Source organism: Schistocerca americana, chromosome 7 (assembly GCF_021461395.2).
Source record: "Schistocerca americana isolate TAMUIC-IGC-003095 chromosome 7, iqSchAmer2.1, whole genome shotgun sequence".
NCBI classification, from domain to species: Eukaryota; Metazoa; Arthropoda; class Insecta; order Orthoptera; family Acrididae; genus Schistocerca; species Schistocerca americana.
Window position 1 is genome coordinate 417,539,832 of NC_060125.1, and position 72,089 is coordinate 417,611,920.

Consider the following 72,089-nt stretch of genomic DNA (forward strand, 5'->3'; position numbering starts at 1 on the left):
GGTGCTGTGTGTTCTTAAATATTTTAGTAATGATATACATTTATAATGTTCTGAGTTATATACAGTAGACATGTTGTGCACGAGGTTTACCATAAACCGAAGATGTTTTATTAGAAAAAAAATTTTAATATCTGAAGATGTCAGGTGAGAATGTTGAAACCGGTTGCCTTGAATGAAACATATTTTATGAGATCTTGGCTTCTGAATGGTTTTAAACAATGAAAGCAGATCACCTTAAACACTCTCATTATGAGAAAATTAAACATATATTTCACGTTGGCTGAAAGATTATGGCGTAATGCAAGTCTACTAAGCCACAAGGGGAGAGTTTTAAGCCATAAGGTATGTTGTAATAGTTCTGGAACATATTTTGCATTAAATCATTTATTCCATTTATTTCATCTTTAAACAGATTACATTACGCAAACCTCCAGGCCACCCCTTGTCACCCAGAAGCTATAGCACAATCTGAGAAAAAAAGGCAGTAATGATCTGAACTGAGAATACACAAAACACTGCCCATTCTCTCCGGAACATTTATGAGTACTCACAAAGTTCACTTACATATGAGTCTGTATGCCTGTCGTGTCTTCTATTCAGATCTAAGTTTTTATCTGTTTGCGCCGGGGTAATTCATGTGTCAAAAATTTTTATGGCTAATTCATGCCAAGTAGCATATCCATGTACTATTAGGTGACATACAAGGTCCCGAAGGATGCGTGCTTGAGTCATATTTTATTGCAATAGCCGGGTACATTAAAGCAAGGGTCCCTGGTATTAATGTCCCACGCGACAAGCGAGAGGTCATAAAAAGAGCGGGAGTTTCTCATAATAACACTAACTTCATCAGAAAATCTGTAAATTTATACGCCAGCCAACAAACGTCCTGAATCTCCCTTATAATTCAATTAGGCAAATTAGAGAAAACGAATACGTATCAAATAGACTTTGTGGTAACCTTATCAACGGTTTAAGAAACTTCGCGAGGCACCAGCTCTTGCAACAATAAGAGACACCACGATGTTCCTTAGTGAGAGTTAATCTATAGAAGCCGACTCAAAAGAAGGTAAAATCCCTGTCAAAGCTAGGAACAAGTGACTTACCTACTTCTAAACACTTCAAAAGCTACTTTTTTTTTAAAAAAAAAGAAAGACAGAAAGAAAAAGAGACCACAAGGACGAAAAAGGTGAAAGCAGAATATATGTATACTTTAAGAAATATAAAAGTCTTCTCAGATATTAGCGTTATACTCTGACAATATATGTGATAATTCTTAGTGTAACAAGTGTGGGCATCCAGTAACAAGAACCCGTGGAAATGTGAGAGACAGCACGCAGGAATTAACGTTACGCTCAGACATTCCAATTATTGGTGCTCAGAATATTAATTAGTGATGTGTGATAATGTCAAATCATTTCTGCTGACTGACTGCAACATCACTGTCAAAATGTTGATGGTAAGTCACAGTCGACCCGAACTTAATACAACATAGCGTACCATAACAGAGTTGTTAAGTGAAGAATGTACTGAATAGTGAAGAAAAGAAACTTGAAAACAATTTAGAAGGCCTTTCGTACCTTTTAATCAGTTAGTATGGCATTCATAAGCATGAAATATTTCAAAGTTTGCATTTTTAATGTGGGTTAATGTGTTTACATTTGAATGCGGTACTTAACCAACGTAGCCGGTTGGGTACGGTGCACAGCCACGTAAGTTTGGCTTCATAGGTAAAAGTAAGGTTCTGAAAGATCACGTGGAACGTTTGCGAACCGATTGCTGATAAGACTAATGTAACATCACGCTAGAGAGGAATTTGAAAGACTCAGTACCAACGATGGGCTAAAAGTTATAATTAAGTCCTATGGATGTTTTTGGGACTGTGTTTATTTTCAGTAGCCTGACATCAGAATAGGCTCTCCACCACTTTTCTTTCCTCTTTTCCATCTTCGTTCACCTTCTCCTATTCTTCCTTCGCTCCGGCGTTTTAAGTTCCCCCTTTCCTCTTCCTCCTGAAGGACGTCTGACGTGTAACAGGTGACTAGGTAACACACTATTCCCAGCCCAGGAAGACACTTCGAGTTCGCTCATACCCTTTGGTATAGGCCAGGCACCGGGAGGGGTGATTGCCTGTGCTGTTACCTTCCCAAAATTCCAATTGGTCCTTCCTTGAGGTGTTCGAGAGGTGTGACCTGAGAAGTGAACAATCACCTAAAGTGAGTGTGCTTCCTCTTTTAGGTGGGTCGTAGTTGGAAGGAGCGCGCCATCGGAGACGCTGGCAATTATGGAGGTTCTCTCGAAATGAGCCCATCCTCTTCGGAGTGTACATCTACTAAACGGAAATTGAATGAGGCTAACGATTCGAAGACCCTCACAGCAGCACCACGGCTCCTAGTGGCTTCACATACTGAAGACAGTCAGTCCTTTGCAACGGTAAATCTGTTTATTATTCAGAAAGATTTTGATGCAATTTACAACGCCGTGAAATCCTGCTCTCGTTTACGCCATGAAACTTTGCTTTAGGAGGGCTGATTCTCAAGCACAAAAAATGGTGGCAGATTCGCTCTTTCACAACTATCCTGCACGCGTTGAAGATCATCGCACGCTGAATTCTTTGCGTGTTGTTATTTACTAGGCTGCTTGATGGTCTGAACATCATGCGGCCTGGGCAGAAATACATAGGTACCTCTTTGAGCAGTGCTTCTCTGCAGTTCATCGGATGATGAGAATGGTAGATGCATTCATAGTGCCCACACACTCTTTTTCTGACATTCGACATAGTAATCCTTCCATCCAAGATCAAAGCAGGCTATGAAATTGCCATAGTCCAACATTACATTCTGAGCCCAATGCGCTGTTACCAATGTCTTTGTTACAACCGCATCAATTGCAGTGGCGACCGTGTAGCCTCCCTCAGAGATTGTCCCGTGTGTCTCCCGTGTATCTCTACGAGTGGGCCATCCAGAGATATTGTCGTACTAGCAAACAAGTTTTCCTGACGGCTTGGTATTTCTCATACGTCTGGTAGCCTACAAAACACATAAAATAATTTTCACTTATTGTAACAAAGAAATAGCTGGTCATTCATTGCTTCCTATTTTTACAGTATAAAAGTGTTCGCTAGAAGAATACCATCAGTTAGCTGATAAACAGAGCATTCATAGCTATGGAAAAAAATGAGAGTAATTTTACATTAGCTATACTTAGTTGGCCGTGCACCATGCTGTAACTTGAAACCGAAGGTCTTCTACCGAAAACGCGTGATATTTGCAGATTAACTGAGCTTATTTACTGTCAGAGCAGTTTCACTGTCTTGAATATACAAATTTGTGTTAGTTTCCAGTAGCTTCTATTTCAAAATGCTTTTAACATGTTTTTGATAACCCTTCTTCCTGATTTGATTTCGCTTACTGTTTAGTGGTATGCAACAGAGTAATAATATAGACAATGGTTCAAATGGCTCTGAGCACTATGGGACTCAACTGCTGAGGTCATTAGTCCCCTAGAACTTAGAACTAGTTAAACCTAACTAACCTAAGGACATCACAAACATCCATACCCGAGGCAGGATTCGAACCTGCGACCGGAGCGGTCTTGCGGTTCCAGACTGCAGCGCCTTTAACCGCACAGCCACTTCGACCGGCAATAATATAGAACATAAACCATAAAATAAAGTGTAAGTATTTCTGAACCGTATTTGTTTTACATTTGAATGATGCATTTGTCTCTAAGTCATGACCATCTCGTACCTTCCAATAGTTTTCACATTTGGAAAAGCGTTACATTTCCGGAATAGTTTTTATTATTTCAGAAAAACGCTTCATTATACATCAGATGAATGCTATCATTTCAAAATGGAGTCAAAAAGCATGTTAAATTTCTATTACAGTGCTCGCTGAGACGAAAGGCTGCAAAGTATTCCAAGGGACAACATTATCCCCTAAAGAGTAAGAAAAGGTAAGAATTAACAACATTTAACAGCAAACAGCTTTCACTGTACAGTAAACTGCTATAGTTCAATGAATCTCATGTAAAATACTGCTTTATGCCCAGAATATGAGATGGATACTGGTAGCCTTTAATTCAGTACAATGGAGGAAGTTACTGCGCTCGCGCACGTAATGTAAAGGTATTCCTTAAGATTAATTATAACGTAGATTACAAATTGTATAAAAATTCCATTGTTACATTTGTGGCTTTTAGGACCCTGACATTAAGTCTTAAGCTTCACTTCATAGTTTAGTTGGGACCGCAGTGACCGATGCCTGATGTAAGAAGTCGAGTGAGGCGCAGGCAACAGACGGTACAGCGGGTACGGAATCCGTGAGAAATGGTGCCAATTTTGTAACCGGATAATCTAATTGGCTGCCAAAACAGGAGGTGCAGGGATTACTCCTTCGCTAGCTAGCCTAATATCTAATTCTCATATATTAATTTTTTTAAAATATGAGTCGGATTTAATTGACTATCACAGTACTATCCCTTCAATAGTAATATATCATTTCAGAATTCGTTTTAATGACAACATTTAGTGACTTGTAATGACAAGCACATGAAGCACCTCGTCTGCCATCAGCTTCAGACAAAAATACACACCGAGCGAAGTGGGTCTTGATGACCAAGGCAGTCGGGAAGAGGCAGCCAGTATAAAGGTATCATACAAAACAGTTGGGTTTCCGCGTGTTTTAAGATCTGAGCTGTGCTCTGTAAGGAATTATCTTCTGTAATTGCGAAAATGCGAGCAATGCATAAAGGAACGAATTACAGTACGTGTAAATTGATTTGCGACTGTAATTTTAACAACCAATTTAATGTAAAAGGATCGTAAGTGTTACATACTTGAACTGTGCTATTTGTAACTTTATAGGCATAAGCTTGTGAAGTATATTGTTAGAAGTTAGCGGTTTTTGTTGCTGCGTGATTCGTGTGTCAGTAAAAACGCCGCTGGAATTTTTGATTGGAATATGGATTTATTTCTTAGCATTGAGAGCCCCAGGCTTCTCACTGGCCAGTTCCTTAAATATTAGGATTACGAACCGTATATCCACATCTTGCGTATGCTGCTTCTGCGCAGAGACATCTATAGAAGACACGACATTGGTGGACAATTACAGAATTTGAGTTCTGCTTTGATATGGCAGAGTACTATTACGACCCTCACATATCTTCCATTCTCACTAAAAATGGGAACAGTTACATGCTGCCTATGGTATCACAAAGGAAGGAGTGGATACACAGGGTGCTCGTTGCACAGGACACTGTTGTCGTCACATTCAGTTGATACAACCTTTTATTCCGTCGCACCAATTCTAGACTTTTATCGCCGCACCAGACAACACACAAAAGTAAACACTGCAACATATTAAACCAGTCCCACAATAGGTAATATTATTATGGACGTCAATTAACTAATGTTTAAAAAATTGTTCCTTTTTCCAGTTAAGTTGTCATCCATTTAGGATTCGATGGAGGTAACAATATTTCTACCACTTTTTAGTTGTTCGAACTATAAGATACAGGGAATCAAGAACTGTCTTACGATCAAACAAGCGGAAATCTATCTTAAACTGTATCCGTTTTTTCCACACGTATTTACATTTTACGGAAAATAATGATCAAGCAGACGGAAAAGATGATCCTGTTTCAGACCACAGCATCTATGTTACGGCTAATTACTAAAAAGGAACAGTTCTTACTTCACTCTGACCCAACAGGAGTATTAGAAGCTGCTTTTGCCGATGCCTCTTTCCAGATGCCTTTCCACCTTCTGTCGCATATTATAATATGTAAAACGTGAAAGGCAACAGAAGACCAGCCAGAATGAATAAGATTTTCAGAAAATACTTAGGGTACTCAGGAGACGCCACAGGAAGGGCGTTGGATTGGGCTTGGCACGAAATGTTCCGTTTACTCACGTGGTATCAAGTGAGCTCACATGTAGATGCCATGAGACTGGACAATTTGTTAGCGGCGACCATACATGACCAAACACGAGGCATATAGGGTAGTACCGGGAATAGCCAACGTGGAAGGGGGCATATGGCCTACCGCACAGTATATGGATGGAGCCGGTGGCGTCACCGAAAGGGCGTTCTTTTCAGATAGCCGTCCAGGAGGGTCATCTTTGCAAGTCAGGTCCGGGGCCTGGACATGTAGTATTTACGCTTGGTCTGCTCGCGTTCACACATAGTTCTGTACCTGCCACCGGGGGATTTTTTGCACTATCAGATTAGCTCGAACGAGCATTAAAGATTGTCGTTATTCAAGTCTTTTCTGTTAGTTTCTATATTTCCTGACCTAATTACATAAATCCTTCAAAATATTCGATTAGCTTTCTCCATGTCAGCTGACTGGATAGACCCATGTGTTTAAGTGTACAGACCGCTGTTTCAGAATGTCAGTTGACTCTGTGGCAAAGATTAAATTGTACTCGCTGGTAAGGAAAACTGAACACCTTTTTCTAGCTGCGAATGGTTCACTAGCAAGTTTTATCATAACGAGTCCAGCAGTAGAAAGATTGTACACGTCCGCCAGGAGAAGGAATGGAATTTTGTAAGCATTGGACTTGATCCTTCCTGCATGTTTTTGGGTAGTAGGTATTATTAATATTGTTGTTGTTATCACTGTTGTTGTTTTTATTATTGTTATTGTAGTCTCCGTTCATAGCTGAGGAAGAATTGCTACGTGAAAAGGATGAACACATGTTCAGGATGTTTACGGATTCAGATATAGATGATTCTCCTATCAACTGGACGAACGTACAAATTCTGTTTGGTAGCCAAATAAGTACTAGACACTACTGCAGTCAACAGTTAATTTTGTTTTACCTTCCTCTGAATACTTGCATTGCTGCAGTTACAGAAACAAGTACTGAACATGGAACCTCACTTGTAAATGATGCCAAAAAATTGCTTGGAATTTAAATAATTCACAAGGACCTCATCTCAATCAGGACGGAGAAATTTTAGATTATAATGTTGATCTTGAGAATAACAAGAAAACCAAGAAGAATTATAGTGTAAGAGGAGTGGGAAGGACACTAAAGAAAAATCATGGTTGGTCAGAAACTTTTACCAATGATTCCGAAGTTCTTGTAAGAAAAAGTGAAGCCGAAAGACAGTTCTAAATGTCGATGAGAGTGCAGCGTTATGTGTTTTGTGCAAGGCAGGCAAAATATCCCTAGAGTCTACTGGATCATTTGATCTACAAAGGTGGTACCTAGAAAAGTTAGTGGAGGAAGAGAAAAACAGTGTGAGGACAAAATCTGATAAGACATGCAGGGAGAAAACCAAAAAATCTAAATAATTAAGGAAGCTGGTAAGATACAAGTTTTTTCTCGAGACATTTGACTTTACGGGAAACTGTAAGAAATACTATTGAAAAAGAGATAAAAATCGAACTGAAGGAAGTAAAGAGACTATGAGGCAACACCTTAAAAGTTGTTCTACTCTTGCTTCTCCTTACAAGAGCAAAAAACCTACACCATATTGCCTACCTGCTGAAGTGAGTGTTAGTACATGAGTTACATCGAGAACATTGACATGAAAAAGGAAAGACAGCTGAGAAATTATGGTTCTGTCGTCAGATATCCACGACGGAATGTAATCTAAAAGTCAATAGGCCACGTAAAGATATGTGTGATACATATTAAGAGTATTCACGTTTTTCCAGTGCATATGAAAAGGAAATAAATAATTTGGGTGTTTAAGAACCTTAAGAAAGAAAGTACAAGATAGGCGAATCTGCTCTGGTTGACCTTGTCTTCAAAGCGATGCTATACTACCCTAAAGGTAATACAAAGGCAGTCGTCTAAAATAAAAGGGCTTTCTGTGTACAGTCTCATGGTTCTTAACGTAGGGGAATACAAAACAGATTTCTACATGTCGAACGATCTAACAACAGATCGGAGTTAGGTAGTGGTGGTTTTATATGTGCGAACATTTATCATAATTAATGCACACTCAAAGCCGGAACCTTGTTCTATGACACATGAGGGGCCCATAACCGCAATACCTGCGTGAGCACTAGCTGTTTTCCTGCAATGTTGCAGACAATAATCTGTTCCCAGCATAGAATGGTTTTGTTCTGCATATATATAATACTCCCTAGATATCACAAATTATGTTGCTAACGAATCATAATATGAGGAAAACATGGAAGAACTGCAGGAACAGACATCCTGTCTTTTTTTTCTCTTTTATTTATCGCTAGTTCATCACCTTAGCTATTTCATGTAAACGATTTTGGCTTGTGTTGACCGTTTAACTGTCGAAGTTCATAATTTTTTAAATAGTAATACAGTAAACAACTGTTATTAGCACAGCGTTTTGTTCAGTTTATTTTTCCTACGTTTGTTACGTGATGAGAAAACCACTGAAATCTTCTGTTAGGTCTTAGTTATTTACTACAAGTTCGGCAACATTATGAACGAAATACTTTTCTTTGCTTCTTTAATTTACTGTAGGAAAGTTTCCGAAAAATACAAGAAATTTACAATTTTTAGGAAACCACGTTTAGATCGACTTAACTCAAGAAACTCTGTTTATATACGAATGTTTCCAATCTTAAATGGGTGATGTAAGGATAAATAAAGAAGTAACTAATTATAGCCTTGGCATCGTCACACCTAGCTTTCTCCTAGTCGATCGCCCGCGATTGTGTTGTCCGGGGGCAGCTGGTTTCACCCGCAACCTTTGCAGCTCCGCGACCCGCGCTGTTAGTTATCGCCTCCAACCCTCAGCTCGTTGGAAGGTATCGGCCACCCGGCGTTCCGCAGCGACCCCGAATCGGAAATTCGCGAGTTTGCGGCGGCTGCGGCGAGGCCAGAGACTCGCCGGAAGGGTTGGGGTTTAGAGCGTTGTGGAAAGGGGATGGGGGTGGGGGTGCCTCTGCCCCCACTCGCCGTTATTGCCCCAGCTGGAGCCGGGCTGTCCGCCGCCATTGATTATCCATGAAGCTCCGGGCTCTCCGGAGGCCGACGGGACAGAAGCGTCGCATCCCTCTCCTCACCACTCCTGACGGCCGGCCCAGTGCAGAGCGGCTTGTTTTTGCACGGGTCACTGGCTGCGGCCCGCTGTCCTCCAGCCATCCAATCCACCAGGAGGTCGCCGCACCGCCTCCTCTGCGGCGGGTAAAAGAGCACCAGGAGGAATCACCGTGGCTGCACTTGCACGACCCAGCCGGCGGTCGTCCCCAGCTGTGACGGCTGCCCCACTCTTGACACAGTAACTGGACACCGGTCCTTCAGGAACAGCTGAGCCATTCACTGCCATCAGCTGTCCATCGTGGAGCAAAACACAACATTTAGGGGACAAAACGTGTTTTGGAGAATCCTGCGAGTACATCTCGGGCAAAGTAAATCTAGAGGAAACGTAATGTCCATCCTTGCGTCCTGAGTCTGTATGGTTGGTCCCAAAGGTCCACATATTAATTTATTTTTCAGGTAAGTGAACATGTAAGAGGTTGCGCGATAGCCAGGAGCTAGGTGGAGTCGTTAGAGGCTGGATTAGCACATAAACCCATAATGCTTTAAAACATATTCATTACAGGTAAGTTCGCTGGAAGATAAACAGGATCTTAATTACACCTTTAATTGATGGCGTCCACAATCGACTTAAACAAGAAAGCATTACCGAGGACATCTCAGTCGGAATTTCTCTTATAAATCTTGAACCCCTTAATTAACTTCAAAATCCAGAAAAGTATTGCGACTACAAGATACAGAGTTCGTACAGTGACTAAATTTACTGGCCGGTCGGAGTGGCCATGCGGTTCTAGGCGCTGAAGTCTGGAATCGAGCGACTGCTACGGTCGCAGGTTCGAATGCAGCCTCGGGCATGGATGTGTGTGATGTCCTTACGTTAGTTAGGTTTAATTAGTTCTAAGTTCTAGGCGACTGATGACCTGAGAAGGTAAGTCGCATAGTGCTCAGAGGCATTTGAACCATTTGAACTAAATATACTAATTATCATAGTAAAAATGCCAAACGCTAACGACCGAGCGAGGTGGCGCAGTGGTTAGACACTGGACTCGCATTCGGGAGGACGGCGGTTCAATCCCGCGTCCGGCCATCCTGATTTAGGTTTTCCGTGATTTCCCTAAATCACTCCAGGCAAATGCCGGGATGGTTCCTCTGAAAGGGCACGGCCGACTTCCTTCCCCATCCTTCCATAATCCGATGAGACCGATGACCACGCTGTCTGGTCTCCTTCCCCAAACCAACCAACCAACCAAACGCTAACGAAGTTAAAAATCCCGTTAAAATCTTAAATAGCATTCGGTTAAATGAATTACTTTCTCGGCCACTTAAAGAATTCAATTTTACACATCAGTTAGGGTGGAAGTTCTCTCAGGAATTACAATAACAACAGACTTCGACATCACACTGACATCACGTGATGGAATGGCTACAAGTTGCGATGACAAGGGACCTCTAACTCACGACACACTTAATGCTCGTCAGTTATCAGTACAAGCTCTTGGGTTTACAAGCGCAGTTATTAAGCTAACGGGAACACATGAAAGGAATAGATGCGCAGGACCATAACAAATGAACACGATTTGAAAGGAAGAAATTCAGATTTCCACAAACGAAAAAAACTTTAACTTCTTGGACTTAAGCAACTACCCTTGTGATTAAGGAATAGTTTCAAAATAACTACTTAAACATATAGATGGCTCCAGCTCTCCCGACCAGTGTCTTCTATGTGAGACCAGAATTTCTCCTGGTGTATACAATTTTCAAGCAATTTACTGGATTACAGCGAGGTAATATTTACAGCGCCCGCCGACTATTAGGCGGGAATATACCCCGCCATTTTCTAGGCACAAACTGCCAATATTACCTGGCTGAATTCCCGTAAGTTGTATGAAAAGTGTCGCTTATAATACGTATTTATTTAACCAATAACCTGCCCACTCTCAGCACACTTAAATTACTTCAAAAGACTCGAGAACAACTCTATCACAGCCCGGATACCTACAATCAGCTTGATCCCGGGCTTTCTTTCCTAAAAGTAAGATAAAATTAGAAGTAACCATCGTAGTAAACAACGAAAGTGCGTTAAAGCTGGTAGGATATCCCACAAGAATCAAAATTTTCTCATGAAATTTCTCAGATCTCACGTTAAAAGAAGAGAGTTTTTGCAACAAGCGGAAAAAAGCAAGCGGTATCTACGGAATTTTCACGATCCAAGCCACCATCCCAATGCTGTACCACAACAGCCAAGGCTCGCCGCAAGGAGTGCAGTGGAACTTTCTGTCCACTAAGCTCCAGGCCAGCGGACCCTCCCGCTGCAACGTGCTTGAAGACGCCACGGCGAAAGTCATGCACAATCTGTACGCCACTCAAGTCCGTAGCAAGTGCACAGCCACCACTAAGAGCGCACCAGAGCTCACTTCGTCTCAAGGAACGCCGTCTAACCTCCTTTTCTGTCCTTTACGCTCACCTATCGAGCATTACTGAACATCCATTCCCCCCCATCATAACCTCAGATCGCAGCCAAATGGTTGACCATTATCAATATATGAGGCAAAGAAGATTTTAGCAAACGACACAACTGCTACCCCATGACCCACTGTACAAATTGTAGCATTATTTATCTTAAGCTTGTAAATACATTTCCAATCCCTCTTTCCTTGCATATCACTCACCTCTTGTCCTTTGCCAGTTGAAACCTCTAACTTCCTTCAGTTATTTATGGCACAGATGGCACAGAATAGTACTAATACATTCACTCGCAAAATATTGACACTTCTTAAGTAATAAAATATCACTAGCAGGAATTTTTTGTAGTCTTTCCGAGGTGTTAGCACGCAAAGATCATGTTATTCTCTTAGAAAAAACCTACGTTTTATTGAATAATGGATTTAGAAACAACTTCTTTGCGTCATATTTGACAATCAGAGTGCAAAACGTTGTACTGAATAGTTCAGTAGTTCAACATTTCAATAGTTCAAACTGCGCTGAAAGAATAAGGAACGTTAATGACTGGATAGAAACCTTGAAGGATGTACCACAAGTTTCAGTTTTTGGTTCACTCTTATTCTTATGAATGTGTTGAAACATTCTGCAAAAAATACTTGATTTATAAAGAATTCCATTAGAGAGAGAGACAGCCACAGAAGAAACTGTTACCGATGTTTTTCAGAGACCTGTTAAGTAGTTGTGTGCAACAAATAGAGACATACGAAAAATAGTGCATTTCCGCTCGATAAAATCGTAGTGGTCTAGCTTTCTGGGGTAACTCATCAGTAAGAGCGGAAGTATTGGTTGCACAAAAGCGAGCAATAAGAATAATAGACCACCTGTGGTAATTGTGTACCCACCTCTTCTAGAAGTTACACATTTTAGCTGCGCCCTAATGAAATTCGTCACAAATAATTCCTCGAATTTGGAGAAGGCCCGTAGAAGAAAGCACGACCTCTCTTACCTATGATAAAACCTGTTAGTGGCTCAGAATGGAAATCGAACAAAATATCATATCTCCTGGACAAGGCTATTCGATGGACAAATTTTTGTCTAATAACAGGCAGCCTGTAAGAGAAAAATGAACAAACTAATTTTTTGGCTATTTGAACAGTTAGTAGTAAAATATTACTTTTGCATTAATATTTTCACTAATTGCGTACAATATATCCGATAAACTGAAACGTTCCACACTTCCGCTGAATGAATCATTCAGGTGATCTGTGAAACAAGTCGCCAACGAACATAATCCAGATGGTGGATTGTCTGCCTTGTGATCTTCGTCCTTCTCCAGCATTCTACTCTATAACTGTCTTTGGACTGACCATTTCCATTTTGAGGACTTAGCCCTTTCTGCACCATCATCTCTTCTTTTCCGATATTTACTAGTGACACCAAGAAAAGACCTTTCCATAGCGCTCCTAATTGTGCGTAGTTTTCTTTTGCAAAACTCGTTTTAAATCCAAGTGTTGACGTTAGTACAGGGAGAACACATTTTTCATGCACAATCTTTTTTGAGTATGGTTGCATATTAGACATAAAAATGGTTTCTTTCTTACATAAGGTCTTCAATGTAGCTTCATGAGGAGACAAATGAGATATTTGAAATCTCCTTTGATGCTAATTACCTTTCACAGATAAATATATCCGTTAACATTTTTTAGTCAGTTGCTTTTCAATATTATTTATCTTATAGTAACTCACTTGTTGTATCTAGTGTTTATTGTTGACAGATCTATCTTGAGAACCACTTCTTATAGAGAGTAACAGATCATTACATTTCCATTAATATTTTCACTAATTGTGTACAAAATATCCTATAAAATTGAACGTTCCACACTTTATTGCCTACCAACCACAATTTACTGACACTTTTCTCATTTACACTAATTTTTATTTCTTTCCAAACAGCTTAGGACGTATCCATTTCAAGGACTCCTAGAAACAGTTTCGGGGATATACTTATTGTCACCCTGCTTGACTCCTTCTCCAATGGAAAACTGACTCATTTTTCCTATGCTGACAGGAGCCATCGATGCGCTATAGATGTTACAGAATGTACTTATGTACTTTGTTTCCAGACCTCGTTAGGTCAGTGGCTGTATAGCTGTAATGTGGTTGACCGAAACAAAGGCGTTTTCAAAGTCTCCAATGTAGCATTTCATACTCATTGGCTGTAGAGATTTTTGCCACATTTTCCTTTTTCTTCCAAAAAAACCTAGGTTATTCAGTCGTCAGACATCATTACCACCAAAAGTGCCATTAGGCACTTAGTTTACAGCTTTTCTCATTTTTTTGAAGGATTTCAACAACTTCGTCATTTTCATGTGTGTATTGTATTCTTTTTGGTTCATGAGAGTTTCATATAATTAGCTGTAGAAATTCCTTATGTGCTGCAGAATTTATTGCTTATCTGTTGTGCTCTACTACATCACTGTCAGTTACTGATGCTTCTCTTTCATCAGTAATAATATTTTGTTTAGCTTTCAGATTCTTTCATTCTCTAATGAAAATTTTGTAATATTTTCGTTATACCTGTCTGCTTCTACTTTCTTCGTAATACGCTCACTTTATTTCGATTATTCTATCTCGTAAATAGGTGTTTTAAATTACACTTCTCGTCTCTTTGACAGTAATGCTCCTTGCATTGGACATGACGAAGAGAATACAGAAAAATTTTTTCTTCTCATTTTTCGTTATCATGTCGACTTGTATTTCATTTTCTCGGCTGTTCTAACGTCATCTGAAGATACCTCCGGGTTTCGTTTTCCTTTCGCTTACTTTATCCATGTTGATAATTCCTTTCTTCACTGATATTAGTTTCCTTGTCCCTTGCTGAATTCTTATGTCTACTTCTGTTATTATCAGTCATTGTCGTGGCAGTATTAAGTTATTTTAAAAGTGAAACGTCTTTGATTATTTTGTTCTGATTTACAATAATAAAATTTTATTTCATTCAGAACCTAGTGATATGGACTTCTTCGCGTCAAGATAAAGCTGTTCATTTAGAAAAAAATTATTCTCTCTAGCAAAAAGAAAAAAAGTCTTTCGCCTCTTTCACTTATTTCGTCGATTCCATTGTATGCTACACAAGCACCTCCTTGCTTTTGATATGAATTTTGCATATACGATTGATTGATTGTGTCATTCTATTATGAATGAAACCCAAGTATTATATTTAACTACAATCCCCAATTATGGGTTTGAAGTGATACTCCTGTCAATTTTCGATTACATCTTTTACCTCCTCATAAAACTCTTCTAGCTCAGCGATACAGTAGCTTGAATTAGGGATTTACAGTTGCGCTATTTGTTACATGTATTTCTTTGATCTTCTTATAACAATTTGTTCAATGGTACAGAATATTTCCTGAGATTAATATTACACACTGTGCACCTTTAAGGCCCACTTCACTCAGAGCAACAACAAACATAACAAACACACCATGTCCTCCTCAGTTCAACTTAGTTCGTATTGAGCTGCAAATGATCAGCAGTTCCATGTGCAACCCAGAGATTGGTGTAGTGATTAGCACAATGGCCTCTAATTCGAGAACATCACTGCTCAAATACGTGTCTGATAATCCAGAATTAGAATTTGGTTATTTCCCGAAATCACTCCAGGCGAATGCTTTGATGGTACCTTTGAAAGGGCACAGTCGCTTTCCTTCCCCGTCTTTCACAAAATCCGAACTTGTGATCCATCTCTAATGATTTCGATGTCAACAAGACGTTGAACCCATTCTTCCTTCATACGTTCGTTTTATATGTGGAGACGTAGAGAAGTTTGGAATTTCCGATATTAGTAGGTTTCTGTAGGGGCCACGTTAAAGCATCCCCCACGCAGACATCTGATTGTTTGGGGACCAACCCGGAAAATTGTACGACAGCACTAGTAATCTTGTAAGACTTAAGACGCTGAAGCATAATCGCCACACTTGCTTCAGAACAGATTGGTGATTTAATTTTCCACGTCACTCCTGGCATGAGTTATAGATGCCCATGGCAGTCCACTCTACTGGAGTTAAGCTGCCGCCCATGTTGTCAGTTTCGACCCTTCCCGGGTATCTGGGCCATATCCCGGAGACTTTTCAGCCATATCTGAGAGACATTCCTCGATCTGCCAGCCTGAGAGGCACCCGATAAGGGACCAGCATCCACACACACTCAAACGGTAATTCAGTGTCTTATCTCCATACTGTCTCTCTCGGTAATCTGGAGCCCAGCCGGAATGCTGAACTAAAGATACGTACTTGACAAGCCGCAATAACGGAAAACACATCGTACCGACTATGGTGTTGACGATCGTAATTGCAGCAGGTATGTAGCATTTGCACAAGTGAGGTTTAGATGCGAAATAAAACAGAACACATTCTGCTAGGCCGGTCATATCCCTTACATCCTAGAAATACCTACCTCTGAAGTTTTCTTTGAGCATCTATTACTGTAAATTTGTTACCGTTGTTTTTTAATACCCGGCATGTTTTCTTGTGTACGAGCAAAATAAGGTTATAATTCAGTTTCATTTATTTAATAAAATTGGGTTGCCTAAGAAAATTTATTTGCACCCTCACAACTCTAAACCATCTCCAGCCTACAGCCTAATGTGCTGCAAATCTTACTTCTCAGAAGAGAACAGCTGCCTATACAGTTCGTCTTTGTCATAAATATTTACGTATTCGTGGGTAAACTTCGGACAAAGTTGATGCTGCCATATAACAAATGCGCTTGTTATATGTATGTTCCATTATTCAAGAGAAGTACACCTGGAAAAATAAGTTCTGAAGCGAAGTGTTCACATCCAGTCGATTTAGCAATCTCACAGCATCGTCGGCCTCTCGCCGCTGATAGAAGCACGTATAAGAAAATATTTGGAGCTGTAAAGGAATAAAGTATGCTATCTGCTTGTCATACCCAAATAGAAAATTTTGTATTTATATATTTCAGCCGTATGTCCTAAACTAACTGCAGTAGCGAACCTTGGACGTAACGACTCTTGGGAGTAAGGGGCACTAATTTCTGAAGTTGTTGAATGTTAAGAATGGCTCACCGGTAATTATTGATAAATAGTGCATTTTGCTCATTTATAAATGAGATTAACATTTTCAAGCAAATATACTTCACTGGTTGGCTGTGAAGTAGTTTATAGTGTGACACGCTCCCGTTTATAACTGTGCCACAGCATCAGGCAATTCTCTAGTCCACGTGATTACCAAGCTGTAAGATCGAATGTCCCATTTTCTCTAAGGGCATTCCATTACTTTCGCATTAACAGATCTCGTAATTGTTATAGTACACAAGTCATTTTATCATAAAAGTATTCCTTCATATCGTTCAGGCACTTCAACAGCTGTTGTAGCTTAAATAAGCATGTTATTATATTTATTTATTTCAGATGAACAGCTGCTACCTATCTTCAAACACAGTGTAATATAATTTAATAAGAATTAAAATTTATTATATCTGCTTTGACACCTTTTAATAAAGTGACGTCAAAACAACGGAGAAATAACACTAAAAATTTTATGAACGGTGTAATGTAATTTAATTTAGCCCGACGCGGATCAGCAATCAACAAACTAGCTCTGTACTCAGGGTGGTTACGGGACCATAAATAATTAATTGTGTCTCTCCTGATTCCTCACAGATGTTCTCCGATTTACACTACTCGCCATTAAAATTGCTACACCACGAAGATGACATGCTACAGACGCGAAATTTAACCGACAGGAATAAGATGCTGTGATATGAAAATGATTAGTTTTTCAGAGCATTCACACAAGGTTGGCGCCGGTATTGTCACTTACAACGTGCTGACATTAGGAAAGTTTCCAACCGATTTCTCATACACAAACAGCAGTTGACCGGGGCTGCCTGGTGAAACGTTGTTGTGATGCCTCGTGTAAGGAGGAGAAATGCGTACCACCAGATTTCCGACTTTGATAAAGGTCGTATTGGAGCCTATCGCGATTGCGGTTTATTGTATCGCGCCATTGCTGCTCGCATTGGTCGAGATCCAATGACTGTTATCAGAATATGTAATCGGTGGGTTCTGGAGGGTAATACGGAACGCCTTGCCGGATCCCAAGGCCTCGTATCACTAGCAGTCGAGATGACAGGCATCTCATCCGCATGGCTATAACGGATTGTGCAGCCACGTCTCAATCCCTGAGTCAACAGATGAGGACCTTTGCAAGACATCAACCATCTGAACGAACAGTTTGACGACGTTTGCTGCAGCATGGACTATCAGCTCGGAGACCATATCTGCGGTTACCCTTGACGCAGCATCACTGATATGAGCGCCTGCGATGGTGTACTCAACAACGAACCTGGATGCACGAATGGCTAAACGTCATTTTTTCGGATGAATGCAGGTTCTGTTTACAGCATCATGATGGTCACATCCGTGTTTGGCGTCATTGCGGTGAACGCACATTGGAAGCGTGTATTCGTCATCGCCATACTGGCGTATCCCCCGGCGTGATGGTATGGGATGCCATTGGTTACACGTCTCGGTCACCTCTTGTTCGCATTGACGGCACTTTGAATAGTGGACGTTACATTTCAGTTGTGTTACGACGCGGGCTGTACCTTCATTCGATCCCTGCGAAACCCTACATTTCAGCAGGATAATGCACGACCGCATGTTGCAGGTCCTGTACGGGCCTTTCTGGATACAGAAAAAGGTTCGACTGCTACCCTGGCCAGCACATTGCTGCATGGGCTGCTGTACATGTTCACGCCATCCAAGCTCTGTTTCACTTGATGCCCAGGTGTACAAGGCCTTTATTACGGCCAGAGGTGGTTGTTCCGGGTACTGATTTCTCAGGATCTATGCACCCAAATTGCGTGAAAATGTAATCACATGTGAGTTCTAGTATAATATATTTGTCCAATGAATACCCGTTTATCATCTGCATTTCTTCTTGGTGTAGCAATTTTAATGGCCTGTAGTGTATATATCAAAAGTATAGTTAAAACTCATATGCTTATAACACCAGATAATATTTAGTATGCCAGTTCAATTTGAAGTAATAAGACCCATATCTCCATATCGTGCTTTCGTCTCGAATACCAATGTAAGATAACAAGCACAATCTTTCGCAGATGACATATTAGAACTAGAATCCTGTGACCAGACCTGTCTGCCTGGGATATTATCTCGCAACCTTGAGATATTCGGATAGTGAAATGTGTTAAAATATTCGTAGCGGACACATAGATCGTAGAATGTGAAAGAAAGTTTAGTGTCCTAACCGACGGCACGTCTTGGAGATGAGCGGAAAGAAAATTACCAATTATTTTCTAGTATGGCCTTGACAATGGTCAACACTCCGTTAAAGCCACGTCTACTCAGGATAAGTAAGGTTGAAGAATATACATTGCTGAATACCGTACACAAATTTTAAGTTATGAAGAACCACTTTTTTTCTTCAGTTTCAACTTACATGGACTATTACAGCAAGATGAACTTCAGGCAATCGTTCTTTTCTCTTCAAGTCCAATAACAGACGAAGACGACAAACGAATATAGAGTTCAGAAACAGAATCCCGAATGTCCATGGAATTCTATATATTGCATTTGTTTACTCGCTGGCATGCTTCGCCAGATATTCGTACAATAATTATCGATACATGGCATTTAAACTAACTCTTCAAGTTCATGGCCTACAAAAGTGCATTAATATTTTTCAGGAAACCTACTAATGGTGCATGTTTGTCACCTTACTTGTAAATGTTGCCTTAACAACTCCAACTTAAAAGAATGTAAATATTTTAAGTATGCAGCTGAGGGTGCCATTTCTTACCATTAACTTCACTACGGTTTGAGATCAGATTAGCATTATAATCTTACGAAATGAAACACAACATTGTTTTTCTCAAATAGGAAAGTTACTTTCTAGTCAGTTAACGTTTTTTTATTTCCCATTATATTTCATATTTGCTTTCTAATGAAACAGAGAATTTGGTTTCGTAGTTAATGTCTTCTATAGTGTGCATGCATTACAGTTTACAGCATTCTACTCTAATCATTATATTCTGGTTCGTACACTATATTGCTAGCTGATGATAATATTGACACTACAGAAGATTTATTTTTGTTCTCGACTGGAGTAAAATTTTAGTCAATTAGCATGGATCAGAACAGTAACACATCCACGATCGAAACCGGCAGAAGCTCACTGAGATTTCTCCTCATGCCGATGGTCCTGTAGAAGCATGAAAATCCTATGGTAGGTCTCTCCGTTCTATTTATCTGACAAGAACAATCAAGAATATGATTAGCTATGTGCCCCATACAACAAGATTTTTCTGTCTTAAATTGTTATGATCCCTTCAATAGTACGCGAAATAACTAGTGACACTTTATGATTTGAAACTTTTACTACCTGCACAATGAACTAGAATCAGGTGCCTCTGTAGACAAAGCTTTTCAATCCCAGTACCTGACGTCTCCTATTGAAGGTATCGAAACTTTGTAGGTCATCTCGTTTTCTGTAGTACTAATTTTGTATCTCTAATTGACAAAAAATTATGAAATAGAATGAGATGCATGTTGGATATGAGTCAAGGGTTGCATCCACGCAAAACAACAACAACTTGCCAGAGGTAACTGGTTGTTTCTGCGAAGATTCCAACTGGTGGAAATTTTTGCCGTGGAGTGCTTTGCTGTGCTGGCCGGAGTGGCCGTGCGTTTCTAGGCGCTTCAGTCTGGAACAGCGCGTCCGCTACGGTCGCAGGTACAAATCCTGCCTCGGGCATGGATGTGTGTAATGTCCTTAGGTTAGTTAGGTTTAATTAGTACTAAGTTGTAGGCGACTGATGACCTCAGAAGTTAAGTCTCATAGTGCCCAGAGCCATTTTGAGTGCTGTGCTGTGATGCGTCAACCAGCTTATACCTACACTGGCCGTTGGATTTTTGAATGAAGTCGGGTGGGAGGGGGGTGGGAGGACACTGTTTCCCGGCTTGCGGAGGTTCAGCACGTTCCATTTAATCTTCATGTTTACATATTTGTTTCTCAACATAATCACCCTGGTGACCTACAAATTTCTCTAAATAAGGGACCATTTTGTTGATACCGTCACTGTAGAATGTTTGATGTATCAACAACCTCATCTCCCCTCGCAAAGCATCATAACTATCAAAGAGAATTCTTCGAAATCGTTCATTAAGTTCTAGAAACAAATAATAATCGAAAAGTTCCTATTCGGGATCGTATGGACGATGGTCGATGACAGTGAATCCACGGCAGGGGAACGTTGCAGATGTCGCAGCGTTCGTGTGTGTTCTGGAGTTGTCATCTTGAAGGAGACGGTGCTCCGCGCGTCACTGAACTCTTCGAAATTAAAGCTCGATTACATAATACTGTTTCCCACGCACAGACGTTGTTAAGTTACAAATCGCTACGTTACGCTCTACAATTCGGAACAGCGGTAGAAAGCTGCAAGTGTGTAGACATGAAGAATAAAGATGCTGAACATTGATAAGGTTTATTTTATTTAAATGCCTTAAACAGATTTCATGTTAATAATTCGGAGTCAATACTTTTCAGTAAACCCTCGTACATTGTTAGTACTTTTAGATTGCTACAATACGACTTAGCTTGAATTGTAGAGGAGTTTAAGGTCCGTTTTTCTCCGTTTTTGCATTAAGGAACGTTCTCCGCTCGGACGTCTTACGTGTGTCTTCATGAATGTGGTATTACCTTTCGAAAACCAAGTTACCCTCTGCCAAACAAATAGTTCAATAAAGTCTCATTGCGGGTGAAGCATGCACAGGAAGAGAAATGTGACCGTGTAGCCAAGAACAGTGGCACATTATTACCATAGAAAAAGCAGCCGATTCAGGTTGACTGGGAGGCTGGCAGCAAGGCGCTGGTGGTCGGTGGGGAACAGGTGCTCGAAACAGTGGTGGTTGCAGGAATGTGAGTCACCGGCGAGGCTCGCCACGCGGTAGCCGCTGATGACGACGTTCCAGAAGCCAAAAGCATAGACGACCGATCACGGAACATGACTTCGGTGATCGTGAGATAACCTGTCACCGGTGGTGGGAGGAGACCGCTGCTGCCCCCTGAAGGAAGGCTAGCTATGGCCTCGTGATGCTGGAAGAAGGCGCAAGCAGCATGGCGCGGCCAGTGGAGGGCAGCCAACGTAAGAGGAGAGGAACAGACCTGAGGAAAACGAGAGACGTGCATAGTCATTGTCAAGAAAGACGTCCAAGTCGCCGTACACAGTAAACGACAACCAGATTTACTGCTGAATACTTATTTTGGTGGATTCAGAAACGTACTAGTTTGAGGAGCGTCGAGCACCAGAGCAGCCTGGGGTGGTACCGTGTCCGCTGGCCACTGTTGGAGAAGACACTGGTCCTTCTTTCGCCAGCTTCGCGGCAGGTGAACAAGAAATTCATCCTGCGAAGCTACGAGGCGGCGCCATTGCGATTCCACTCCGGATTTGTTGTCGACTATCGAGTATCGAATTAATAGTCACTGTTTTGTTAATTACTTGCCTTACACTTACGGTTATGCTGTAATTGTTTCGTCATTATCGAAGGTCTCGATTTGTACCTGTGATATTATTTTTAATCATTTTATTCTCTCTTTTAAACAATTGTGTTATTTACTTTGCCAGGTAGCTACTTACAATGACTACCCTTCACACGTTTCATGTGAATTTTTACTATGGATCTAATTCCACATATTGTGTGGTAGTTCATGTTTTATTGTCAGCCACTCATGATGCAATCTGAAGTAATATTAATTTAGTGGCCATGGATACTGCATTTTAACTATTAAATTTGTGACACAGGTTAGTAATGTTTCCTAGCTGCAGTGCCATCTTCTGACCACAGTTTTTTGTATAAATACCAGACGCATCCTGGCCATCCTCAGCATTTATTATGAAACTACAAGTATAGAGTCAGGCACTGATACTTACATCAGAATATTGTGTGGTATGTGTGGTTGTTTTCCACGAATGTTAATCACACAAATCTTTTTTCTCATTATTCTTATGTGTCACCAGGAATGCTATCGATTTTGCTTCAGCTAATTGAACTTTTGATTTGTAACAGATTACAAGATGACAACAGCCAAAACACTTAGTAATGGATTCTAAAATTCGTGTGATCAAGATGGACCTTTAACAAATAAAGTGCATCTCATGAAAGGTGGGGAGACGAGACGTCACTGGGCCCTGCAATGAAATTTCCAGGCCCAGACGACAGAAAGCCCAGGCAAGTCCACGACGCTCCCAGAGATGTGTGTGATATCCACGCCGCCATGAGAGTAACCCTTGGAGCAGAGAGAGGGCACAAGAGGGGGACATCAATCAGTGGAGATAAATGGGAGACTTGACAGGAGATGACAGGCCAGGTACAGCAGAAGTGGAAATGAGATGAATGAAGCCAGCAGAGGATGGGCAAACAGAGTCCACACAGTGGTAAGTACTGGTGGGATTTTGCTGGATTTGGAGGCACTAGAGCGGGAGGCACCTAAGACAGAATTGCTGGGTTCGAAGGTGCTGGACTGGAAGGAGACAGAGTTGGAGTTTCTGGATTGGGAGACACTAGAGTAGAAGGTTCCAGAGCAGGAGAGGCAGTGTAACACGAGGTACAGGAGCACTAGGTGCTGGATTGGTTGGTGATGGAGCAGGAGGTGCTGGATTTTGAAATGATAGGGAAGGAATTGTTGGAGCAGGAGTTGCTGGATTAGGAGACGCTGGAGTGGAAGGGCACCAAAGCAGGATTTGCAGGATTGGAAGGCGCTGGTGCAGGAGGCGTCCGAGTATAGTTGCTAGATTTTGAGTCACTGGAACAGTTGGCACCAGTGAAGGAGTTGCGGGATTCTGAGGTGCTGGAATAGGAGACACTGGAGTGGGAAATGCAGATTGGGAGGTGCTGGAAGAGAAGGCACTGGAGCGCTAGGAGTTGTATTGTGAGGTGCTGCAGCAGAAGATGTTGAAGCAGCATTAGCTGAATTTTGAGGTACAGGAGCAGGAGTTGCTGGAGGGAGGGTTGCTGTAGTCTGAGGTGCTGGAATAGGAGACACTGGAGTGGGAAATGCTGGATTGGGAGGTGCTGGAAGAGAAGGCACTGGAGCGCTAGGAGTTGTATTGTGAGGTGCTGTAGCAGAAGATGTTGAAGCAGCATTAGCTGAATTTTGAGGTTGAGGAGCAGGAGCTGCTGGAGTGGGGGTTGCTGTATTGGTAGGTGCTAGAGCAAGAGATCCCAGAGTGGGATTTGCTGGTGTTGGAGAGGCTGGAGTAGGACACATTGCAGTGGGAATTGCTGGATTGTGATGTTCTGGAGCAAGAGGCAGCAGAACAGTAATTGCTGGATTATGAGGCATGGAACAAAGGGTAGTTGCTGGATAGGGAGGCACTGGAGTGAGAGATTCTAGAGTGGGAGATGTTGAATTGAGACTCTCAGGAACTGGAAGTCCTGGAATGTGAGCTGCTGGATTGGTAAGTACTTAAATGGTAAGGTTTACTGATTGGGAGACACACAAACAGGACGCACTCGAGCCATAGGCGTACAATCATGAGTTGCTGGATTGGGAAACGCTGGAACATGAGGTGCCAAAAGTGGGTTTTGCTTAATGGGAGGTGCTGGAGCAGTATGTGGCGATGTGTGAGTTGCCGAACTTTGAGGCACTGCTACAGTGGGGGCCAGAATGGGAGTTGATGGATTTTGAGGTAATGTAACAATAGGTGATGGACTGTGAGTTGCTACATTGGCAGGCGCTGGAGTGGGGAATGCTGATTGGGAGATGCTGGATTGCGAGGCTGTGGAACAGGAGGTGTAAGAGCGTGAGTCGCTGGGTCAGGAGGCGCTGGAGCAGGAGGCACCAAATTGGAAGTTGCTTGGCACTGCAAATATAGGCACCAGGTCGGAGTTTCTCGATTGTGAGGCGCTGAGTGGGTTCCTTGATTGAAAGGCACTGGGACAGGAGACCCTGACATACGAGTTTCTGGATTGGGAGGCCATGGACCGTAAGATTCTGAAGCAGAAGGTGCCAGATTAGAGGCAGAGGAGGCAGCACTCGATGTAATTTGTTAAGAGGGAAAAGGGCCGCGGTCAGTGGGCTGGAGCAGGCCAGCCCAGAAGCATCAAAGGCAGGAGAAACATGAAGGAGGTAGACCACTGCAGCAAGGAAGGCAGGACAGGGATCCAAGGTTTCGTCAAATTCTGGAGCAAGCGGAGGCAACGGTGCTCAACCCAGTCAAAAACAAGCTTCCGGATAGATGTTGTGGAAGAAGCTATCAATGTGACTCATATGTTTTGCCATCCCATCAGTAGCACGAGGTAGCTGGCAACCAAATGGTGCTACATCAAGCGAGGGGTATTCTGGGTCAACTAATGACCTTGTAACCGGAAAAGCTGTCGGAGTGAAAGTTTCAGTGTGTAAGCGGCCACGATAAATGTAAAAACGACACCTATGAAAGAAAAACAAGAAATAAGGCCCCACAGTATGTGGGATGCAGACGGAATGGCGTGCGCTAGCACAAGACAAAGACGAAGTACAGAATGCGAGAGAAAAATATGTACGCAGTCAAATAGAAGCCAAATTAAACTGGAACAACTAAAAGAACAGCAAACTATAGTTCATGAAAATCACTGCATGTGCTGTGTGCAGTCTGTGGCTGGTTGCCATTGTTGTAATATTTGCTATTGTAGTGTTGTGCAGTTGGCTGTTAACAGCGCGTAGCTTTGCGCAGTTGGAGGTGAGCCGCCCGCTGAGGTGGATGTGGGAAGAGAGATGGCGGAGTTTTGAGAGCGGATGATCTGGACGTGTGTCCATCAGAGACAGCTAATTTGTAGGACTGGATGCCATGAACTCATATATATATTATGACTTTGAACACTATTAAGGTAAATACATTGTTTATTCTTTATCAAAATCTTTCATTTGCTAACTATGCCTATCTGTAGTTAGTCCTTTCAGTAGTTAGAATCTTATATTTAGCTGGCAGTAGCGGCGCTCGATGTATTGCAGTAGTTCGAGTAACGAAGATGTTTGTGAGGTAAGTGATTCATGAAAGTTATAGTTTATTGTTAGTCAGGGCCATTCTTTTGTAGGGATTTTTGAAAGTCAGAATGCGTTGCGCTAAAAATATTGCGTGTCAGTTTAGTGTTGATGAGAATAGGTAAAGAGCGAAATGTCTGAATACGTTCATTTCTGCTGAGCTGTTTGAAAATCAAATAATGTAAGAGGCTTATCAGCACAGTATTTCAATAAGTTTTCTAAGGGGACGTTTCACAACGTCTTTCGAATGTGGAGAATAACGTAGGAAATTTCGTGCGTAGGTGCAGATTCAGAGGCTGCCTGGTTGACCACAAGTCGCGGAGATGGAAGGTCAGCCGACAAAAGACACTAAAGTCAATCCTCAGTGCCAAATAACCTATCCTGCCTTAGATGAAGAAATCACAGGAAGAGAAAGGTAGTCAAGAGCAACAGAACTTTATTAGTAGAGAGAAAGAGTAAAATAATGTTAACAGCATAAACAGCTTCCTACTACAGACAGCTTAAATATCGTCTTGGTGTACTGAAGGATTGTCACTAATGCTATATGGTTGTGTCAGATGCAGGTGAGCACTTTATCACGGTCGAGGATCATTGCTGTCGGTACGATAGGTATAAGTTGAACTGATTTTCCTTTGAACCAGCTGTAACGCACTGTACAGGGAGAAAGAGACTCGCAGCATGTCTGAAGTATACGTCGATGTCGAAGCCGGATTCACTCTGGCTCGCTAGCTGCTGGGCAACGTCCTATAAAAGCAGTGTAGCAGAGGAATACCGGGAAGTATTCTCGTGTGAAGTCACTCACGGGTAAGTGCCAGTGACAGCTGAATACTGCAGCGGATGGCGAGGGAAGGTGACAAGGAGACCTTGCCAACTTCCACTCTTCAATTTTCTTCATATTCTCTGGGAGTACAGAGTATGACGAAGAGCTCTACCTATGCGAACAGGAAGACTGATCTGTCAACAGATTTCGAGATCATTTGGTTTGAAAGTTTTAGTCATGCCTAAATATTCGTACTGTATATTGTTGCTAGCGCTGAACGCCGCAGTCGACTGTATAAGCGCATAGTTTCACAACCACGAGTTCTGTTCATCGAATCTCACTGCCGATACCTTGTTTCATTCCCACGTAATTCTAACAGAAGATTCATATTGAATATGCAAATTACCAGTACAGCATCCAATGAATTATTTATTTTTGGCAAAATCTTCATTCCTTCAAAAGAAGATTTTGCAGGAGATTGGAAATAAAGAATGCAAGAGAATTTTCGGTCAAATTAGTATATACCTTATTGTATGTTATTGTATCTACATTTGTGGAAAGTATACGCTATAAACTATTGAGTACTGCACGTAGAATACATACTTGGTTTGTGTTCTTAAATAATTATCGGCCAACAGAAAATTTTGAGGCTTATCAGCAAATACTGGTGAATACAATTGAAAATTTTATATAGTCTTCTCTACAAGATATGTCTTTGTTCAGCTCGATGATGTACGCACTATTTAGTAGCCGTTTTATAGCGTTCTTCATCTGTCTGTAAAAACAAACATCGCAAGGCTGCACCAGCGGAGTATATTTTGGCGGAAATATTTTAATAGTGCACGTAGGTGGACCATCTCCTTCTTGAATACTACGCGTGAGAATGAAAAACAAGAGCAATATCAGCGGCGACATTCGCATTTATGAAACTATAAGCTTAGTCGCTCTACTGCCATTTCTTAGAATGCTAGCCACGATGAAAACTATATAAGCCCCCCTAAATTTTCAAACTAGATTTTCTCGAAAACGGTTGACATTTGCGTCTCGTTCTTTACGTATTCTGAATTCCTAGTCGTGCACCACACACCACGTCAGTATGAATCAAAACGTCGAGGGAAGTTGTATGTTGAGGTTCCTAGTCGTGTACTACATACCTCGTCTATATAAATCAGATTGTCGACGGAAGTTCGTACGATCACCTTGACAGCTGCGTCGACGTGCTGGCATCTGGTCTAGGCGGCAACCCGCAACACTCCGTTGTGTGGCGTGTGGGTGGATCGTAAGTCACCAGCCCTATGCCGAATTAAATTTCGTCTCAGCTGAATACTTGGTTAATGGTGCACGTTGTAAAGTCACTGCTCCCGCTATGTTAATCCATTCTGTGTAAAATTTAACATTGTATTTCTCACCGAGATCCCACACGTAGTTCCACTTGGTCCAAGTGTACTGTATTCCATATTTGTAGCCGGCCGCGGTGGCCGAGGGGTTGTAGGCGATTCAGTCTGGAACCGAGCGACTGCTATGGTCGCAGGTTCGAATCCTGCCTCGGGCATGGATATGTGTGATGTCTTTAGGTTAGTTAGGTTTAAGTAGTTCGAAGTTCTAGGGGACTGATGACCTCAGATGTTAAGTCCCATAGTGCTCAGAGTCATTTGAACCATATTTGTAGTAGCTGTATATTCGTGTAATAATTTTAATACAGGTGTTAAATACTTTGCAGGTGTGGAGAGTTTCTGAAACGGGGCTTTTCGTTCCCATGATTTGTTGACGGAAGTACATTCAGCACTTCTCATGTCGACTTTGGTGGCTCAGACTATTGGGACTTGACTTCTTATCTGGGAAGGATGCTCTTTCTGAATAAGAGTGCATTTGTTTAACAATAGCAACTTGAGCCTTGAGTGGTTTGGTGACTTTTAATTTTTCAGTCTGTGGGTGAATGACACCTCACGGCCCTCCATGTGTTCTGGTTCTGTTATGATTTTCTTGTTGGCGTATGTTCATGTTGTTCACATTGTTTCTATGGAATTAATATCTAAAATCACTCTGAACGTTATGTCGAAGTGTCTGTCATTCGCATCTCACACAACCACGTGCCTCCTGCTGATAGAGATCCTAGCAAGAAATTCCAAGATGTAAACATCAGAAGAAGCACAGTAACAAGATGTGTAGGGGTATTCCTGGAAGAACGTTGTAGTTTTCCACGGCATGTAGCGAAGACGCGGAAGAGACACAGCCATAATGAACAGAACGTAACGATCGCACACATGCAATTTTGACGTCACATGGGAACAGTCAGGGGAGTATACTACCAATCAACATTAGCACTAGTCGTAGGATATGGTCTGATCGTTTGGGCCCGTAGATTCATTCGTCAGAAATGTCCAAGAATTGGTGCTACTAAGATTATCGGATGTATACTTCGCTACACAGAATGATGTTTTGCAAGTCATCTTAGGAATATGCCCGTTGGACTTGGCATCATGGGAACGAGAGCCATTTGTTGGTTAAAGAGAGGCTATACAATGGAAGAAGGAAAAGATAGTTGGTGCTATGCGTCAGTTTACATTAAATAAAAAAGGGCGAAGCAAGGAGCAGCACACGTGGCTATGGAGTGGAGAGCTGAGAGAGGTACGGCAAGAGGGGGGCAGCATCATAGTCACACACACAGCGTTTTATTGCCCAAACTAAATAAGATATCTATCAAAACACAATTCATTAGTAAGCTGTAATACAAACAATACATAAATACGTCAGTTCGCCCTATTCACCCAGACTGAAAACAATGATCACAACCTGAGAGTTGCACTCTAAATTCAATCACCAAAATCATCTCTGACTGTAATAAGACCTATATGCGCAGATGGGATTAATACTAGCACAAGAAAATGTCATTCAGAGCAGTAAATAATAATAAAACCACAGAAACAGAAACGTTATATAACTTCAGTAATAGAAACCAATTTCTTTTCCAAAATGATTAACATCTTGCCACGAAGTGGTGTTAATAGTAATGACAATGAATTGTCAGTCTGACTGTGAATTTAAAACTAGAAATCAGCTTCAGTTAGAAAATACACTGAGACAATAAAATGTCATTTAAAACAGTAAAACATGAAACACAGAAACACCAATGTAAAATAACTATTAAACATCTGATCCCGAAAAAATTCTGCTTCCATATGACGACCATTGTAAGACGAAATACTCTAGCTTTTAAACAGTAATCGTAGACAATTAGGTATCAGGCAGTCATACAGTAGACATGCGATTGAACAAACGACCATCCCCAAATTACGGAAAAGCACTTAAGACAGCATGACGATGCGCGCTCACTGCCCCACGGTAGTAAGGGCCAGACAGATGCAGAAAACACCCGCACCAATCTAACGTTGTGCATGAACGACCAACGATGGCCAGCACCCGCTATTAAATTTTACTAATACAATATCATGTTACAACAAGTTATAACACGAACTGTTTTAAGATACAGAACGTAAAGCCCGGAAACGAATCGCACACAAGTGTCACAACGGCTGCCGCCTGACACGGATCCCCAAAACAGGTAGCGGAGACCTAAATACGATACCGTGAGCACGCAAGAAGCGAGAAAAGCTACTTGGCCACGACAGACTGATCCTTGTTAACTTCAGACGGAGCGACCCATCTTAACGGTAAAGAAGTCGGCCAACTACAGTGTATGTATAACCAGCCCTGGCACCACGTACGAATAACTATTTAAAATGATATTAAAGTACAGGAAACAAATAGTATTCTTGATTTAAAGATATCACATAACCCAATGTAATTTACCCTTGTATTGCATGATTGAATTAATCGCAGTTAAATTCTTCAAACCGATACCGGGTGACTAGATTTTTAATAAAAACTACAATTACAGGGCATTTTGAAGAAAGTAACTTATATTTGAATGGCGCTTTTGCGATACTACGCAATCAGTAGTTCAATTTAGGTTATGTAAAAGGCACTGTCCAGAAAATACGTAAACTATTTTGGCTCAACAAGAATGGCCAACGAGGCACCAAATATTCATACGACCCACAATTCCACCACCAGAACAGTTCCGCCAACGCTCAAAAATTCACTGCGTTACACTGAAGATACCTCGTTCGGTTGCAGCTCTCTACATACCATTTTTACCAGCTGTCATTGGACAGAACAAGTGACCAGCAACTCCGGGCAGCCGAAACTATCTCCTTCCAGCAGATCTCTCTAACCATCTGAATGAAAACACATGTAAACTCCATGCCCACTCCTCATGCGACTCAGCCCATCCACGAAATATCGAAGAGCTCCTCGCGCTACGGTCTTCCTGCACGGAAGGTAGAGACCAAGCGGCACGCTGAAGACGGCGATGTCTACCCTTCACCAATATCCGCTACCATGGTGTGAGCACACTACAGTACATGATATGGGACTGTGCAATTCAAGAGACGCAGGGGATAAAGGACTTCAGATAGTAATGATGTTCGATCTCAAAGCAGCACTGAGACGAAAATCAACCAGGCGCATCTTGACGATACTGCAGCCGCAGTATCAAGGAAGGTAAAGGAAGACTTCACGTCAGTTTGCTGTCATAGCTACAACACAACATGCTCTACTGGGGAAGTGAAAACAACTGAGGTCGGTGACGACTGAATGAAATGATAGTATCGGGGCAACTGATTACAGAAGCAACGGCGTATCAACCGGTCAGTGGGGGGGAGGGGGCCGTCGACACCCCGATTTCAGTCTCGGGAGGGGGGGGGGCGAGACATGGCTTATGCCCCTCCCCCCCTCTTTCCAAATTCACTTGGAGTTTTGTTTGATCTACTGTCAAGCAAGTGAATGAACTGTGATGCGGTCAAGAAATTTGGGCTCAGTATTAATGTTGGCAGTGATTTTTACTTGTGACTGAAGGTTACAACACCTACTATATTCTCTCCCTTCCTCCCATTTTCCAGTCTGTGATTCCTAACTGAGGATAGCGTCTGGATGAATTTGTAAGAAACTCTGCATAGCGCTTTCCAACATTAGTTGAGACTGATCGCTCCCTCCAGGACGGCCATGTCGTATAGGTGAACTAAGAGTGCACTACGCCAAATTTTGAGGAGGAGCACCAGACTTAAGACAGAAATCTTGACTGTAAAATTTTGGTTTTGCTGTCCCGTTACGTTGTTAACAGTTATCGTCTGCACCTGCGTAATAATATACTGTTCAAAAGATGTATTGCCATCACCATTATTGCTTACTGTTCGGTTCCCCTTGATTCTAAGTCTATATACGTTCGCAGATCTTGAGGTGGTGCTAAGCTATTTTGATCAGTTTAGTCTCGCGGCCACTCAGGGACAAGCCACGTGCGGTCCTATCGTAAATGACAAACACCGGTCATCAGTCCCCAAACAGCAGTCGGTACGCCTGACATAGTTCACCGCTATGGCACTGTCCGCCGCACTCTACGAACAATCCAACATTTAAGAAAATAAAAACAACGTGGTAATCTAAATGTGAGGAGAGACTGTATTCTAACATTTGCCCCGTTTCCCTCCCTTCACGACCGCTATGCTTCCACGCCGTAGCTACATCGCTACGCATTGTCGTCCTGGTAACGAACGCGAGACCTGTACATGGTAGCCAGTAGTTTTTTTCGACTTTTCTATACAAAAGTAAATACACACACACTTGACTCGCAATTTCGAGTTGATATGAGCGAACCTTTGTGGTGAAAGGTACGTAACTATTTTATGTCATTTATTTGTCACAAATCTCGAAGCTCAATACTGATTGTTCTCAGTAGTTCTTCAAGAAGGTAAATATTATATTCAATCATTTCTCAGTGAGACTTTTATGGGAAGGGGGGAGCTATGGCGCATCCGCACTACATCCACATTTTAGTACGAAAATTTTAATTCATTTAACTAGTTACAAGTATGTCCCATTTATGTATCATAGGAATACATAATACATTGATTTGACCCACGCAACTTCGTTTAGGGGCCACATTTCTCATAGCCAACCCTGCGATATTTGTTAAGCAATGCAGTCAATCAGTCGTGGCAATTATTGCTTTGATAATGTCTTTCACGCCCAGTTTGGTGCTACAGTCAACCATCTGACCTCCCCCATTGTGACGGTCAGCATCCCCTGCATGACTGGGAAGCCTGTACGAGCCGTGGCGGCAGTGTTCGTTATCAGTTTGGTTCGACATCTTTGCCTCGATATTGCGGTCTGCTTCCGGTGGCCCCATCGGTGCTCGCTCGCTGAAAGAAGAAACGCTCCCTTAAGAGACAATCCCCTGTGAAGTTTAAGGTGTCTGTCGGCAATTTGCCCTAATGTGTGGAGATACTAGCGTTTTGCGGACACAGTCAATTGTTTCTGGGAAGGGCCATGACCGTGATTTGCATCGACTACGGTTGGCTGTTCTAGAGACCAATGTGTATTAGTTGGGGCGTAGTACATTTGCATAAGTTCTGATTACAGAGGCAATTAGAAATTGATTCGCTCCTATAGGACCAAAGGACGATGTCCATGCCTTAATGTTAAATAATTTCGTACGTGTTTTTCGACTTCGGATTTTTCGCTTATTTGGGTCTAAAAGGTTGATACTCAAGTATAGGGACGTTCTTGAAACACAATTTTGGTTTGAGCTGGCACTTAGCAATTTAGTGTTTTAGCTGCCCGGTTAATAACTGATTTTGCTATTTAAATAATCGAGTGCTTTTAACATAATTTTCTTAAACTGACGAGTAACAAGAATTCATATGAGCTGTCTACTTAATAACAGGTTTGCAATTAAAAAATTGTGACAGCTCTTGAAATATATTTTTAAGCTGGTGAGTACTAAGGAATCAATTGCTGTCTGCTTAGTAAATGTTTTGCTACAGCTGTTAGATTATTTTTCTTAAGCTGGTGAATACTAAAGAGGCATATGATCTGCCTGTTTAGAAAGTGTTCTGCTATTTTAAAAAATTGTTACTGTTGTTAAAATAATTTTTTTCAACTGGTGAATACTAGGAAGTCATACCAGCAATCTTTTTATTAACTGCTTTGCTATTTTTTTAAAATTCTTGCAGGTTTTGGAACATTTTATTTTGAACTGAGGTATGCTACGAGGCCATTTGAGACTATTTCATATTGACTGTTTACTGGTAATTTAATACTGTGGCAGCTTTTAGAATAGTTTCCTGTCTACATTGTTAAACTGGACTGTCGTACGAGGTCATTTACGGCTAGTTTCATACAAACTTTTTATTTAATTTTAAATCGAGGTAGCTCTTAGAATTATTTTCAGATTATACTCATGTACAGTGAAGGATCATATGAGGCCTGTTTAGTAAATATTTTCCTATTAACCAACGTGTGACAGCTGTTACAATATTTTTCTTTAACTTGTGAATACTAAGAAGTCGTATGAGCAGTCTGCTTGATATCTATTTTACTATTTCTTTTTAAATTGTGTCAGACGATACAATATTTTTCTAACAAAACTCACTTACAGTGAAGCGCCAAATGAGTTTTCGGCTCAGTTACTGTTTATTATTTTTTAAATTTTGGCATCTGTCGGAGGCTTTCAATAATTCAAGAAAGGAAACTATTTTTTAAGGACTGTAAATGCTGAAGCGATTGTGTGGGGCTCCAGTCCGTCCATTAGGATGCCTTACTGCTAAGTTCCAACCCGAAACCCACCTTGCAGCTGGTAACACAGAACGTGGCTTTACTCTGGGGGAACCATTGTTGCAGCAGCATTCCCCATAAATTACTCGTTTACATGAGGCAAAGTCACGCGTAGCGGTAGGCTAACTCGAGAAGATCAGCTGTTACATGAGCTGAGAATTCGCCAGCAGTCGGACGAGGGTGCAGTACCTGAACTGGTTGCTCGTTAGCACGGCGCCTCGGGGAATCCCTTGGACCTCCATCCCAGCAGCACTGGCGAGGTAGGTGCTGGCAGGACGGCGGCCGCATGTGAAATTCTTCCGAGATAGTCAACCTGTAAGCAACTGATTTTATAGGATCCAAGGGCAGGCTACATGTTGGGTGAATCGTTAAAACATGCGTCCCTTAAGCTTGACGAAGGTGGTGCCACTGGTAACTTAGTTGGGATTTTAAGATTATAGGATTTACATGTAGATTTGAATGTTCTCGCATTAGACGACATAGGGAATGTAAGTTGTAGGGGGGGAGGACGATCTCGATTATACGCGGCCTCAGGAGACCTACAGGAAACCGAGGGGCCGGTAAATGTGACCCTCTTTAATGTCTTTGCTTGGGACTGACCCAATTTTGTATTTTCTAAGGGGGATTAACAGACCTTATACTTAGAAAGTTGGATTCTTGTGATGGTTAACAGATGCGTTTGAATTTCATGCTCCTACACTGTACTTTTCACTGAACAGTGTATTTCAACTGCTTTATCCTTAACTCGTCGACTTGTAAGCAAGATTTTTTGCGAGGTTATGCAGGCGAAGGCATCGCTTCCTAGTTTGAGACAAAGTATTATTTAATGAAAGCTGACACTCCGGTTCAGGCGTGAGTTGGAGAGTAAGCGTTTATGGCTTGTGCAACACCAACACGAGGCTTTAGCTAAGTACACTGACGAGATTCGCACTGCAGTAGTAGCCTTGGCTATGAATGTAGCCGAAGGCGATGTAGTCAAGACTGTAATAGAAGGCATGAAACCCAAGGATCGATTACATGTAATCTTTTCCAGGAAAACAACCAGCTTTATGGTATTAGATACTTCGGCTACCAGATTGGAGGGGTTGATGTTTGCCAGTGAGCAGTTGGAGGCGGGCAGTCGCTTACATCATTCATCCGAGAGGAGGAAGCTGATGGCCGCGTGCCTAGCGTTGGGGGAGGTTAAATCGAAGTTAGTTTTCAGGTGTGGGGTTAGCAGGAATTTTGTGTGGCCATGTCTCATGAAGCGAAGTCCGTGCCCGAACACCTGACTCCATCAGTCAACGGCGGGAAATTATACCCGGTATCTTCTTAAGGATTGCTCCCACACTAGAGCAGTGCGAAATCTGATGCCTCCTTACACATGAGTGCGCTTGAATAGTGGGATTGTATGCGCCCTTTCAGACTCCGGCAGCTCGGTTTCAATACTTGATTATAACCGGTACATCAAATTAGGAATCTGTGTAGACTGCCCCCTTTTCACCCCATGACTTACAGTTCCAGCGCAAGTTTGCTGTACTGAGTTTTACGTGGCCTGTTATCTTTGTTGTTGCCAAGAATTTGTCTGCCAACTTTATACTCGGGTGCGACTTCATCGGGCGCACCGAATTCGTTCTTGATTATCGGGCGCGTGCATTTTATTTCAAATTATGCACTAACGAAGAGATAGTCTCGTGTTCTTGTCGTCGCTATCAATGTGCAATTGAGAACTTTAGAGAGTGGGGTTGATCATTTGGATGCGGGTGTGGCGAGGCAACTGTTGAGTGTGTTGTCCCGATTTCCCTATGTCCTCACCAATTAGTAGGCGTTACTGATGAAATTCGCTTGACTGATGATATCCCGGTTCTTCAGGTACCTTTTAGACTATTTCCATCCAAGATAAAGATTTTGCGTGCACTAATTAATAATATTCTCTGGGATGGAGCCATTAGACATTCGACCTCCCATGTTTCACCCAACTTCCTGCCTCCTACAGGGCAGAGTGGCGTTTATACTCGATCCAGTTTCTCACAATTGCTTCACCTAGTTTGCTGGTGCCGGTTATTTCTCTGTACTAGAACTCAACCAAGCCTACCATCAAACACCTTTGACTGATGATTCCAAACCTGTAACTGCCAGAGATTGTATTCTTTTTTGAGTGTTAATTCCTTTCGGCCTGACTACGGATGAAGCCGCTTGTCTCGTGTTTTGGACCACGTCTTGGGAGACCTCAAGCTCATATCAGTTTATAATTACCTTGATGTGATATACAATGCCACGTTCGCGGGCGCACTTGCACTATCTTGGAGCAGTTTTGTTACATCTTAGGGAGATATGGCTTACCATCAACCCATCTCAAATTACCTTCGATAATCGTTGTATATCTTATATGTGCCACCTATTTTCGGATGGGGAGTCTGTCACTGAAAAAAGTGAGGCCTATAAATCCGACGTGGCTCTGTCTTGCTCCAGGAACACGAAGGAGAACGACGTATGATTGCCTGTGCACCTTGCTAATGCGTTAGGCTCCAACTACCATTCCGCGTTCCAAGTTTGTTTATTCCCATAGTCGGAAACATGTTCACTTGAATTATCTGAGTACCAATGACTGAACCGAAAATGCATTGCCACTTTATCGCATGAAATTTTGCCATCTGAATGTATATTGTTTCTCATAACTTCTGACAGATATATTCTCTTCCATCCCCACAAAGAACCTTAGATCAGTAATGCTCTGTTCTATACTATGAATGAAATGTGTTGATCACTCTACAACACTTCTTGTCTTGATTACTCTCTTTATAAACGCCAATTCTTGTACCTCAGAAGTCATTTTCTTTTTCGTTCTTCCTCTTACAATAAAGTGAAGGTTGTCTCCACAGCCTGATGGTGTCCGTGCGTAAAAGGCATTTCTCTATTGTCGACATGTGTTACTGTTCGGTTGTCTTCTTAGATATCTTTCCACGACATCTCCTTCAAGTTTATCGCATTTTCTGCAGTTTTGGAGACATGTATACTATTTTCTGTTGCATACATGTTTGCTGCAAATCTGATACGGGTAAGCTGTGGTCACACTGCACTATTTGAGCTTCATTCTTCTGTTTGGTCTCTACATACATAATATTAGTTATAATGGACGCTATCTTTTCGTTAAGCCTTTACATTAACATGTAAGAATGGCATATCGTTAGCAAAGACTGAGCGCTATGTTGGGTATCGGTAGCTGAACATAGTAGCTGTGACTTCAAGTGTGTCCAACATTAATTCAGGTGCTACGGTGTGGCATGATAAACATTCACTAACGTATTCCTAGTCACACAAATGAGAGCTTAGGTGAAGTTTACTAAAATTGTCACTGTGATTTTACCTTTTCAGTGACGGTAATTTAATACCATAGTGAACCAAAAGTATCTGTTCTGTTCATGCTCTGCTTTTTTTGGAAATCTGCAGCTCTTCCACCGTATTCAGCCACAATTGGAGGTGTATGCTATACCTCATGTTCAGCTACTTTCTACCTTGAAGTCACTCTTAGGCTTTCGGCAAATTGTTAAAAGTATTTTTGCATTCTTCTGATCATCCAGACACAACTGTTATTTCCTATATTCACCTATCGCAATGTAATCCAGCTTGAACTCCACGCAGACATACCATAGTTGCTTTCAATATCCGTATGTTTGACTTCGAAACATATTGCTGGATCGCTGGCAATGAAAAGCACTCTGCCTCATCTGTAACACAGTAGCTCTCTATTTGAAGTGAACTTTGTAGCTTAGCAGGACGTGCTAAATAAAGATGACCTAAATATTCACGGAAAGCCTATCAGAGCACAACAGTAAACTGCACGTTAATGCTGGGCAACCCAGTCCAAAATTGTGAACGCATACCAAAGAAGTTTTACATAAAATAAAGTGTTTTATAATGACTGTCTTCTGCAGGACAACTGATAATGGACATCATCAATTTGATGGCTGAGCAATTTGGAGTCCATCTTCTAGGGTATAAGACGTGCATGACAGAGGAGTGGTTCGCTATGCGATTTACTTTCTCGATCTCTCTCTCTCTCTCTCTTCGTCTCACTGTCTCTTTCCATCCTTATCTAATACTTATTCTCTGTTTCATAGCATTTATCTAGTGGTCTGAGGTCCATTTGTCACCTGGCACTTAGTGCTACGCACAGCAACTCCATCAAACGGCTCCACACGTCATCAAGAAACTTCTGGTATTATGATGATAAAACCGGCTACCAGAGTCAATAAATAAATAATTGTTACGATCTCGACTGACTGTTTCTGCTACACTGCAAAATGAGGTACCTGTCCTTCCGCTATGATGCAGAAAATGATATTTACATTGTGGCCCGATGCGCTACCTGTTTCCACGATCAGTTCATCTCTGGTAGAGTTTCTACGGACGTCATTTGTGTGTGAATTGTGTATTATACGTTGTGAAGCGTAAAGTGGGGAGCAGCGTAGGATTTGCCAAAAGGAGCGTGGAAAACTGATAAAAGTAACACTGAGACTGTAGCATAGATGCGATTCAGGTTGGGCTCTATTCTGCGTCGCAAGCCACACTACTGCGCCTTATGCTAGACGACCAGGTAACAGTAGACACGTTATTTACATTCTGTAATGAATTGGCTGCTACATATATTGTAATTTCTAAACTAACGTATCGTAAGTAACTGGGATCTATATAATAATCAAAGCTTTGAAACAGAAACTATAGGGATTTTTCTTGTGTAACAGGGTTCGCACGAGGTAGTGCGTGACTCCTTATGGACGCACTCCTAGTGGGTCTCTACATACTGGTTCAGCCAGTGTGCAGCCAGCGCGCACGTCTTCTCAGAGCTTCGTGACCGACTGATGAGGGGCTATTGCGGCGAATTCCGGGCATAGCCTCGCAGATGCGCCGTAAGCTTTTGTTGTCCGCCTGCCGACTGCTGCGCGCCCCCCGCCGTTCTGGCGTGGCACAGTAACCCGACGGTCTGCCGACCGCCGCTGCTGCGGCTGCCTCGGCGGGGCAGGCACTGTACTTGCGCCATTGTCTCGGCTGCCGGAGCTCTGCGTGGCGCCTGCCAATACCGAACCCTGTCGGCACGTGCGACCGCTATGCACCGTCGGAATGCGCTGATCGCCACTGCCTGGGATCCTGCGTCGCTAGGCAACAGCTACTCGCTGATAATGGCGGCCTGGACTCCCTCAGAGTTAACCATTGCGTCATGTCTTAAGGATTTAAGGAATAAATGGTTCCAGTTGCCACTTAAATAATAATTTAACTCACAGATGTCCTCTCGATCCACTTCTGATAATTCTCAGGTCCCAAGTCTCTTGTACGGTTACACCGAAATCGCCACAGTCGTTGTATGTATAAGACTCGTAAATTCATGGGTAAGTAATCATATATGACATTTGCACACGCAAAACCAAAAACCAGTTACCGAAGCGATCAAGAAAAGCGAACAACAGATGTGCAATTGGTTCAAATGGCTCTGAGCACTATGGGACTCAACTGCTGAGGTCATTAGTCCCCTAGAACTTAGAACTAGTTAAACCTAACTAACCTAAGGACATCACAAACATCCATGCCCGAAGCAGGATTCGAACCTGCGACCGTAGCGGTCTTGCGGTTCCAGACTGCAGCGCCTTTAACCGCACGGCCACTTCGGCCGGCAGATGTGCAATGATAGACGAAAATACACGGTTTGCATGTACGTGATATCAGTGCAGTCAGCATCATATTTATGACGATAACATGTGTGTCTCTATAGACGCAGGCATGCGATTCCTGTAGATCCCATTGTGAGGCTGCAGACAGCCTTGAGAATAGCGACCAAAATTTGACCGTGCAACGTCTCGCTCGCACTTCCCACAGGAAGAGCCATTTCACTGGCTCCAAGTAACTGCGGAAAGAATCTGATGCCAACCGAGAGAGGGCTGGCATCCCCGAAGAGTAACGTTCCAGAACTGTATTACAAAGACATTCGTGTTATAACTAGTGCCGTCTCGCTTTCATTACCGCAGTTGAAACAGTATCCGTGGAACACTCACATGCCACGGCCATCAGCGGAAGCCGGTGACTGATAGTCACGACAGTGTGCGCAGCTAGGTGAAGATCCGTAACGGCTACAGGAATAAATGATTACTAAAATTAATTTATGTTACACCCCTATAGCCTGCTTCATACAGTCTTATTAACAAATAACGCCTTATTTGCTACTGAAAACACTCCATACTTGTTACTATAACAATACCAGATGTTGGACGAAAAGGATCTCACATATCGTTAGAGCTCTAACAACACAATATTGTCGATGACAAGTCACAAGTCGGGACACATCGGACCCTACTACATCTCGGAGTAACGGTTGCATGGTCTGCCTGCATAGCGATGTTTTATACATTCGATTGAACTAGGAGAAAAACTATCTGAGACCAATACACAGCAACTGGGCTTACGTTTGCCTAGTAATGGGGTGCAATAAAAGAGATGCGTCCTGAAAACGTATGTAGTGTCACATTACGATCGATTTATCACAAGGCAGACTCATACAGTGTTTCCTATCACGTATCAAGGTATTACATCGTACCAACACCGGACAGTTAATTAAAACTACAGTCTTCTACAACGTGTACACATCCAGCTAAAGATATAACATGTATTTGATTTTTACGAGTCATAATCTGAAAGGACGTCATGTTAAATTCCATCGGAGCCAGCATTACTCAACTCCAGTAGATAAACTGCGAAACTATTTCGGTAATTTTAATAGTTCTGCTCCAAGCCTTTGAGTATCAGGATGGCATAATTTATTCCATATCGCAAACAAACCGATGCTCTAAAGCAGATGTCTAGTTATTCTTTAAGTTCTCAAACTTACTCTGACTACAATTTTCCATACTGATTTGTTTAACACGAATAGACAGTCTTCTAGACGTGCAACATAAAACACCATCAGGATCTAGACAATAATACTATTATCAAGACACTGTTCAGTATTTTGTCTAACCTTTCTCATTCCAGTTTGGTGGGGGTGGCAGTGCTTCCACAAAGTCATATCAAAGTTAATTCTACCGGCCGCTGTGGCCGAGTGGTGCTAGACGCTTCAATCCAGAACCGCGCTGCTGCTATGGTCGCAGATTCAAATCCTGCCTCGGGCATGGATGGGTGTGATGTCCTTAGGTTAGTTAGGTTAGAGTAGTTCTAAGTCTAGGGGACTGGTGACCTCAGATGTTAAGCCCCATACTGCTTAGAGCCATTTTGAACTTTAATTCTCCGTAAGGCGGCGGGTTGATCACACGGCTGTCTATGTACGTCAGCAAATTTGTACGTCCGTCGCTTCACGATTATAGTGTAGGTCAAGCCATGGAATGCATTTATGAATTTTAAATAATCTGAACCATAGGAATACAGTTCTGCAACGGATTATTAGACTTGATTCTCTGGAATACATATGGTTCTTTACACTTTAACTCCCAGAAATTTTGTGTCTCAGATCTCACATCGACCTGCCTTAGTATTTGCCACTTCTTATGCATTTGTAGAGTCAACACAGGCGGACGATTATTCGTACCGATGACAGAAACCATCATCTGAATAAAAATGGATGCACTTTTGGTCATACAGGGTCGCTACGTTTCCAGCTACCTAGTTTCAGCTACTTTTAAAAGCTCTCCTATTACATTCTCTCCCCATGTAACACACTTGCACATAAATCATTGTATTATAAATAAAAAAGGTCTTTGGATTTTCGGCCGGATAGCGAAACACGTAAGCGAGTGTTCTCGTACAAAATCTTCATTTATTTATATATTCACATTTACACACAGAAAACAACCCTTTCTTTTCGTTTGTTGGGTGTAGTTTTAATAGCATCTAGCTTAATTTTTAACGTATGATCCAAATCTACGTCTGAATCAGATTTTACTTTAGCCTCAAAGTAGTCTGATAGGTGAAAGATAGGTAAGTTCTCGAATTCTAATACATACCTAATTGTTTTTCTCGAAAATGCCTCCTTTAAGACTTTAACAATTAACTGTGTTTCTTCTTTTCTAGATGAAACAATTCACTGACTTTAATTTTTCCTTGTATTTCCTCATGACACTAATGTTAAAGCACTCTTCCGTGTGTACGCCATCTGGTCTTCTCCTACTAATTCCTGCTGAATTCCTGTATAGAACTTCAAGATTACAGCTTTTGCAAACGAGTGCCCGTTAAGTGCAGGTATTCCATTGGTTTTAAACTCAGCGAATGGCTGTTCTGTTTCCAGATTCACAACAACCAGTCCGCCATATTAGAATAATCAAGTCCAATTTGGAATGAAGGTTTGTAAAAAGGTTTTTTGTGTGTCTTATAATGTAGTGAACATTCTCAATTCCATTTATTTTGCCCAACATTTTGACATGTGACCATTTTCCACTGATAATTACTGTAAATGGAAGTGTGGTATATTCCCTACTTGTAACTAGATTTCTCCATACACCGTGTTTAAAGCCAAATGTAGACCTTGTTTACATATCTGCAGTAGCTACTTCGTCTTTCCTATTGCAGTTTATATTCTTCCTTTACGGCAGTTGTCTCCGCCATGTACTCCAGTTGTCGTTTCTTGACTTCGATGTTCCTCACTTCCACTTTTCTTTATTGTACACTTAGCACATTAACTATACATAGGGGAGCGATGTCCTTAATATGAATTGCTATAAGTCTGTTCGACATTGAGCCGTAACTTACCTCTGAAACTATTAGTGGGTCGGCTCTTTCTCGTGGGGTCGGTTTGCCGCGGTACGATTCGTCGCGATGGCCTATTTAGACGAGCGCGGAACGATTCGAAAGGGGTGGACGCAGTAGCGAGACGCGGTGGAAGTTATTTTGGTTTGCGAAAGGAGTGATCCTGTCAGTCGTCGTCGTGGTGGTACTGGTCGGGCCGTGGTCGGTGGTGGGCCGTGCGAGCCCGGAGTTAGTTTTAGCCCAGTACGGAAGCAACGATCGTGAGAGGACGACGTGGAGTGAGACTTCACGTTAATAGCGGAACTGAGGATTTGCTACGTCTAGAGGAAAGTGTAGCCGTGCAGAGGCCTGAATACAACCGTCTTCATCCTATCACCGTACCAAGACTTCTGTCTTCCGCTGCCATCTTCAGCTGTGTTAAATCTGGTGGGTAAGCTGTTTGCCTGTCCAGGCTCTTTCTTGTGCAATTAACTGTTGGGTGGCCTTTTACGAGTTTCGCGTTGAGCTGTGGAACCTCAAATGTGCTGTCGCTTTTGTGTGTAGGGGTTCTTCGCCCTCTAGATGCTGTTTTTTTTTACAAGTACTACTTGTCTCTGCTTCGTAATTTACAGGGTCTACCTTACGGAATCTGTGCCTTAAGTCCGGGAAATTTTGCTGCAGCAACATTTGTTTATCTAAAGCCCAATGCCAGGAAATTTCTATAAGCGTGACTATGGTAAAATCTGTTATGATGTTTGAAGTATGTTGTATAGAATAGCAGGATGCGTGACTAAATCGTGAGTCAGCCAAAATATAGGTAAAGGTTGCTCATACTGTACTTGATTACGTACTGGTTACCTCTGCTTCATTGTGTGCGCAAGCTGCTCAAATCATACAATGCCATTTTAGTTGTAATTCTAAAGGAGTAATTTTATCTTAGCCCTCTAATGAACTGCGAATTTACTGCTTTGCTCACTGCTAGAGTATTCCAATAAGCTTCTTACTTAAATCATTTGATGATTTAAGTGGCAATGAAAATGTTCTGGCTCTGAGCACTGTGGGACTTAACATCTGTGGTCATCAGTCCCCTAGAACTTAGAACTACTTAAACCTAACTAACCTAAGGACATCACGCACATCCATGCCCGAGGCAGGATTAGAACCTGCGACCGTAGCGGTCACGCGGTTCCAGACTGAAGCGCCTTTAACCGTACGGCCACACCGGCCGGCAATGAAAATGCCTTACGCGCTTTAAAGTATCCCTATTTGCTTTACGAACTTTGGGATCATTGGCTACTTACAAGGCTGCTTCACAGGTGGCGAATACGGGCCATGGTTTAATAGCTTATTTCCTGTGTTACGGGAAGAACTTACGGTTTTCTAAGCCGACTAAGTTGCTCCTCACACGTTGTCACGTGACCAGTACAACTAAGTCGATGTACGACCACTGCAGGCTGCTGAGTTTGAGCAGTACTGTAATTGATGCATGTATTCTATCTCTAAAAACGTTTTTCCATATAAATTATGCTTTTGGTGTTTTAAACTGTTCAAAGAATTTCAACACTTTTCCGAGCAACCAGTCTTGTTAGTCCTCTGACAAATAACCTGGCCTCAGGTATTTGAACTGAAGAAGTAGAATATCTGTAAGCTCTGTTCTTAAAATTTCTTGTCTTTATTTTTTTTTAAAAAGAAAGTTGTATTTCGCAAATAAGTTTTGTCACGATATAAAGCATAAGTTCCAAAGTTTAAAATAAAAAAATTCTTTTGCTGAAGGAATTCACTCTCAATTGTCTTAAGGTACGTCCGAGAGAGCGGCCATTTAGAGGCTATTACCGGAGGATAGAGCGGATGATTGCAGGTGTTCCCTTCGGCCGTCCACTGCGCCCTTACATAAATACGGCCTAAGAGGCAGTGATCTCTTCGCTTCGTACCCAGCTATCAATCGGTCCGCGTCAGTCAAACGCCGGCTTACGCGCTGCCTCAGGTGAAATCGCAGCCACACTGCACCCAAACGCATGTTGTCGGCACACATTGGAGATGCAGTCGCGGAGACTGTAAACCGTCTTGGATCGTTCCGATTTCGCGAAAGTAACTGTCTGTATGCCGCCCGTAATGATACCAAAACCGTATGTCAAGTGGTGAAATAATTTTCCACTTTTGTGAAGAGCAATTAACTTAGATTACTAAAAGTCAAGATGAATGACCATTTATTGGGAACTTACCGTAGAGGTAGCCTCTGAACTACTCATAGTGCTGCTTATGATAGAGACATTTGTATTATTATTATAATTATCAGTAATATTGCTGTGTTGTGCGTGTGAAGTTTTCTTAAATAGAACTGAATCAGTTAGAACTCAAAACTTTTATTTATTACTATATTCCTGATCCCGCTGAGTAAAAGGAGTGTGGCAACATTTCTTTCAGTACACAAAAGAAGAATGCTGACAAGCAGACTGGCAGCTATGGTCAGTATGGTCTCCATTACTTTCTGGCTGACCACTAGACTGGTTTTCAGGAGCTTGTAGAAGACGGTGAACAATGTTTCTTATTTCTAACTATTAACCCGCCACCCCACAGCCTTCATCAGAGTAGACACCACACACACACACACACGCACACACACACACACACACATACACACACACACACACACACACACAAACGCCACTCACATACACAAGGCCAGATTCGAGAAGCAGCACATGATGGAAGAAGGAACTGGGTGGTGGGGGTAAGATGAGGCTAGGGTGGGAAGGGAGGAATAGCAGGGTACGGATGTGGGACGGTGAAGTTTTGCTAGTAGAATCATACAGAGTGATGTGGGGAGAGTGTAGGCCAGCTAGCTGCACTCAGAAGGTTAGATTGTGACAAGGTGGCAGCAGCAAATCAGAGAATTAAAACGACTCTGGGGGAATTGGTAGAACAGAAGGCTGTCTAGTACTGGAATTGTATCTGGGAAGGCGATAGATAGGTAAGGAGGGACTGCTCATCACTACAGAGGCTGTGGGCTATGGATGCCCACATTGCACCATCCTATGTCAACTTATTCATGGGCCATTTAGAGAAGTTCTTTCTGATTACCCAGAATTCAAAAGAACTCACTTGGTCCAGACTGACTGAAGACATCCTTTTGATCTGAATCGAGGGTGAGGGTATCCTATCCTCATTTCTCCAGAATGTCAACTTCCCCTCCACCGTTTGCTTCATCTGGTCCTCCACAACCCAACAAACTACCTTCCTCGATGCTGACCTCCACCTCAAAGATGGCTACATCAGTACCTCCATCCAAATAAAACCAGCCAACCACCAGCAATAATTGCATGCTAACATCTGCCACCCATTCCATATGAAGAAGTCCCTTCCATACAGCATAGCCGCCTGTGGCAGTCACAAATGTAGTGATGTGCAGTCCCTCTCGAAATACACCAAGGCGCTCATTGAGCCCTTCACAGGCCATCATTATCCTCCCAATCTTGTACAAAGACATATCTCCTGCAGATTATCTCTCCAATCACGCCCTCAAATATCAAACTGTCCAGTCAAAGAGGAGCATTCCCCTTGAGACTAAATCACATTCTGTGCGAGGGTTTCAGCTACCTCTCATCGTGCCCTGAAATGAGGAATATTGTACCCCCTATCATTCCCACCCCTCCCACAGTATAGTAGTCGAAGCCCACCGAACCTACACAATATCCTTGTTCATCACTACACAACCCCTGCCCCCAACTCTTTGCATCATGGCTCACACTGCTGTAATAGAACTGCATTCAAGACCTGTCCCACACATCCTTCCACCATAACCTGCTTCAGTGCAATCACAAGCATCACCTATCTCATCAAAGGCAGGGCTACCTGCGAAACTAGTCATGTGATCTATAAGCTACTCTGCAAACACTGTTCTGCATTCTATGTGGCCAACAAGATGTTGTTCCCGTGAATGGTGTCCAACAAACTATGGCCAAGAAACAACTGGACCACCCAGTTCGCTGAGTGTGCAGCCCACCAGGAACTTCAAAATTTCATATAGTAGAGTGTTTCGTATAGTAGACTGTTCCACAGCCTGTGCCATCTTAATCTTTCCCACCAATACCAGATTTTCTGAGTTGTACAGAGGGGAACACTCCCTACAATTTATCCTACGTTCCCCTAACCCTGCTAACATTAAACTTCGTTAGTCATTGTACTTACCCTCTTAACCCCTTCCCATTCCTGCACTCGGCAACTGTTAGTTTTCATGCCGGAGCATTTAGACAGCGTGAAGGCTGCCATGGCCACACACAACGATCCCCATATAGTAGACACAAAACATCAGTAGGTTTTACTGTAACACCAAGGTCGCCCCGAGAACGCTAACTGGAAATGAGTATCTGAAAATTACCTTAACCAGATTTTTATTGTTTTAAGCGTGTCCCATTTACTGTTGCCTCAGTGCGTCACACTAAAATCCTAACCATTCAAGATGTTTAAGTTGGCTACCATCCTAATCACTTAACATCGTTAAATAATTGAATGGCTGTCAATTCCCAGTTACTTCCGATATTAATTCATTAGTTTAAAAGTAACTAAGCCACAAATCGATAGTTAAGAGGGAAAGACAACTCCAAATAAATAAAGTACTAAATGAATCACATCTCACCAGTGTAGCGCATTACTCAAACCAAACATCTGCACATATCAGGATTCCAGTAACAAGTGATCGCACAACAAGGGATCGCACAACATATGGCTGCATTAGCCAGTCAGGAGGCAGCAACTCGCTTAACTTTACTCAAGCTCGTAGTATTATTTTTATATCTACTGCAGGTTAGCTGATATGAAAACGTCACTCTATTTGGCATGCTGGAGGGAATACCCTATGAACCTATCTGTACTGTGTAGGGACCATACACCATTCCAAAGCGGGCTCGTGATTCGTCCATTTCGTATTATTAATGCGACATTATGTCATATTAAACAATTTATAGCACTTAAAACACTTGATAATGGCATTTTGAAGCCCAAATCATGATTGTGTAAGTGTAAATGTAGCACTGTAAATACACAACAGTCTAATGGAGGTACTGACTTTAAAGGATTATTAGCAAACTTTTGATGTCGAGGAAGAGCGGCTGGCTCAGTAAAGATGCTGGCAGCATATGGCTGGTTCCATTGCTTGCCTTATCACGCTCGCCTTGCCTTGGCCATCCATGCCGCTGAGTCGATTGCTCCTGCCACGACCTGGAATGGCTGTTTCTGTTCACTCAAATGTCATGTAATGTTGCAGCGTCTGAAGACTTTCTGGATAATGGGTTTCTGATGTGACTAAATATAATCTTTGTATTTACATTTGTAAAAGAATTTCTGGTTGATAGGTATCAGTATCCATATACTTTTTTGATTATTAATTTTCCTTCTTTGTCCCTTACTTCATATTAATACCAGGAAATAATGAACTGTGTTTCTCAATAATCTGCCACGGATACAGCGCTGTCCTGAGAGTGGTATACTATTCCATTTGAAGCGTTCAGAGGCTGTATAAAGAGTAGTTTAGTTTTCTAGGTGTTATAATTTTCCAGAGTTGTTGTATTCCGCTTCCTGGAGTGTGAGCTCGAAGTTAAACTACTAAAATTTTGTAGTTCACCTTCATTTCTCTAGCCGATCTGTCATTCTGCGATCCACTGAGTTTTTGTTTCTTTGTCTTTTTTTTTTTTTTTTTTTTTTTGCCTTCTGCAGGAGTGTTTCCACAGCCGTTTCATGGATTACTGTAGTTGCTCTCTCCTTGTTGCGTTCTTTAATGCCAGTTGTAAACTATTCTGTATCTGTCTCCAGCTCCCACAGACTGTGGTCATGTGTGTGTGAGTTGAGTTTGTGGGTGTGTTGTCCATTTTCGACAAAAGCCTTGTTGACCGAAAGCTAACTTTGCGCCAGGTTTTTTTGAGCCTTTCTGTGACTCAGCATCTCCACTATATGATGTGTAGCAGCTATCCTCTCCGCAATATTGTTGTCTTCTATACCTTTATTTGTTTATGTCATTTTTGGAGTGAAGTTGGGATAATAGTAGTGCATTGGTTTAGGCCCACTGGTTAAATCTGATTCATACGTATGGTTTTGTGTTATTATCCTGTCATCTTGCAAGTGAGTCAAGTGTCCATAAGTTTCCAATAGTACAGTATTACGATCCTTGGCACAGTTTGACTTCGCAAACTCAAGATTTTCTAGGGGAACGTATCTGACATGACGTATTCTTTTGTGGAACAACGTATTGTGGCCGGAAGCATGGCCAGTTGGTTATATACTGACATCAGTATCAAGGTTACGTTGTCGTTGTTGTTGACACGAGTTTCGACAGTGGCTCATTAATCCTATTGGTCAGGGAAGGGATGATCTGCCTATATTGACTAAATACGTTTCAATGATATTTACAGTCACTCCTCCAAGAGTTGTCCAGTCATTTCTGTAGACTTTGCAATTCCTGACCATAAATACTTAAATAGGAAGTAGATGGGCTGCAGTTACTAAGGCATCGTCTACATGCTTTCATCATTAACGACATCGTCATCTTGCTTTCAAGGATTAGGCCTTTGCCTTTTCACAGCTCACAAACAAAATCATTCCCATCCTTTTTCTAGGCCTTCCAATATCTCTTTTCCCGTTCGGCTTGCAGTTCAGGATCTTCTGAAGAATTCTCTGACCTGCCATTCGCATAAGGTGCTGTTTTCAGTCTCAAGATATTTTTGAATTTTTTTTATTCACGCTGAAAACATTTAATTCTGTTCTAATATCTACGTTGATAATCATATCTCTTCTTGTGCAGCACTTCGTCTTTATTAAGACTCTCACCTCTGCAGTTTGAACTTTATTCTCTTATTTTTTTGTGGTAACGCAGGTTTCGCTTCCATAGGATGATACCGGAACCGCCATTACTTTACAGAAATTTCATGATGATCTCTTTTTGTACTTTATGGCCCAATGTTCTGCTAATGACACCACAAGGAGCTTACAATTTGTCTATTTTATTTTCAGTACCAAATCGAAACTTATAGCACAGCCTAAACGAGAGATTTGAGACACTTGTTCTGAAACTGAATTATCCGAAACCAATTCTTCATCTCACTGCATATTTTCCTCGGTATGCCTTTATTTTTGTTTTGTTGCTAGAAATTTCAAAGTTGTACATCTTGCAAATTTCGTTTAGCTGGTATACTGACATTTGGAGGTCATCTTCAATATTTTGAATAATAACAATGACATCAACAAACAAATATACATTCAGGTATTCCTTATTCATTATCTTGATTCATTTGTTTACTTTACATTTCGATTTACCAATAATGAAGTCAGTGCAGACAGTAAAAACTGTAGGTGATCATTCACATCATTGTCTAACGCCCTGGTTAATAATTATTCTTGTGTTTATTACAAGGCGTGTAGTTTTGTAAAGTCGTTTCACTACCTCTATTGTGTGACACAAGGGAAACTTAAGGAATTTACCGGAGGTTGGGTGAGATTCCTTTCCATTTGTAGTCATTGTTCTAGATTTTGGCCTTAGTCTTTTAAATTTGAGTTTTGTCTAAGGTGGAAATTTTTCTACGTGCAAGTGTGATCGCCTATGTTTTGATAATATTCTAGTTTTTGCTTTGGAGGCTTTGAGCAGTGAGCAGTCTCGAGCAGATCGCCACATTTCACTTAGAGTTGTTGTAGGCAAATTGTTTATGGAACCGTAATCAAAGCCTTAGCAACTAAGACGTGGTTAGGGCGTTTGAGACTTCGGTGCGCGTCTGGTGCGCCATTATTGGCAGACCAAAATACTTAATCCATTATCTCTTTTGTCTAAGAGGGGAAAGAGTGCTGTACTCTGGTGCACTTGTTAAACTTCCGTCTCTAGATGTTTAGTATAATAACTTATTCCATTTTTAAATTATAGACTTCACTTCTTGTGTGCGGTAGCCTTTTTCTGAAGTTAAAAAATTTACTCCGTAAAAGCAAGGTTTCTTTTCCAGACGAGAAAACATGTTCCAAGGTTAAACATGGTCATGTATCTAGGAAGAGATATTGTATTTCAATTTGAAAGCGTTTCAATCGACAAATTCTTTTCAACGCTGTATGTATTCACCTAGCTGTTACATTATTACTCTGCTAAACACCGCTAATCAGTAAGTGAAATAAAATTAACAGACGTGTTTTCTAAAAACAGTTTCGAACTTAATATATTTCGAAATAGAAGTTTTTGATATCAATATAGTCAAAAAAGTTTAAATATATTATGCAGTACTTCATTTGTGGAACGCGAAATACTTAAAAATACTGCGCAAAAACGATTTCTTGACCAACACCAAAATAAATGGCGGAATCTGGTTATAGTGGTCTCTAGCTCGCATTCCTTCATGTGAATAGTCTTTATAGTGGAGTACCGACGAGAAAACATCGTTTGTTCCTTGGTACACTGCCATACCGACATAAAACTCTGCCCTACTTGCTAATAACGCAATGTAACCGGCACACATTTGTCTTCATCCATATTTGTCATTCTAGCAATAGAACGTAAAAGCTGCAGGTCGACGAGAAAATCTTAAATCTCTTTGGAATTAATAATTGGAACCAGCCCCTTTATTATTTCTATTAGTGGTTTCACTGTGTGCCAGTCCCTTATATAATAATGGGTGTTTTCTTCAGACAATAGTTCTGAAGGCTAGGAAATCGTTTGGATCACTAAACTGGTAAGTAACTTCTCATTTGGCTTCTCGTCTTTCGGTTACCCGCCTAAGTGGGGTGGGTGATTTTTCCTGTTCTGTGTGACACTTTCGGGCTGTTTGTGCTGTTTACTCCCTACAGGCCTTGGAAGATTCTACGGACCCCATTGCGAACTGTGGTGTAACTAATTCTAACAAGAGAAATAGTTTCGTAATTAATATAACCTAAATCCACCTTAGTACGAGAGTACAGGTATTCACTGAGCATGAATGTGGCCACGATACTGTCACTACCTAAGAACCCGGACTCGGGCAAACCCGAACCGCTAATCCTAGAGCGGCAGCCAACCACACGAAGCTTTAAAGTAATTGGCGTCAGGCACGAGAATGGGAATCACTTGAAGCTTTATACACGCGCCTCGCCTGCATTATCCGACTGAGACTGACACAAATCTTCTCGTTTATTTAGATCTTTCTTATGAACAGCGGTATGTTACTTACCACCATATGCATCGTTTTTCGATGCATGCTGTTCTATATTCAGGACATCGATATAATAAACAGGGTTTGTGTCAGCACTGGATGAATGAATGGTTTTCTGTTTTGTTAAGGTAACTGCAAACAAAACATTGTCTTTTACTACGTTTTTGTTGTAGTTGTTGATGCTGTTGTTGATGTTACAGTGGTCACAAATCCGTGCCTGAACAATAAATTTTAAATTTCTGTGAAAATTAGCAGCCGGCCGAAGTGGCCGAGCGGTTATAGGTGCTACAGTCTGAAACCGCGCGTCCGCTACGGTCGCAGGTTCGATTCCTGCCTCGGGCATGGATGTGTGTGATGTCCTTAGGATAGTTATGCTTCAGTAGTTCTAAATTCTAGGGGACTGATGACCTCAGAAGTTAAGTCCCATAGTGCTCAGAGCTATTTGAACCACTTTTTTGAAAATTATCACCATCATGAGATTTAGTATTTGCTAATTTCAAGTTCTTAACAAATGCAGAATACCAAAAAAGGTGAGAGAAAATGCTACTAGTGACAGTGGAACTATTAACCTGACAATTAAGAAACTGGAACGCCACCGGCAAAAAAAAAAAAAAAAAAAAAAAAAAAAAAAAAAAAAAAAAAAAAAAAAAAAAAAAAAAAAAAAAAAATTGTTCCAATGGCACTGGGCACTATGGGACTTAACTTCTGAGGCCATTAGTCCCCTAGAACTTAGAACTACTTAAACCTAACTAACCTAAGGACATCACACACATCCATGCCCGAGGCAGGATTCGCACCTGCGCGTAGAACCGCTTGACCACAGTGGCCGGCCGCTATAGACATTTCCACAAAAAATTTCAGGAATTGTTCTTCAAACCCTTAACAAATATTCGAAGTCGAATCTTCAAGTGTTATTGAAAAGTACAATATAGTGCATCAGAAAACACTTACCCAGTTACTGACTTTGAAATCGGTAAGTAAACAGTTTTGTACACCCAAGATGTCGTACTAATTTTTGACAGCAAGTTTCGACTGGCTTTACTGTATTCTTCTGGTGTTGAAAGACTGTTGTTACAAAACGTGTTCATTGCCGATGGGAGCCTCATCCCTAGTTGTCATATTATTTCATAAAATGTAGCACATTATCCAATAACTTAATATCTTGGCATGGTGTTCGAAAGCACAATAAACAAGTTCTGAAACAATGAGTCTTGAAAAGCAGAATATGACAGGAACGCCCATAGAAACCAGTTGCAAAAAATAAGTAATTATTTATGTGATCTTGGTGAAAAAATTTTTTTGCTACCTAAAACGGATTACTCCTTCTCATTTCGAAACATACATTCAGAAAGTCGAAGCGAGGAATTGGAAAGTTATCCTTACTTGCGCAAGTTGCGCATCACCAGCGACTAGTTTCTACTTGATTAATCTACTCTGCAACCCTCATAGCTTCTTTCTCCTCTTCGTCTATCTCACTCCAACTCCACCATCCTTCGCCTTTCCTCCTCTCTCTCTCTCTCTGTCTCTCTCTCTCTCTCTCTCTCTCTCTTTCTCACATTTACGGGATAACGCGCGATGAACCGGTAACACGCTCGTATTCTCGAATCTCGAAAGGTATAATGGTAACACCCCCGAGAGTAAGTAGTCGCGGGTGTACAACTGTGAACTCGCGAACTGTCGCCGAGCCGCGGCTCGCTGCTGCAGATGTTCAGAACTCGCATAAAGCTGTATTTAATTTGCGCTCTGAATAATAGATTTGCGGCGCGCGGTGGCTGCCGAGCGTCTGCGATTCCCTGAGCACGGTGCGTGGCTTCTAACCCCGGCCCTGTGCTTCGCCGCAAATGAGAACCCATTGTGCGGCGCGCAAGGAATTTGTTTGTGTAACATCCCCGGTAACAAACTCAGAACCGCTGATGAATAATTTATGTATTTACAACAGGGCTGGAGCTCGCCCGGCAAGTGCTGCTGCCCGTGCGTGGGCTCGATTCGGGCTGCTTAAGCTCGCAGGTACCGACCATCTGCCCCGGCGCTGCAGTTGCTGGCTTAACACGTTGCAAGGAAGAATGCGGAAATTTCCAGGATGGTAGTCCACGTAATCAGTCGGATCTCTACTGGCTTCACAATTTTTCACCTTTCATGCCCACGTCCCGATCCTAATCCGTTATATATGGAAGTAGGGCTATACGTCTTTCTTGCGTTCACGACGCCTGATTTTCACCTAATGTAAACTGTGGAAGTATTTATGATTTTTCTTTTTCAATATTTCGGTTCCACATTAACGCGTTAGAATATGTACTCAGTTTCACTGCCGTACGATAATTACGTCCCACACTGAACCACTGTGAGTAACTGCACTTCAATTATAACCACCCAGCATGACTAACGTTTGGGTCGCTGGGCATTACAGTGAACAAGAAGACAACAAGTGTTTCGTGAATATCTGTGACGTATTATACCACTATTATACTTGCAAGCGCCGTGTTAAGTACACTTGTTGTCACGAGATTTATTTTCAACTCAAGCAACAAAACGATATTCCAACAATGTACAAAAAACGTAAGTTTCGGCTATAATCCAAAAACTTTCTGATTAAGTCAGATCCGCAACTGAAAGTGTGCGGAACTGAAAAAGGCAAAATAGAACGCTATTGTGATTCCGGTTGCGACTATTACACCACATGATTGACATTGAAAGCAAGTTGCGGGTCATTTTTTGACCATATGCAGGTGATATGTCCTTCATATCAAAACAAAAATAAGTTCAGAAAAACTGGGCTCTAAACCGCCTACCTTAAGACCTATGAGCACTTCCTCATCCTTGGTGCTGTGAAATACAGCTCTTCTGCTGCAAACTATTTGCTTTCCGTATTTTGGAAGGAGGTGCTATTGACCAAAAGAAGAAAAGATCTAGTAAACAAAAACTGCAGACCTTAAGAGTTACCAGCACTTGTTCATCAGCACTACAGTGAAACGCATGTCTTAAATTGAACAAGTGCACATAGCACTTGCTATATGGGTTTTAGAGCTGATGTTAGTTGGACTTTTTTCTGCTTTTTGTCCATTCTACTTCCTCGCAACATAAGGGAAACAAAGAACCTGCAATAGAAGAGACGTAGGTCACAGTGTCGAAAATGAACAAGTGTCCATAGTTATTTGAATAATACTGCCGCCATTTGACTGTAATAATTTTTTATTGTGTTGTACATCAATAGAATACAAATTTGTAAAGTGAACAAGAAGACAACAAGAGTTTCGTGAATATCTGTGACGTAATATATTACTATTATACTTGTTATACAACACAATAGAAATTATTACAGTCATATTGCGGCAGCATAATTCATGAAATTTACTTTGATTGTGGCTTCAAACAAAATAAAAATCAGTGCTCACAGCTCTTAAGGTATGCATTTTAGAGACCATATTTACTGAATATTTTCGTATTGTGCCCGAAATTTTGGAGAATCATTAAAAAAAAAAATCACAGTATATAATCTGTTTGACGGAAGTCGTATGTGTAATTTTGAGGTTTCATTTTGTATTGACGTGAAATCTCAACAGTGTATGTATTAAGGGGCAATGGTGAAAGGTTGTAACACTGTCTAAATCCTCTGTTAATGTCCTCTGTAGGCGCCCCGGTGGTCCCTGTCGCCTACGGTGAACTGGAAGCCGAGCGGTGACCTCTCCAAATGTCAGGATGCTAGGAAATGACTGTCAGAAACGCCAAAGAAACATTATTACTTCATAACACCTTTATTCCTGCCGAGTACAATGTGGCCCGCGTAACACAGGCTCGCCGAGCTTGGTGATATGAACGACTTTCCCCGACTCTTCGCTGACTCGGAGCGATGACACCGGCTCCGAGCCGCACGAGCCTCGCTAGCGCAGTGCCGCGAGCTGTGACAAAACGTTGGAATGCCCATACTTCGGCGACGCGTGGCTGGCGGCACTTGGTTGGCCAGCCGGCTCGGCAGTGGACAGCAGGCCGCTGCACGTAGGAGGCTCCGGGTTGGAGTCTCGGGGCTGTCAACACAAAAAGCGTTCTCGTAGTGCAGAGTGTATTCTATCCCACCCCGTCTTCTTCCCTGCTCCTCCTGGTGGCCCGTCTGTGGTGGACGGGCATAACGTGCTGTAGTCCCCCAGCGTCGTCAGCTCACCCGGTTGTGATGGCGGATGCACAGGGCCTAGGCCCCGCACGATCTCAACGACGGCTCACTGATGTGGTTAGTATTGCCGCAATGTCTGCTAATCCTAGGTTGATGATTGACAGCGGCAGCAGAGAGGCCCAGAGCTGGTACTGTCCTCTCACGTCTGCTGCTGGATGGGCCACCCCTACTGCAACATCTGCTTAGTAAAGAATAACATGTCGATCACTGACCTGAGCGCTACGCACCATCCCAGTACACATCTAACTGCAAGTCTAACTGCGAGTGCCTTGTTGCTATCAAAGCTGGTGTATTTAAAGGAAGCATGAGCAACGTACTGAATTCATGCTCATTTGTAATGAATGCATTCGTTCCACTTATACTGCTCAATCATCTGTCGTACTCGCCCCTTAGGTGTTCTTCCGACAGAGTTGCGTGTTGTTATGGCAGACTTGCACAAAGTTGTGAAATGCAGTACTGCGGACACTATACCTCTCTCTTACACTCTACGAAAGTCTCTGTCTAACACAATCCTGCATGCTAAGCAATTCTCTCTCGTCTGTTGTGTGTAACCAGGCCATTGCCCCTGCGTGACGACACATTACAATACATGTGCAATCCTCTTACCTCTTGGCTAACCTACTGCCTCTGGGTCTCGGCATAGGCAACGAAACTTTGACAATATTCCACGTTTCCAACTCTTAACTATTCTGCGACACTACACATCCCCCTCCTTTAAGAAAATTCGTCCCGAATTTTACAATTTTGGACTTACTGGTTGTGAACCTCATACTTCCTTATATTCCACAACTATCTTACAACTACTCCTCCAACACTGTCAAACTTTTCTTATCCGCTAATAATCTATTTACACTTAATAGTGATTCCAATCTTCTCATTGGTAATCTATTTATATTACGTTGTACTATTGCCGATCCATCCCATAGATATTTGATGTACGGTTGTTATTTCAGAACGAGACATCTTTTTCCGTATACAAAAGTAAGTTGCACAAATAAACACTAGAACTAAGATAGTGCGAGCCGTTGTCACACCTAAAAAAATGGTTCAAATGGTTCTGAGCACTATGGGACTTAACTTATAAGGTCAACAATCCCCTAGAACGTAGAACTACGTAAGCCTAACTAACCTAAGGACGTAACACACATCCATGCCCGAGGCAGGATTCGAACCGGCGACCATAGCAGTTCTGCGGTTCCAGGCTGTAGTGCCTAGAACCGCTCGGCCACTCCGGGCCGTTGACACAACAAATATAATTGTGTTTGCTTACGTTTCTCTTGATATTGCTGTACGTGCTGCAGTAGTTGATTAACTGAGATCTGCTCTTTTTCTTGGATAATCAGGCTATCTAAAGATTGTAGCAATGTGGGATCCAAGGACTCGTTAATAAATGTTAGGTTCTGGCGAGGCAATATGTGGGGCGGTTCCTCTGGATAATAGAAGACAGGCTGTGTCACGTTAATCATTGTTGTACCTGTGAAAGTAGCTGGTAGGTGAAAATGCTTCCCCACCATTTCACATCCGGTGCCATTAATTGATAACCCACTGCCTTGCAATTCAAGCTTCGATATATCTGTCAATCTACCATTTCTGTAACAATTGGCAACTATGGTCTCTAGTTCGAACACAGAGTAAATCCAATGTCCCCCAACTTTCTGCAATTTTGGTCCCAGAAGTAATGCATTCTTTTCGCATTCTAAGGTTCCCATAATCCCTAAGAACAACTGCATCTCACACGAATGATTGTGGGTTGCCACCTCCTATGCTGGACAAATAAAAACACTTCCCCTGAAACAGTCTGTCAAATCTTCTGTAGACATTACCACATGAGCACTCCTCCATCTTGACACTAACAACACTTTCCGAGTTTGCACTTGCACCCACTTCCCATGTGCTCCCCATCTAATTGGATACGGGTGTACTGTATAACACTGGTACCGCGAATTGATAGTCATCACTGGTATTTGCACTTCTACGTGTATACTCGCCTGATCCGTAACTACTCTCACTTTTGTCATGCAATAGAAGAACGGTAAATTCCTCTTAGTTGGAGGCACGACATGACGCACTCCTTCCGAGAATTCTTTCTGCGCTTTCAGCAACGCCTTCAGCATCTGATATGGAGCTAACAAAGTAGCACTCAATTTCCAATGCACTGCGTGATGCGTGATGCATAGCTTCCAATTCGACAAACACATCATCCACCCTGTTTGCTAATGCCCTCAATAAAGCTGCTACTTGTATTTTCCTGTCTATTCGGCTCAATCTCGCCTGTATAGCCTCTATATCCCCATTCAACACTTTTCTGGTATTTGCTGCATACCGTTCCAGGTGTGACGTCAACTCCTGCACTGTTCTAGTGACATTCAATATCCCCTGCTCCATGTTACCTATCCGTGTCGTGTGCCAATCCACTTTCGACTTTGTCTCCTCCGCCAACTCGTGCACCTCCCCCACCGTACTATTTAAGCTCCTTATATCTTCCTCGTCTACAGTTCCAAAGAATGTTTTCAATTTTCCCCCTGCATCTGTTGCGACTTAGCAAGACAGCCAAGTCACTATGCGAGAAAGCCGAAATGCACGCGTTTACGCTCACGCAGACTGGCGTGAGGTCTGGAACATTACAAGGAATTAGAGTAGCCAAAAATAGTACATAGCTTCTACTTAACTTTAATTCATAATTGTAGAACACCGCTCTTGATTGTACAGAAGTATAATAGCAATATAACAAAGGATAATGGCGCCTTGCTAGGTCGTTGCAAATGACTTAGCTGAAGGCTATGCTAACTATCGCCTCGGCTAATGAGAGCTTATTTGTCCGTCATCCATCTCTGGAAAAGTCGGCTGTACAACTGGGGCGAGTGCCAGGACGTCTCTCTAGACCTGCCGTGTGGTGGCGCTCGGTCTGCTATCACTGACAGTGGCGACACGCGGGTCCGAAGTATACTAATGGACCGCGGCTGATTTAAAAGTTACCACCTAGCAAGTGTGGTGTCTGGCGGTGACACCACACCAACCACCCTACTTTCCTGTGAACGAGCGTTTGCGGGACCATTTCCATTAGTTGTTGCAGCTGCCTTCTGAGCTTTTCCTATGAGAGCTTCAATTCCTGATACTCGTTCCGTATGTCTTGAAACAATCCCTCCTTCTCCGTGGCCGCCTGTAGCTCCATAAACTTATTCTGTGGTGCCCTGCATCATTCCTCACTCCCCATATATTATATATGAACACAATTGTCCACTTGCGGCTTGACAATACCACATCTAATAGTCTTGCAAACAAAATTCCCTTATCTAGTGGTTGCCCCTGCCCCACCTCTCCTCTGCAACAGTGTAGCAGTACCAGACTGACGAACAGTTTCCCAAGGCCACATCCTGGCACGGCACCTGAAGGAAAAGGAAGCCATGTCAATCGCTCCCTTCCTTACCACGTCTAAAACACACAAGTGACAAGTAAAAACTACACATACCCTATTACACTTAATCTACTTGTCCCTAGACCTAAGTGCGTAAGGAACGTTCCTCTGCTGTTCTTTTAGCTTCGGTACCCTCACACCCTTTGTTACTGCTGGAGGAATCTGCGATAACGCATCCACTGCGCCCTTAAACGGCTTAATCCTACTCACATGAACTACAGACGACTTGGTTGGTAAGTGCAAGTCTTCGTTCACTGGAGACCCTATTTCATTTATATGATATGGTCCAGAATATTTCGTCAAAAACTTCTTTGTCTTACCCTTCGGATCATAGGGATTAGCCAACAATACCCATTGACCAATTTACCTGCTCTTTTCCCAACTCTCTCTTGATTCTCCAAAGCTTTAGTATAAGCACGCCGTATCCTTTGCCAAATCTCTCTCAATTTCTTGGCGAAATTCTTCACTGACTCATCGTGTGAACCGACCTGAGGCTTGAGCACATCAAATGGTGTTGGCATTTTCCGACCATAAATTACCTCATACGGAGAGAGCCCCGTTCCTGTACGAACTTTCGCGTTATATGTGCTTGTCAACAGATTTAAATACACGTCCCAATCCGAGTGTTCTGAATTTACGTAATGATTAATCATCTTAACTAACGTCCTATGAACCCGTTCTGTTCATCCATTCGACTGAGTATAAAATTGGCTTGTCCGCAATTTCTTAACTTTCAATAAACGGCATAACTCCTTCATCAGCTCTGACATAAAGTTACTACCCTGATCTGTAATTATAGTATCAGGCACACCGTACTTCAGCAACCAGTTATTTACTAAGGCTTGCGCGACAGTACTTGCCCTCTGTTCTGGAATAGCTACCATTACCAGGTATCGGGAAAAATGATCTACTATTGTTAATACGTGTCGATTACCCGCTTGGGTCTTGTTAAACGCTCCGATTACGTCTAATCCGATGAATGTGAACGGACAATCCGCTTCAGGTACTCTCTGTAACTGAATTTTCTGATGACTTAAATCTGCTCTCTGCACACACGGTATACAATTTTGCACGTACTGCTCTACATCATTGCGACGTGTCTTCCACCAAAACCTTTCAGCTACCCGTTTATCAGTCATTCTTTTACCACCATGACCCCATAATACATGGTCTTGCACTTGTTTCAACACTTCTTCCCCCAGCGACTCCGGTACTACGACGCGTAGTCCACACTTCGTCTTCCTGCAAAGCAACCCATCCTGCATTTCAAACTGCGGTTGCGTTCAGAACAATTGACACTCTCTGTCAGTGGCTTGCGCCTTTGCTCACTCCTTCTCACTTATGCCCACAACTTGTACAGCTGCTATTTTTCTACTAAGCGCATCAGCATTCTTATGTTTTACCCCTGGTTGTGAACTACCTCGTAGTCAAATTCACTTAGTTTCAGTGCCCATCTCGTTAAACGACTCGAAGGATCTTTCAACCCCAACAACCACTTCAATGCTGCGTGATCTGTTATCACCCTGAACTTACGCCCATATAAATAACAGTGAAAATACGAAATATCGTAAATCACTGCTAACATATCTTTCTCTGTAGTTGAATAATAAATACGAAATACCGTAAATCACTGCTAACATATCTTTCTCTGTAGTTGAATAATTCTTCTCTGCCTTATTCAGTTGCCTGGAAGCATAAGCCACTGGATGTTCCTGTCCATTAACCCTCTGAGAAAGAATACAACCTACTGCAATATTACTAGCATCCCAAGATAGTATGAACTCTTGTTCAAAATCAGGAAGTATAAAAACTGGGTCTGATGTTAGTATCTGCTTGAGCTTCTCGAATGCCTCCTGACACTGTGCTGTCCTTTCAAACTTAACACCTTTCTTTAACAATCTCGTCAACGGATGTGCAATTTCTGCAAACCCATTCACATATCGTCTGTAGTAATTACAGAAACCGACATATTGCTGAACTTGTTTAGTGGTCTGTGGTACTGGAAAACCACGCACAGCCGACGTTAGACGAGGATCCGTTCTTACCCCGTCCTGACTGATAATATGCCCAAGATAAGTCACTAGTATCTGAGCAAAGTGACATTTCTCGACATTAAGCGTAAGATTTGCTGCTCTTAGCCTACTAAATACTTCGTTCAGTCGTTCCACATGCTCTTCTATATTACACGAAAAAGTAACGATATCATCGAGGTATACCATAGCAATCTTCGGTTTCAGTCCCCGAAGCACACCATCTTACAGACGCTGGAAAGTAGCAGGAATGTTTTTCAACCCAAATGGCATTCTGCGATACTGAAAGTGACCAAGGCTTGTTGTAAGGCCGTCTTCGGTCTATCCTCGGGACATACTTCTATCTGATGGTACCCACTCTTTAGATCTAGTGTCGAAAAATATTTACACCGACCTAGGTTGTCCAATGTTTCCGTGATGTTCGGTATTGGATACGCATCTGTTACAGTTCGCGCATTCAAAACACGATAGTCACAACAAAACCTATACTTTTTAGTACCGTCCAATAACTTCTTAGGAACTACCACTATGTTGGCAGACCACAGGCTTTCACTGTTGTCTATAACACCGTCCCTTAGCTGTTGATTAATAAATTCTTCCACTAGTGGTTGTAGGTGTTTCGCTATTGTGTATGGTTTTCTATAGAACGGCGGACTATCGCCAGTCGGTAGACGGTGCTGTGTAATATGAATTGCTGGTAATGGACCATCTTAATTAAAAAAATCTCAATACTCTATTAACAAAGCTTCCATAGCTTTTCGATCACAATTCTCCATATGACGAATCTTATCACAAAGTACAGATACCTTGACAGTTTGCTTGAGGTTATAATCACCTTGGGATTCACCTATATCCTAATCGTCAAGTATTTCCAAACTTGCTACCACTAAGCCCTTTGGGAGATCCACTTCATCTGACCCAAAATTATCTACACTGACCGAATCATCAGTTCCCCATTTATTCCCGTTACGCGCGCAACGCTCCTCCTAATAAAACAATGCATTTCATCCAATGCTTCATTGCTCTGCAGTGGCTCCACCACACATAGTCTCTGCTGTGGTACATCGGTACCTACTGACAACCAAACTAACTTCCCTGTACCCGAAAGCACTTTGACATGAGTAATCATCTTTAATGCCCTTGTATGCGGTTCAGTTGGTGACAGCAACGGATGCACCTCGCGACGTATAAACATTTACAGCTGTTGTACCCATTGAAAACAAGTTTCCACTAAGTTCAGCTGTACGCTGTGAAAGACTAATTTTCGCATGGTGTTTATCGTTGAAGTCCTGTCCGGGAATCACGGAATACCCTTGTCCCACAGTTGGCAACACTCCCATTTGCTCTCCAAACTCTACAGTTCCAAACTTAAAAACGAGCTGTGTTTTACCCAATGATTGCAACTCATTATTCCCAACTCCACGTAATCTGTACCTAGGAGTACCTAGTCTTCTCCTACCCACGAGGTCTACACTAGCAACAGATATATGAGCCCCTGTATCAATCAAAAACTTACATCTGTTATTCCTAACAACACCCATCAAGCAACAATCCGTCTCTCTACTAGTTTTCACCATACTTCTGCTTACCGGTAATGTCTTCCGACCGACTAAACACTCCCGTTCCCATTTAACGCTTTTTCCTGTTTATTCCCGTTACCATTATACTTACTACGACACTCATTCGCCTTGTGACCGTAGCGTTTACAAGCATAGCACTGCGGCTGTCTGCATAGAGCCTTCACGTGACCTTTCCTCCCACAATAGTAACAATTCCTCTCTGATGCAAAGATGCGTTTATTATTGCGAAACCTTGTTGCAATGTCTATCTCCTGCTGATGCGTTGCAATACGCAGTGTTGCAGCTAAATCCCCAGGACGCTCCATCCTAAACCTACGACAAAATTCTGCAGGAATTCCCCTGAGGAATACATCGAGGGCTCTTTTTTTGGCCTCACGTAGTAATGCACGGTCCGCTTTAGGATTACCCGATAATTCATAGGTCTGCGAATTGATTTTCCGTGTCCTATCTGAAAAAGACTCCACTGTCTGATTGAAGTTAGCTAACTTCTCCCAAAAAAATCTTGCACTAATCTGCTTAGGATGTCTTTGTAGTAACCCATCTGCCAATTCTTCAAACGTGCTCGCCTTACTAAGCGTCTCATGGTACATAACGAACGTCTTGGCTTCCCCTGCAAGTCGCAAATTTGCCATATCTAACGTAGTTGCGTCCGACCAATTGCTCAGTGCAGCTGTTGCCAAAACATTGTTAATGAATGCTGTGAATTCTCTGTTGTTTTACCTAAGAAAGGCGTGATCAGGTTAGCTACTGAAGGACATATTGCAAGGTTGAACATTGCTACTGAATTGCACTCACTTGAACCCGTTTGCGACTCTTGCGCCGAACGCAAGGTCTCCATTTGCGTCATTAATTTTACATGATGTAACTTATACTGCGCATTCTCATCTAACAATTTTGAGACTTGCTCCACCAGAGCAGCTATACTCACCTCAGTACTAATGGATCTTGTTTCCGGCATGATTTGTGCAAATTACCAACAACGTACTCTATACTGAATTTACTCCTCAGAACAATAACTACACTAGCTAACCAACTCCTTTGTCACAGTTGAGCACTACACAGAAGAAGACAAACAAGACTCACAATGTACAACTAAACAGAATTAATACTTCCACCTTGTTACTGCCCAGCGACACTCTCTACAATTGTGCGCTGCGTGACGAAACCATCTACAAATTGAACATTCTACTGATACAAACATCGTGCATGGCTCCCCATGCCCCGTTACATCACACACAGTACATCTGACTGGTACCAAGTACGTTCCCCAACTTTTTCCCTTAAACTTAGATAAATCTGCTGTTTCCACAGGTTTCACAAAGTGCACTCCCTACAAAAAACGTGCATCCATAGTTATTAACTAAAAATCGCCTCATGCACTTACCACAAGGCTGCATAGAGTCGACAGTTCTGACCGCAACTCTGTGGTGTCAGTCCTGCAGTGTCGGTGTCGACGACTCCAGATACCAGATCTGCAGGCCAGTGCTGTAGTGGGCGGTTCGAACACTTCTGATACCAAATCCGTAGGCAGTGGGCGCGAAGACTCCTGACACCAAATCTGTAGGTGCCCCAGTTGTCCTGATGGCCTACGGTGGACTGGATGCCGAGCGGTGACCTCTACAGTTGTCAGGATGCTAGGAAATGACTGTGGACTCGTCAGGAACGCCAAAGAAACACTATTAATTCATAATACCTTTATTCCTGCCGAGTACAATGTGGCCTGCATAGCACAGGCTTGCTGAGCTTGGTGATATCAACGACCTTCCCCGAGTACTCACCGACTTGGCGCGATGACACCAGCCCCGGGCCACACCAGTCTTCATAGCGCAGCCCCGGGTGCTGTGAGGTAGCGTTGGAATTCCCCTAATCCGGCCGCGTGTGGCTGGCAGCGCCTGGTTGGCCAGCCGGCTCGGCGGTGGACAGCAGGCCGCTGTGTATAGGAGGCTCTGGGTTGGAGTTCCAGCGCTGTCGGCACGAGAAGCGTTCTCGTAGTGCGGAGTGTATCCCACACCGTCTTCTTCCCTGCTCCTCCAGGTGGCTCGTCCGTGGTGGATGGGTATAACGGGCTGTAGTCCCCCAGCGTCTTCGGCTCACCCAGTTGTGATGGCGGATGCACAGGGCCTTGGCCCCGCACGATCTCAACGACAGCTCACTGATGTGATCAGCATTGGTGGCGAGTGATTTCAGTCACGATGTCTGCTAATCCTGGGTTGATGATTGACAGCGGCAGCAGAGAGGATCAGAGCTCGTACTGTCCCCTCACGTCTGCTACCAGATGGGCTGCCCTTACTGCAACATGTCCTTAATAAAGATTAACACGTCGATCACCGACCTGAGCGGTAAGCAGCGTCCCAGTACACTTCTAACTGCACCTCTAACTCCGAGTGCCTTGTTGCTATCAAAGCTGGCGTATTTAAAGGAAGCACGAGCGACATCCTGACTTCATGCTCGTTTGTAATGAATGCATTCTTTCCACTTATACTGCTGATTCATCTGTCGTATTCGCCCCTCAGGTGTTCTTACGACACAGTTACGTGTTGTTACGGCCGACTTGCACAAAGTTATGAAATTCAGTACAGCTGACATTATACCTTTGCCTTACACTCTACGAAAGTCTCCGTCTAACACAAACCCGCGTGCTAAGCAATTCTCTCTCACCTCTTGTGTGTAACCAGGACATTGCCCCTGCGTGACGACACATTATAATACTTGTGCAATCCTCTTACCTCTTGGCTAACGTGCTGCCTCTGGCTCTCGGCATATGCAACGAAACTTTGACAATATTCCACGTTTCCAACTCTTTACTATTCCGCGACACAACACCTCTGTTATTTTTCCATCATACCCAATTGTTTCTATTTCAGTTTTATTATAGATATTTTTGAATCACCCGTATAAGATGTATTCGTACATGTCTTCTTCGTATCCACCATATTAATTGACTATTTACTACATCGGACGCCTTTATAAAAACTATGAAAGGAATGTATGTTTCTTTATTGTATTCTGTGTGTTTCTCTTTAATTTACTGTAGTATAAATGTATTCTCTCTACAGCTTCTTCCTTTTCTGCACCCATTTTGTTCCTATGACAGGATGCTCCAATTATGGGCGTCTTTCGGTTCAATGCTAGTACATATCTTAAGCGCTCAATTCAGTAAAGCTAACTCGTTACAATTTTCGGGATTCGATTTTTCAAGTTTCTTGAATTATGGTTTTGTAAGCGGTAGCTTCCTTTCTTTAGGTATTTCCTTCCTGACCCAAAGATATTCAGTTATCTAAGGTAACATGTTTAAATGCTACATTTGAGTACTTCGTCAGTTTGCTATATTCATTGTCCCTGTCTGCTGCATCGCGGTAGGCTTTCTGTAGGAAAAAGCCCAGTGAGGAAAAAAAAAACAGGAATAGAAGATCACAGAGCAAGCAGGCAGATCTAAATAATTATGGAGCATTGTAACGTATGGTAGAGACCAAAATCTAAACAGATTTATCTCAAAGGTTTAGTTACCGGAAGGATAGCACTAGAGCCGGCCGGATTGGTCGTGCGTTTCTAGGCGCTTCAGTCTGGAACAGTGCGACCGCTACGGTCGCAGGTACAAATCCTGCCTCGGGCATGGATGTGTGTGATGTCTTTAGGTTAGTGAGCTTTAAGTAGTTCTAAGTTGTAGGCGACTGATGACCTCAGAAGTTAAGTCGCATAGTGCTCAGAGCCATTTGAACCATTTGATAGCACTAGAAGATACGTCCAAAATGCTGCAGGAAGAGAAACTTATCTCAGATTTCGTAACTTTCGTAGGTACCAACATTGCTTTAAAGGAGTGAATGTTGGGCAATAAAAAGCATTAAATAAGATTACACGCTAATGACATGAAATTTCTTGGGTAAAGAATATTGTACACAGAATAATTTTATGAAAGAAACATAGAAATTAGGAAGGAATCGAAAATATATAAAAAGATAGGTCGACTCGTAGTATATTGGGAATATTCAGTGGGTGTTCTAGGGAGATTGCTAACAATACGATGGTGGAACTCATTCCACAATATTACTCGAATTTGTGGGACAACCAAAAAGGACTAAATAGAGGATCGTGAAAGTGTACGTAAAAGAGTACCACGAATGATAACAGGTTTATAAGGCCCATGGGCTAGTGTCTCTAATACGCTTAAAACGTGAATTTACAAACGTTCGACGATAGACGCACAATATCCTACAAGCTTGTTTAAAAGGTATCCAGTAGTAGTATTCAATGAAAATCCTAGGCATACACTACAACTTCGTATGGCTACGCTAATGACCTTGAAGACATGACCAGACTAATTACAATGCGTACAGAGATGATTAACTAATCGTATATCCCGCACTTCATTCATGGTATAGAGAAGCATCTTCTGCCATGCACTTCACAACGATTTTCAAAAAATAGATGTAGAGGTAAACGTAAATGTTACATGCCCCCACACACATACATATTCTAAGGCTAATATGCCTTTGTAACATTAGTGCAGTAGAGTGTACGTAAATTAATTAGTGCGCTATTCCTTATTTTAATGTGGTTGTCTTAACAAGATACGTTATTGTGTTTAATCAATTATGAACCAGCATATTATTAATCGTAATTCTTACGATTCGTAATGTCTGAAACCTGACATTCGTCGTAAGCGACCTGGATCCTCTATTCTTATGAATGTTTCATTACTAATAGGACTAGAACTTGCACCGCATACATTGCGGAAGTGGAAAGTGCTATTGATGTGTGGTTTCTCGTAGAATGTACTGGTAGTCAGGATCTGGTACTGTTAGCTATTAAAAGATTACAATAATAATTCAAGAGTGTATTTTTTATGCAAACATACGTTTTTAATTGGAACAATGCCAATTGGTTACAGGAGTCGCTCACGAGATATCATGTTATGAGAAGTTTCCACGTGGGCACTTGTACAATACCTATGGCAGCGGATACTAAAGAACAACGCAAGTGCATAAAGTATTTTCGTGGATTATGACTTGTAACGAGACAATTGAATATCAGGGTTTCAGTCCAAAACGACTACCGGTAGCTGCAATACAGGCTTTCAGTCTGGCATAGAGCGACTGCTGCACACGCACCAGCATTTCAGCGAAAATGTCCGAGCCGACTGCAGTAATACGTCGTTGCATATCGTCGGGTGTAATTTGTATGTCCTTTTAGACAGCGACTGCCAGCTTTCTCCACAGGAAAAAGACTACAGTCCCCAAATCCAGGGATTGTGTCGGCGAGGTACAGGTCCTCTGCGTCCAGCCCAGCGATCTCGAAAGAATTCGTTATGACATGCAGTAGTACTAGATGCACTATGGGCTGGACAGCCACTTGTTGGCACCATAGGTTCCTCCTAGAGGAAAGCCTTCTACCATCCATGGAAGATGGTTTGTCAGGGGGCTGTGGTACTTGTACGCGTTCAGTGTTCCGTCTATGAAAAACAGCTGATGGTTCACTATCCCCCATCATACGTTTACACTCTATGGACGCTGACGTTCCATCTGACGAAGGTAACGAGGATTTCAATAGATCAATAGTGCATTTTTCGGTGGTTCAGCTGCTCATGATTATCAGTGTGGCTTTATCACTAAACAAGATACACCATACACCTTGAGTATCCTGTCTTAATGCCCACGTAAAGAAGTTAATACGTTTGTCATAATTTCTTCCATCCAGTTTTTGATGGAGAGACATGTGATAGGGACGGAACCAATCGATGGAGAAGGACACTTACTTGACTCATGCCACCTCTTCGTGCGATTGGGAGGGAGGTAGTATGCGGATCAACTGCCACAACAGCGAGAATACTAACTTTCGCCTCCTCTGTCGTGATTTGTTTCCATATGTTAAGCGGCCTAGGTGTTAATCTACCACTTTCACGTAATTGGCTGAAGAGGCTGATAAATAATTGCCCATCGGCCACTCGCGACCCACTGTTTGGATTGTCACACGCTAATTGAGTAGCGGATGTAAATTCACTTAAAAAACGCACAAATACACTGTATGCACGCGTAACAACTACGCACGTTAAATGGCACAAATAAGTATCGTTGTCGAAACTTTTCGAAATACGATATCGCGTAAACGACTCGCAGTAGAAGCCTGAAATCAACACCACTGACATTCTAATTTACTCTGATATCATTCTGTTAATGTCAATAGGTATTGTTCCATTTAAAATAGTGTAATTTGGCACAAAAACTACGCTTTCTAAATATTACTACAGTCTGTTTGTTCGCTAACAACATAAGCCCCTAACTACCACTCCATTCTGCGAAAACTGCACATCAATAACACTTTTCATTTCGGCAATAATTCCGGCGCAAAGTTTAGATGAATCATCCTGTATGTATAAAGTCTTTGAATTTTATTTCACTTTTCCAGGTTGGTTGAGTCTGACAGATGATCACAATCGATATGCAGTCAGCTCCATCTCCGTGTATGTTAGACTTTTTTCTGTCCCATAGTGATCCAGACACAAAATGTGCTTATTCTGTAGCTGGTGTGTAAGCAGTTAGTTTCAACTTACACTAGTAATGTATCCCATGTTTTACCTAAATTGATAGAAAATTACCAAAGATCTTACGTGAAATGATTTTCGATTGAAAAATATGAGTAACTATTGGTTACGTTTCGATCAATACAATTAAACGGATAATAATTTTCTTGGAATATTACTCTGAGACATGTTCCGTGTTCATGAATATAATTGATACCGTTGAGCCCGTGTTAATACTTTAATCATTTCGTAATAGTTACACGCATTACTTACGTACACATTTTTAAGCCTCATTTGTGTCAGTGGAACTGCGTACTGACTGAAAATGATTGTTAATAAAGAAATCCATAACACGTATGTGCCGTGGAGGCTTTAATTTAGGCAAGCATGGCACTCAGCTGGTGCCACTGACTACTTGGGCTACCGAATTCGATCCTGATTAAACTTCGGGAGCTAGGGTCTTTGGTCGAGGCGTGTGTTGTTGGTTTACGGCGGGGTACTGACAAATAGCTGGAGGGCACGAGGCTGGCAAGTTCTTGGTTTTAAGGGACTCCTGCTGTCCGGTACGGGCCTCGAAAGCCGCGAGTGGATAAATCGGTCAGATGCATGCTTTGCCGGTTCGATTAAGGACTGATAGCGAACGCCCGGTGCAACTTGATCAGCAAGTTCCCGGCCAGCTCTGTAGGCTTAAATTTTACGGCACCTGGAAGATCACTTGTACGGACTGCAGGCAGTAATACCCCTGCTTGGAATCCTGGAAGTCTACATCTACATCTAAATATACATTAATACTCCGTAAGCCACCCAACGGTGTGTGGCGGAGGGCACTTTACATGCCATTGTCATTACCTCCCTTTCCTGTTCCAGTCGCGTATGGTTCGCGGGAAGAACGACTGTCTGAAAGCCTCCGTGCGCGCTGTGAACTCTCTAATTTTACATTCGTGATCTCCTCGGGAGGTTTAAGTAGGGGGAAGAATTATATTCGATACCTCATCCAGAAACGCACCCTCTCGAAACCTGGCGAGCAAGCTACACCGCGATGCAGAGCGCCTCTCTTGCAGAGTCTGCCACTTGAGTTTGTTAAACATCTCCGTAACGCTATCACGGTTACCAAATGACCCTGTGACGAAACGCGCCACTCTTCTTTGGATCTTCCCTATCTCCTCCGTCAACCCGATCTGGTACGGATCCCACACACTGATGAGCAATACTCAAGTATAGGTCGAACGAGTGTTTTGTAAGCCACCTCCTTTGTTGATGGACTACATCTTCTAAAGACTCTCCCAATCAATCTCAACCTGGTACCCGCCTTACCAACAATTAATTTTATATGATCATTCCACTTCAAATCGTTCCGCACGCATACTACCAGATATTTTACAGAAGTAACTGCTACTAGTGTTTGTTCCGCTATCATATAATCATACAATAAAGGATCCTTCTTTCTATGTATTCGCAATACATTACATTTGTCCATGTTAAGGGTCAGTTGCCACTCCCTGCACCAAGTGCCTATCCGCTGCAGATCTTCCTGCATTTCGCTACAATTTTCTAATGCTGCAACTTCTCTGTATACTACAGCATCATCCGCGAAAAGCCGGATGGAACTTCCGACACTATCTACTAGGTCATTTATGTATATTGTGAAAAGCAATGGTCCCATAACACTCCCCTGTGGCACGCCAGAGGTTACTTTAACGTCTGTAGACGTCTCTCCATTGATAACAACATGCTGTGTTCTGTTTGCTAAAAACTCTTCAATCCAGCCACACAGCTGGTCTGACATTCCGTAGGCTCTTACTTTCTTTATCAGGCGACAGTGCGGAACTGTATCGAACGCCTTCCGGAAGTCAAGAAAAATAAGCATCTACCTGGGAGCCTGTATCTAATATTTTCTGGGTCTCATGAACAAATAAAGCGAGTTGGGTCTCACACGATCGCTGTTTCCGGAATCCATGTTGATTCCTACATAGTAGATTCTGGGTTTCCAAAAACGACATGATACTCGAGCAAAAAACATGTTCTAAAATTCTACAACAGATCGACGTCAGAGATAAAGGTCTATAGTTTTGCGCATCTGCTCGACGACCCTTCTTGAAAACTGGGACTACCTGTGCTCTTTTCCAATCATTTGGAACCTTCCGTTCCCCTAGAGACTTGCGGTACACGGCTGTTAGATGGGGGGCAAGTTCTTTCGCGTACTCTGTGTAGAATCGAATTGGTATTCCGTCAGGTCCAGTGGACTTTCCTCTGTTGAGTGATTCTAGTTGCTTTTCTATTCTTTGGACACTTATTTCGATGTCAGCCATTTTTTCGTTTGTGCGAGGATTTAGAGAAGGAACTGCAGTGCGGTCTTCCTCTGTGAAACAGCTTTGGAAAAAGGTGTTCAGTATTTCAGCTTTACGCGTGTCAGTCTCTGTTTCAATGCCATCTTCATCCCGGAGTGTCTGGATATGCGGTTTCGAGCGACTTACTGATTTAACGTAAGACCAGAACTTCCTAGGATTTTCTGTCAACTCGGTACATAGAATTTTACTTTCGAATTCACTGAACGATACATGCATAGCCCTCCTTACCCTAACTTTGACATCGTTTAGCTTCTGTTTGTCTGAGAGGTTTTCGC

The 72,089-nt window shown here is 42.3% G+C and overlaps 1 protein-coding gene across 1 annotated transcript; it reads right to left on the reverse strand.

Moving 5' to 3' along the window:
- Nucleotides 1-9,053: 9,053 nt before the first annotated feature.
- Nucleotides 9,054-23,817, reverse strand: LOC124622977 (mucin-7-like). Its single transcript, XM_047148765.1, has 2 exons — nucleotides 23,383-23,817; nucleotides 9,054-9,272 (listed from the first exon to the last, which is right to left on the reverse strand). Exons 1-2 carry the CDS (start codon nucleotides 23,815-23,817, stop codon nucleotides 9,054-9,056), a joined length of 654 nt encoding a protein of 217 aa, XP_047004721.1.
- Nucleotides 23,818-72,089: the final 48,272 nt, after the last annotated feature.

Coding starts and splice junctions, on each gene's coding strand:
- LOC124622977 (XM_047148765.1), bottom strand. CDS start 23,817: ATGCCTCATAATCCAGCAATTACTGTTCTGCTGCCTCTTGCTCCAGAA. Junction 9,273..23,382: donor ATACAACTCCTAGCGCTCCA/GTGCCTTCTCTT, acceptor CACGATGGACAG/CTGATGGCAGTGAATGGCTC.